This window comes from Saccostrea cucullata, unplaced genomic scaffold (assembly GCF_032062105.1).
Source record: "Saccostrea cucullata isolate Sc308-1 unplaced genomic scaffold, CSIRO_AGI_Scuc_v1 ctg5410, whole genome shotgun sequence".
Taxonomy (NCBI): domain Eukaryota; kingdom Metazoa; phylum Mollusca; class Bivalvia; order Ostreida; family Ostreidae; genus Saccostrea; species Saccostrea cuccullata.
The window spans coordinates 1-56,019 of record NW_026933456.1 but is presented as its reverse complement, the minus strand read 5'-3'; the positions used below and the strand labels follow the sequence as shown (position 1 = coordinate 56,019).

At 31.9% G+C, this 56,019-nt stretch overlaps 1 long non-coding RNA gene across 4 annotated transcripts; it reads left to right on the top strand.

Moving 5' to 3' along the window:
- The first annotated feature begins 23,294 nt into the window (after positions 1 to 23,294).
- On the top strand, positions 23,295 to 46,328 carry LOC134238392 (uncharacterized). 4 transcript variants are annotated; one of them, XR_009986003.1, is made up of 6 exons: positions 23,295 to 23,819; positions 29,455 to 29,515; positions 34,522 to 34,604; positions 37,795 to 37,866; positions 40,223 to 40,321; positions 46,153 to 46,327. It is a non-coding gene; the product is annotated as an uncharacterized LOC134238392 (long non-coding RNA). The 4 variants fall into 4 exon arrangements; XR_009986001.1 differs by lacking the exon at positions 23,295 to 23,819 and adding an exon at positions 26,377 to 26,816 and having other exon boundaries at positions 46,153 to 46,325; XR_009986002.1 differs by lacking the exon at positions 23,295 to 23,819 and adding an exon at positions 26,377 to 26,808 and having other exon boundaries at positions 46,153 to 46,324.
- Positions 46,329 to 56,019: the final 9,691 nt, after the last annotated feature.

Genomic DNA, 56,019 nt, shown 5'->3' with positions numbered 1-56,019 from the left:
ATTAGTGGACACGAGACATCAAAATTATCAATTAAAGGGCAATAACTCACAAAGTAAGGCATGTATCAAAAAATTGAAAGCAGATATAAATAGGTGTAAATACAAGGTATCTTTGAGAAATCGCCTGTCAAAAATCCGGCGGGAAAATAAAGCAAATAATAATAAGAAACAGTAGAATAACAGTAGGGTCTTCCGAAGGAAGCTCGGAAGACCCTAAAAAAAAAGGGGGAATAATCTTAACCATCAGAATCAGTAGAAGGTCTTCCGCCTGAGCGGAAGACCTTAATAAAATAAAGAAATCATGCACGTGTATATAGGTGCACGAAAGCAAGCGTAATTAACGTCTCTTAAAACGTCTTGATCTCTTTTTCTGCCTGTTAACATTAAATAATTTTTTTAAAGTGAAAGAATAATCGTGATTAAGTGATTTATTAATATTCACTATACTTTCCGGGCTTTTGTTGTTGTTTATTTGTTGTCTTTTTTATGTAAAGTCATTTTTTTACCTTTTTTCCGTTCTCTGATGTATACATAGGCAATTTAGCCACATATGATTCACATATGCATTACCTTTCATCTGAGGATCATATGTGGATCATATGAGAATCATATGTATATATAATCATATGAAAATCATATGTGGCAAATTATATGAGAATCATATGATTACACATATGTAAATCGTATGAAGAAATATACATAGGATTCTCAAAGAACCAGCAAAGGATAATAATGAGTATTCTGATTGTTGCCATATGAGAATTATATGAAACGGATCATATAATTCTCATATGATCCGTTTCAGTGTTCACTAATTTTTCCTTGTTTTACTCAGGTAAAAATGATATTTTGACAGTGATCATATGAGAATCATATGAAACAGTGTTCACTCATCTGTCCTTGTTCTACTCAAGTAAAATTTCAATTTCAATAATATATATCAAGATAAAGAACGAGTGCACTTATGGGCCCCGGTAAAATGTGAAAAAATAAACAATCAAATTAAGCAAAAATTTTCATCTTAAATTATTAATTGATATCTAAACCATATGATTCAACAAATTTTACCGCTGAAATCCACGAATATACAAAGAACAAAACTATACAATGTGGTAGGGGTCAGCCGACATTGGCGATTTTCTATAGTAAATCGAGAACGGTCATTCATTTCAAAGCCTTTGTTAACTATGAGCCTAACCTTGTGCAAACTCGTGCGAATGACAAAAGACGCATATTACATTTATAAAACTTGTGTGAAAGTATGAAATTTGCACACGATTAGGCTCGTACTTAAAATTTTAAAAATGTATAAAAAGTACAATGTTTTTCCTATAGCAAGTGAGTGCTATTTACCTGTCTGACCCATGTTGAACCCACGTGTGGAATAAATTATTTAAAAATACTGACAGTCACGTGAGTTCTACCCAGGTAAACATTCCTCAAAAGTGCTCACTGTAAAACATAGGCAGGCTTTGTTTCAGTAAGTCAAAGTCGTGCCGCTTAGAGATGTTAATATGTATTTGTTTTTAAGAACAGGGTAGGGTAAGGAGATCTAAGTGTCGTTCATAAAGTGTCAAACATTTTTAACCTTCATGCAAGACAATGAAACAGGTATTGAAAGCCACCTATAACACACCTTTTTAATTTCAAATTCAATGTAACTATTATTGTAATTTTTCAAATGCAAGAGTACCAATTTCTTGTTTAATCAATTTAGATACAGGCAACTACACAACTTCATTCCATATTTTTAAAAACAGGTTTGGTTCAAGAAATATCATTCTGCAAACGCGACCGACTATGATCCACCATCAGATTGTTCAAGTATCGATTTAAATATCTATTCCCTTGATTTACATAAACGAAACTAAAAGAAGGTTCGGTACGACTTTTCCGGATGTATAGGGTATCCATAGGCCTTTCAAAATATTCAATTGTTTCAAATCCATGCTGATTTAAGTGGCGCTTAACATGCTCTTTGATTAGAAATATCCTCTAGTATCTAAGTATTACCAATAGAGAACGATTTGGTAATATATTCTAAAGTAAAATGGCACATAAAAAGGGCCCATTAAGTATTGCTTAAGTGCACATGTCCTTTAAATGTTCATTAATTCAAAATAATTTGTTAGTAGTCATAGGGCCTGTGTAAAGTTGAACTCTGTTTTACTTCCCCCTTCCCTTCTACTATAAACCTTCCTCATTTTTTTCTGTAATAATGCATTTCCCGAACAAAATTGATAAAGAATAAATGAAATTCCTTTTCATTTCAAATTTTCTAGGTTTGGCTTACTTCTTGAGTAAAATTAAAATACGAGTGACGTTCAATAAATAATGTCATTGGAGCTCGGAAAGAAACAACAACAACAAAAAAAAAAAACGCTTTTCGATGAGTTAGTCTTAATGATTTAACTAACATATTCTCTTTCAATTAAAACGCTTATCCGTAACATTTTCATTCAATTTCTAATTGTTTTTTCGAACACATTTTTAAGTAAGACCCTTCATATACTGCTGGAATATGGCAGATCCTATGATTTGTTGTACTTGTTTTGTTCTTTCTGATAGATGTTTTTCTAAGTTTAGGAAATGAAACAAGTCAAAGGTTAAAAGATCTGACACATTTTGTTGGTGTGGCAAAACATTAACTTTCCGTTTATCCCTAAAACTCCTTTACCCTTCATGGCCTGTGGGTTTGGACGCCGTCATGAAGAATATGATGTAGTGAATTCCTCATTCTGTTTCCTTCCTTTCATAAAACTTTTATTTTTTGCCCCAAAAAATGTTTTCTAGATTCCTCCAAAAATTGAACTTCCTCCCCGAATATGAATTTGAACAACAAAACCACTAATATTTAAGAAAATAGGATATAAAACTGTCTTATGCTCTTGGAATTCTTTGCTCTTCTTAGGCCTTTGCAGTTTTGTCAAGTGCATCTTATTGTAAGTTTGTTTTGAGGGCTCAAAGCAAAATGGATTCAAGTTTCATTATATGTTAGAATTTAATACAATCGTGGATAAGTACAAATTTTGATTGTTTAAAATAATTGTTTGGATATTCCTACACGCTGTCGTTTTCACTCATTTTTCAAAATATAGGGTGAAACTTTTTTACTATAAAATGTTTCTTTAAAACGGTATGAACTATCCCCAAAATGATTTTTATCAATTTTGCTTTGTGTCTTAAAGTCAATAAAAAATAATTAGTGATTATTTGTTGAAATTTCGCAAATTTACATCGGTTGTTGTAAGTCATTGTTGTCAAACACGGTACACATTTTTGATGCCCATTATATAACTTTTGTTTATTGAAATCTACTTGTTCACTTGTTTATAAAACAGGCATTGGTTGCTGTAAATTTCACATATTTCAACTAATGTATTTCTTGGATATTAACAATTTTTACAACTGCTCTAATGAAGCATTTAATTTTACTCTAGTTTTCTGACTCTTGACCATACATTTTCAGTGCAGCGTCTCGAATAGCCCTTGTTTTCCACCTTCCCACGATGAAGTGATGCAATAAAAAGTGGTCACACAAACTGTTATCAATTCATTAAAGATTCAATAATGAGAGAAAGGCAAGCTTTTTGTCACATGACTACTATGTTTTATGTAATCGAGCTAATGACGTGATTTATTGAACGTCCCTCGTAATTCCGTTTTTTCTCCGAGCGGGTTTTGTCTTTTGCCAAATTTAGATTTCTAAAAGAGATGAAGAAGTATCCACGATTTTTGTTGTGATTTTATCATAGAAAATGCTCAGTGAAAGGCAAATGTGGTATACATGAAAAAATCCTGTTGTGTTTAGAAACAAAATTGACCGACACCCCTTAAAAATGATTAGAATAACCAGTTTGGGAAATTTATTTCTTTTTCTTTTTAACAACTCTGAATAATTTCTAGAGCAGCGCTTGTAAATTGTTACGTTACCAAAGATACCACATATCTGAAGTTAAATTGTGTTATTAGACCAATAAAAGTTTACAAAATGTTTTATCTGGCAATAATATTTTCATGATTCTCTTATTTAACCACGTCTTTCTTCGTGTCTAATTTAATGACCTTAATTGTATGCAAACATAGCCTATCACTATTTCTTATTTTTGCTTGCTTGTTTGATACTTGTAAATGACATTATTAGGGTACTTATTTACAGAGTTTAATAAGGAAATGTTCCGACTACCCGATCAATGGAGGATAAATGTGTGATCGGTAAGCAGGGAATGCATACTTCTCCTAGGCACCTGAACCAATGTCTTTCATTTCTATAGTTGTCGGTATCATTTGCCCTCTTCTATAAATTTGTATTTTGTGGATTTTTATGAATTCGATAACTGTTCGTATCTCCTCCCTTCTCATTGACATTAATACAGTGACTTAACTTTTTTTTAAAATCTAGATTTCATTCCACATCAATTCTCTCTTTAACAAGAGGCCCATGGGCCTTATAGGTCACCTGAGCATTATGCAACAACTTTCCAGTGATTGAATTTGATTCATGTTTTAAGCCAGATGCGATGGCATTCACAATTTTGAAAGAGGCACCATTGATCATCATAACAATACACTTAGCAGTTGCTTATTTTGTTTACTTAATACCCATACGCAGGGTAAGGGAACACAAAATGCATTTCAACTAATCAGTAATATTCAGCAATAATCAGTAGTGCCCCTACCATACATGAACCCCTGACCCTTAGGCCTTAATATTTGATTAATACCAAGGAGCAGATTTCAAACCATTTATTCATTTTCAGTATATAAGTACAACCCCCCCCCCTTTATGGTACCCCTGACCCTGGGGCCTTGAAATTCATAATTGTGGAAGATATGGGCTCTTGTCCATCATAAATATATTGGTAGTTCATCTGCTTTAATACCCTGGAGCAGAGAAGAAAATTTTCAAAGATTTAATGTATTTTCACTATATAATCAATAGAGCCCCGCCCTAACACCAGAACCCCTAACCCTGGGGCCATAAAATTTACAATTTTGGTAGAGGCACTCTTGCTCATCATAACTATGTACTTAGTTAGTTCATTTAATACCCGGGAGCAGAGAAGAAGATTTTCAAAGAATTCATGTATTTTCACTATATAATCAATAGAGCCCCGCCCTAACACCAGAACCCCTGACCCTGGGGCTATAAAATTCACAATTTTGGTAGAGGCACTCTTGCTCATCATAACTATATACTTAGTTAGTTTATTTAATATCCAGGAGCAGAGAAGAAGATTTTCAAAGAATTCATGTATTTTCACTATATAATCAATAGAGCCCCGCCCTAACACCAGAACACCTGACCCTGGGGCCATAAAATTCACAATTTTGGTAGAGGCACTCTTGCTCATCATAACTATGTACTTAGTTAGTTTATTTAATACCCGGGAGCAGAGAAGAAGATTTTCAAAGAATTCATGTATTTTCACTATATAATCAATAGAGCCCCGCCCTAACACCAGAGCCCCTAACCCTGGGGCCATAAAATTTACAATTTTGGTAGAGGCACTCTTGCTCATCATAACTATGTACTTAGTTAGTTCATTTAATACCCGGGAGCAGAGAAGAAGATTTTCAAAGAATTCATGTATTTTCACTATATAATCAATAGAGCCCCGCCCTAACACCAGAACCCCTGACCCTGGGGCTATAAAATTCACAATTTTGGTAAAGGCACTCTTGCTCATCATAACTATATACTTAGTTAGTTTATTTGATATCCAGGAGCAGAGAAGAAGATTTTCAAAGAATTCATGTATTTTCACTATATAATCAATAGAGCCCCGCCCTAACACCAGAACACCTGACCCTGGGGCCATAAAATTCACAATTTTGGTAGAGGCACTCTTGCTCATCTTAACTATGTACTTAGTTAGTTCATTTAATACCCAGGAGCAGAGAAGAAGATTTTCAAAGAATTCATATATTTTCACTATATAATCAATAGAGCCCCGCCCTTACACCAGAACCCCTGACCCTGGGGCCATAAAATTCACAATTTTGGTAGAGGCACTCTTGCTCATTTTAACTATGTACTTAGTTGGTTTATTTAACACCCAGGAGCAGAGAAGAAGATTTTCAAAGAAATAATGCATTTTCACTACCTACTTATTTAGCCCCGCCCTAGCACTAGAACCCCTGACCCCAGGGCCATGAATTTCACAATTTTGGTAGAAGACTTATTGCTGATTACAATCATGCAAACAGTTTGACTGCTTGATGTCCAGGAGTAAAGAAGAAGATTTTTAAAGATTGCACTAATTTTAGTGGTTTTGGCCCCACCCCACAGGCCCCAGGGGGGCAGGGATCATGAAATTCACAATTTTTGTTCCCCTTCACCCATAGATGCTTTATGCAAAATTTGGTTAAAATTGGTTCAGTGGTTGCAGAGAAGAAGCTGAAAATGTTCAAATGTTAACGCACAACGCACAACGCACGACGCACGACGCACGACGACGGACGAAAACAGATAGCAATAGGTCACCTGAGTTTACTCAGGTGACCTAAAAATATTATTTTGGAGAGGGTCTTATTTTTCATATATTCAAATGCGCCAAATTGCATTGACTATTTTTAAAAATAAATGTACTATTAGCAGTTGAAGGGGTATTTAATCATATATTTAATCATACATAGATATTAGAAAATAAGAATCTTTTCGAAGTCATAACTTTTTTTCGAGGTCTCAACAATTGATCCTTTATACCTCCATCAGTGTAGGGAGTGATCAGTAAGGAGAACATTGTACACAGAAGAGCTCAGATTTGTCGTATTATATATTGAAGAGGTTTTGAAGCTAAAATTGGAACTTGGCTGCATTAAATTGCATTGACTCCTTAAATTACGATTTTTTCTCTTTAAAAGAATCGAAGAGGACAGGAAAAAAGTACGGTCTTATTTCTTGCCGCTTTTCTTTAAATACAGCCCCAATACTAATGTCATTCAAAGTAAGCTATCACTAGGTTTGTTGTTGTTGTTTATTTACATGTATGTCTTCTAATGCTTATAGGCAAGATCATCGCAGCTTGTTTTTTGCTAATTTTGTAAAAGTCAAATAAAGCACTTTCATGTTGATGAATAATGTCATTTATTAAAATGACGGTATAAATGTGAACAATGTAACAATCAAGAAGGGGGTCAGATTCACAAGCTTTGCTCATCAATTACGTAAAATATGATAATATCTGATCCCCTAAAAATGACTAGAAAAAAGTATCTGTAAGACAAAACAATCAAATTATCATATTAAAAAGTAAGCAAATAGATGGCACATCAAAACAAAATAGGCAAACATCAAAAGAAAAAGTTGGCAAAAAGATGGTTCATCAAAAACGCAATCAAAACCTCATCAGAAAAGCTTGCAAATCGATAGTAATCAAAACAAAATACAAAGAAGCAGTAAAACAAATGATTAAAAACTATAATAAAATATGAAATTTACAAGACACGTTAATGATCATATAAAGGGATAGGAATAGTGAAGCTAAAAATGCAACTTCGCTGCATTAAATTGCATTGACTCCTTAAATTACGTTTTTTCTCCTTAAATGAAGAGGACAGGTACAAGTGACGGTCTTATTTCTTGCCGCTCTTCTAAAAATACAGCCCCAATGCTTAATGTCATTCTAAGTAGGCTATTATGTACGAAGTTGACTCGGGTTTTTTGTTGTTTATTTATTTCTTAAGTCATATGACTTATCAGATAACATAATTACAAAATACAGGATGTAAAGCACAGAATTAATATACATAAATGAAATATTCACATTTACTTCTTTTAAGTTAATACTTCTTGTTGTATTAAATATTTCCAACCAAACATAGAAAAAAATTCTCAGTTTACAGATGTAAATCTCTAATTGCCTCTGCTTTTTGGATGAGTTTCCCTATATTATAAAGTTCACTCACAATTTCAGTTGATAATAATTGTAATAGTTTATACATGCTAGGTCTACACCAATACTACTTTTAATATACAGTTTCCTGTACTCATGATAAAGTGGACATTTTAAAATAAAATGATACTCATCAACCTCCATCTGACAAACGAAGAAAAAAAGCATCACATTCTTGTTGAAAACAGTGAGTTAATCTTTGTTTAAAAATATATTTTTGTTTGTAATATTTTGACAATACCAAACGTCTCCAAATCCTACTGGTTCTCCATCATTTGAAATGTTACTGTGTTGCAGAGTTTACGCAAAACACTAAAATTTCGCGGTATTTTCGCGGTTAAATTCGCAACTGAATCACTATTCATTATAATTACAAAAGAATACATACACATGCTTTTTAAAAATCGATAATCCATTACACAAATGGAATGGCCGTGCATATTTATAAAAGTAAAAACACATGTTCTGAAAAGCAGAGGAAATTCTGGTCGATACTGTCGAACTACTTAACATTTTTGAAAGTAAATTTGTCGTGATTACCTGTCCGTTGTCTTGAACGAATTACCGAACTTCAGAATGGTAAAATACTTTTAAGAGCTCCTTGAACATGTTGAAAATTTTAAGCTATTTATTTACATTAATGAAATGACTTCGGTACGATGTTATGTTTGACTGTCAGAGCTACATGTAACATAATTCTAGAGCCGTGGCTCTATAGAAAAGACATATTTAAATATATTTTTCAAAAATAATACAATGTATTTTTAGCAACTACCAATTAACTGTTATGGAAGTGTGAAAACAAATTATTTGTCTGTGTTCCCTGATGCGTTAAGTCCGGCGAGGGTCTAGGAGATAATTAATCAGGAAGGTGAAGCCCTTGTAACTAAGTGTTCCACCGTTTAGAATTGAAAGACGGCCGAATTGTTTGATTAAAGATTTAGTTAGAGAGGCTTAACAAGTTTAAATTTTCTAATTATCACAGATTTAACTGTGTCAGCAAATTTTTTACTGTGTCGCACGCATAAAATTTGAATCGTTACTGTGTCGGAGAAAATTTTACTGTGTCGGAAGCAACACAGTAAAACAGCTCATGGAGAACCCTGTAATATAATTGTATGATACTTCAATTGTAGATTCCTTATTTTTCTCGAGAACTTATTCTCGCGAATGAGCTCATCAACGTCAAATCGCGAGAATAATTCGTGAAAAGACGGTTAATCAAGATATTTTACATAGATTTCAGCACCATAAAAATAAAGGCAAGCAATTTTATTTATATAACAGAGGTTTTATATAAGGAGAAATTCTACAATATTATTTTCGCAGGCAATACTACGACTCAGCGAGGGAAGCCTGGAACAAGACATAATGAACCTGAGGCACCAAGACTGAGACAGCGATGTCGCGTTTATAACAGATTTTTACTTCACCATCAAACGTTTAATTCCCACATTACTTTTTCTTCTGTATATTTTTTAATGAAGATCTTTGTGTTTTGTTTTCTGAACAAATTGCTAACTTTGACGTCAACAGATATAATATTGTATTAAACACATTTAAAGGAAGAGCATATTTGTCTCTCTGTGTATCTGTGTGTCTTTGATGGCATACATTGAAATCATTTAAATATAAATGTAAAAAATGTAAATACCCCAGGGCACCTGTTCCCACCCACCTCTGATGTTTCTACTTTTAAAAAAGTCACTAAAATTGTTTATTTGATGTTTGACAACTCCTGAATATTGTTATACAGAGGCCACATACTGTTAAACATTTATTTTATATTTTAGCGCTTTATTAAAAAAATTTATATTTATTCAAACAAACTACTTCACTACAAAAGTCAATTTATCAACAGTGACTCATTGTGCAAACATGCAGAGTGTATTTCAATTATAACTTTGCAAAGGTCTTTAAAAATTGATATGGAGACAGTTAAATGTTTCTCATATTTGTCATGATCTTTTTTTGTATTGATTGTATTTTGCCGATTACCCTTATTGTCAGGCTGAACTTGTGAAACTATGTGTTGTTTTGAATTTCCTAATGAGAATTTCAATTTTGACTACCACATTAACTCTAACAGAATGCAAGAAAATTTATATAATAAAAGGTTAACAGCTAACAAAACTTCTTTTGGATACAATAGCAACATTTTCTATTGCATCATAAAATTTTATTGGTAAATAAATTTATATGTTATGTCAGAGTAATAAAATTTATTGTTCGTCAGATATTATATATTTCTTGTCAATAATTTTTTTCTTGATTCCTTGACAATCAAAAATAAATACTTTAACAACTGGCACATGGTTAGTCTACCAGCTTGAGCAAAATTTCATAACTTTATTTTTAAAATCAGTTTATACAAAATTTTATTCACAATTGACAGTGAATGGGATTGAGCCTCTCGCGATTCCTGTTTTAGCTCTCCTTTACAGATATTACTTACCCTTATATATTAATCTGAAATCTGATTTTTTTTCCAATTCGTTTGAGGGCTTTTTGTTTCTAAAGATTGGGCTTATTCATATGAAAGGTAGGAGTGGTATTTTCTGGATTATTTTTTTTGCAAATTTGAAAAATAATTAATCGTATTATTTCACAACTTTTATCATGCATGTATAAATTGTAACATTCTTGATTGTTTTCCACATTTTATGCAATAGCAGGGTATTAAAGACATCCTTCAGGTATTTTTTTTATTTGTTGTTCATATGCTAAAAATTTCCCAGTAATTTAAAAGAAATTACTCTACATACTACAAATTAAGCAGATAATACAATTCTGCTAGAACATCTCAGCGGGGTAATAAGGAACCATGCAGAATATTCTACCTTGAATGAATCAGTGATACATTATGACGTCATGGTATACGTAGGTGAGACGACGTCAATTCTTAAACAATTTTCCATAATATTGGTATTTATAGACCATTTCACGGTCTGTACTGCTCTTTTGCAGGGCAAAATGATATAGTTTGGTGAAATATGACGTGAATGTAATTTTTTTAAAATACATCATGCAATTATCTATCAACAAAAACTCCGACAAACCTGCAAAGGTGAAGTACAGCAGTTATCGTGAAGTGGCTAATAAAGATATGTTATTGAACTCTAGAAAATGAATAAAAACGTGTGAATATAAGAATTAATTGTTTTCATTGTTATTCTTTATCTGTCATTCTGATTAAAATCTACCACCAATAACGTCATATGTGTACATCACGTAACTTTGGAATTGATCATGTCGTGTCAAGAGAAATAGGCTAGGACAACCTATACAAGGATATGTATAATGGAGTTTAAAAGTAAGAAGGATATGGAGATAACGAACATTATTCAATCTAAAAGTCCATAAAACAATATAAAATAGGAGCAGAGCAAACACGGACCTCGAAAACATCAGAGGTAGGATCAGGTGCTCTGGAGGAGTGAGCATCCCCTGCTGACCGGTCACACCCGCGTTGTAAAGCTTACATTAGTATGTATCATCATGTGAAGTTTCATTACACAACTTGAATGGTTTCATTAAAATAAAGCTAATCACTAATTTAAAGAAAAGTTAAGTGAAGGTAAAAAAATATTGCTACAGTTGGATAGTTTACATTAGTATGCATCAACACACGAACTTTGATAACGATATCTAGAAAGTTTCTTTGAGCCCAATGGAAAGACAGATGGAAGGGTGGAGAACGGAGATGAAAAAACTATACATTTATTCCTATAATCATGGCGTGGCATTAACAATTTGAATCTACATTATATGAGAATGTTTCCTTATCAAGATTATACAAGCAAATTCAAAGAATTATGGTCCTCTGCTTTCTGCGTTTCAGTGAATGGGATGCCATAATTTATGAAAGATTGTGTGTCAAATATGCACCCCTATCGTATGTCAATTTCTGAAAATTAGGTCAAAGGAGAAAAAATCATAGCATGCTCGGAAACATTTGTTGCAGGTGATGTACATGTCAAATATGAACGTCCTATCTCTTTTCAATCAAAAGTTATGTATAAAATATAAAATTTTTGAAAAGTAAGATAAACTTCTAGGTCAAAGCCACAGATTCAAAAGCCATGATATATTTAGAAAGGTCTTTTCACATGTAATATACATGAATAATTTGAATGCCTTATCTTTTTCTTTTCAAAATGATAAAATTAAAATGTTATTTTTTGGAAAGTAGGTAAAACTTTAAGGTCAAAGTCGCACCTGGGTTAAAAAAAATCATAGTATATTTAGAAAGTAATGTACATGTGAAATATGAAAGTCTTATCTCTTATTATTCAAAAGTTATGACAAAGGTTTAATTTATTGTGACAGATGCACATACTGTCAATGAAATGGACAGACTGACAGACAAATGAGATTTTATGTCCCCCCCCCCCTTTTCCAAAAACGGGGGACAATAATGTCCTTGCTGTTCTTGAGAAGATTTGTGATGAAAAAAAAATCCCTACATATTTCTTAATGCAAATCAATATATTGTGTTTTTATGTCATGTGTTTGTTTGTTGTTAAACATCCCTCTCAGGAATTTTTCACTCATATGGAGACACCACCACTTGAAAAATGATGAGAACAAGTCATAACAAGACTGAGGAAATTCAGGCTGTCGTAGAATGTTGTTGGAATGTACTATCTATGTGTAAAATGACAAGATGGTGTTGATTTGTTAGCCTTTTTTTATAACAGAAAATAAGTAATTTCTGATTATAATTTGTAATTTTTTTTAAATATTTTTTTTTACTGGTGGCGGGATTTTTTTTTCACAGATTTTACATTTTTAAACAAGGGCATATTCAGAGGTTGTTGCTATGGAAACTATCGCATCAACGAATATATTTTTTATGATCCTTAAACCACGAACTTGTCCTTTTATCCGAAGGTAACCATCTTTTAAAATTCCAATAACTTTCACGACAGGTTCGAATCACTTTAAGACATTTTATGTTTAGCATGCATTTAATTTGTTGAAAATTTATTATCTATCTCCAATTTATTTAGATTTAAGTTTCATGCAATTCTAAAGAAACTGTTCAAGAAATTTTCATCAAACTTTGTACACTAATACAAATTGTCATGTAGCATTAGTAATATACATCCAACGGGACATTCATGTTCTATAGACATATTTCGAGTTTTTCAAATCATGACCTTAAAGGCTAGGGTCAGGCCACAATAAGGGATCAAAGTTTTATTTAGGAATGAAAGGAAACACATGTTCAAAATTCTTCTTTTCAAAAACAACAAGAGCATGATTTATATTGAAACATTCGCAAGAAGTGTAGATTAAAATTTCTACAAATCATGACCCACTGGGTAAGAGAGGGGCCATTTTTTCCTACCCCTTTTTGTCATCCACAAGAATAGGCAAATTTTTAAACCATTTTACACATACACAAAACATACCAATCATTTTCCAAATGAATCATGGTTACTGCTTATGCATAAAATATTAGTTCTTGAAAGCAGGATGATTAAATATATCAAATATAAAAAAAAAACCCAAATGTCTACCCCATTTGACCTCCCCCCGGGCAAAATCAAAATTCCGAAACCTTACTGCACATCAACATGACACCACCAACCATCTCCAAAAGGATGATTGGACTATTTAGTAAAATGTAAGAGGAGTTTAGGGAAGACTGGACCTTTTGTTTAAAAAAAAAGTTTTTTCTTGAACCCCCCCCCCCCCCGGGCAAAATCAAAATCCTGAAACCTTACTGCACATATACATTACACCACCAACAATCTCCAAAAAGATGATTAGGCTACTGTGTAAAATCGTCGAAAGTAGTTTGGCCTGATGTTTCTGCAGATTTTATATCGTTGCTATGTAACTGCGGCGGTGATATGTCACTAATATCGGGAATATAAAAATCTTCTTCTAAATATAAATCAGTCTCCAAATCACGGAGATCCCGATATTCCCTTTTGAGCGCAGACCCGTCGGGATGTGTTTTAGATATCATTCCGGGGGAAATTACATTAGGATTATAAGTATCCGGATTAAACAGTATTTCACTGTCGTCTAAATCCAGCTGCATAAATTTCTTCCGGGGAAACAACGGCACTCGCAAAACTGCTCGCCTCAAACGCTGCAATGGTGTCTCAGTCTTTGGCGCTGGCAAATGTTCCATAAATTTGTAAAAAAAAAAATCGGATTCTCTACCACTTATTATAACCAGGTCAACCTCATCTTGGACTCCGGCCTATATGAAGCCTTTTTGCTAAACCTCACCAATCAAAGCAGAGTCCCAAATGACATTAGGCCGATTATAAGTTTGTTAATTTACACCCGGGATCTTGGCTATTTCAGTGAGAGGACACGCCAAGTGAAATAACTCAAATGATCCTTGAGCTGGGTCGGATCGACTCAATTCAGTTTTTTTCTTTATTTTATTTTATCTTCAATATTACGTTCCTTTTTACCAGAGGACCGTTTCTGACCAGAGAGGCTCACAGGCTCTTATTCCCTACCTGCATAAAATGAAACAGAGGCAGACACAATCCAGGTCTCGTCTTTTATTAAATAAAAAAAAATCGATTTTTTATGATCACATTAAATAATTTTACACACAATAGTAAACCTTATAATAAAGATCACTGTGTAACAATAAAAACTAACTAAGCCTCTAAATAAACTAAAGTAGATTAACTAAACAATCTGAAAATAATTTTACAAAAGACGCAAGTCTCCAAAATAATCTTACTTGTATAAAATTAAACAGACACAACCCAGCTCTCGTCTGGCGTATGTCCGTCATCCGCTCATTTTATACCCACATTAACCGTCCAGGTTCAAAGCTCAATTCCCAGTAGTCAGCGTCTTTAAATAATCCAGACAAAATCCATCTTTTCACAAATAAATAAATAACTAGCTTCCCAATGATTTATTCCTTGGAATTATCCTAGATAGAAGTTAACCTTATAGTGGTCAGCATTTTCAATTACTTTTAACCAAATACATCTCCATTAACAAGTAAGTAACAGTTGCATTCCCATGGTTTATTTCGTGGGACCGTCCGGGTTAAAAGTTTTAATTTTTATTGGTCTGCATCTTTAATTCCTTCTAACCCAATGCAAATACATCTTTACAAACCCAAGTAAATATAATTGATTCCGATGATTTAATTTTTTTTTTATCTTTAGAGTTTGCATCTGTTATGTCTCTGAGCCGAATAGTGCAAATCCATAAAATATATTACATTCTTATTTTTGTTATGATAATTCTATCGAATGAAATCGCTTTAATTTGCCAGGCTCGCGGCGCTCGCTATTAAATAAGTCCAAATTCACAGTGATCGTATAGTTTTGATCTGAATAACCCAATACACTGTTTATTTTAATGATAACAGGATCCGTCCAAAACAGAAAGAATTAAAGGCTGAACTCCTAAAAAAGTACTAAATAAAATTCCAAAGAAAAGATTAAGATGCAATGGAATAATGAGAGAGAGAGAGAGAGGGTTGATAATTTGAAAATAAGAACGGGAATAAGAACGGGAACGGCTTTGGAATAACATTGGAACATATTGGAACAACAACCTTAAATCCAATTTGTTTTAACAAGATAATAGTAGTTCACACAATTAAAGTCCTTTTTACAATTATAAAGTCACCGAATTTGAGACACTAACAATATATATTCTGATTCAACAAACCTTTATATCATTTCACTCTCACTAAGTACTAATAACTAAAAATGATAATGATCATATTAATATTGTCTAAGTTTAAAATGTTCAAAAATTATTCTGTGTAAACCTATAGACTAATATACTCTTTACTGTTCAGTTTATGAAGTCCTCAGTGATCGTATTGTGTCTTTACTACAGTTTCCAGGAATCTGATTATTCTCATCTGAGTACAATGTAAAAAAGTGTAAATAATTTAACACAATTATTAACACTATTCTAGAAACACTTAATTCACGCGTTAAAGCGTGAATACATTTACGGGTGTGTTAATCTATAAACATGTAGAAATGTTAAACAAAAGATTATTCTACCAAATAACAAGAGTCTAGAAACTGTCAAAGAATTTAAGTATTTTGGTCTTATTTTGGTATTATTTTTTTAAAATTTGGCTCTTTTTAAAAGCCCAGAAACATCTCTGTGACCAAGCCCAAAAAGCAATATATGATGTTATTAGAAAAATAAGACAATTTAACCTCCCTGTAAAATGTCAACTTGTTTTGTTCGATAAAATGGTTTTACAAGTGTTACTTGTAACACAATGAGCGTAAAAATTATAATTTTAATTGATATATTAATTTGAACAGTACATTTATCTATGTTTTGATATTGTGTTATGAATTATAATTGATACTATCAGTGTGTAGAGCGACGGACAATAATATATTAGTTGAGAACTTGTTTACAAACTCTGTGAGATAGAATACAATAACAGAACGTCTTCAATTTTTGACGGACAATTACTTTTTACGATGTGTTGTTCTCGAGCATTGACACTTCCAATCAGATTTTGTGCAGAGCTGCAGCCATCTATTTAACAAAAGAATGTGCAAGGTGCACAATGTTAAGGTAAACAGAGGACATTGCAGTATCCTATAAGGAGATGGGAGACAAAGCTTCAGTGAGGGGCGGACAATATTATATATTAATGAAGTGACACTCTAACTCACTAATTGCTATTACCAAATATGTGAACCCTATGATCAGCTTTTTTTTTAGCAAAAGGAGTGACGCACTGAGTATAATATACTTTTAATACATGTATATATTGAATAGACCATACAGCTTTTAACATCTTATTTCCGATAATCTATAAAATGATAGCTTCTACGAATTAATTGCTCTAACTCCTTTGTGACACAATGACTATGTGAAGCTTTTACTATCCTAGCTCCGAGATCTTTGTAAGACGAAACACTTCATGTACCATTGTTTGTTACCTTTGCTGTGACTTTATAATAAAACTATAAACTTACAAAAATCTTCTTCATCGAAACACATTGGCTAATTGTGTTATATACTTTATGGCTGTGAAATCTGGGGTTTCGAAAACATAGATATTATTGAACGTGTCCAGTTAAAATTTTTGAAACATATTTTTTACTTGAAAAGAAGTACCTCGAATTATATGGTTTAAGGTGAAACAGGACGTTTCCCACTATCTGTCCTTATTTACTCAAGAATAGTATAATACTGGTGTAAATTATTGAATAGCACAGATAAGAAAATTACAGATTAGGAATATTACTGTTTATTTCAGCTATTGTGCATGTCATGCATATAAATTGACATACACCAAAAATCATAATCATATATATATTAGTGAAAAAATGTTTTAAAACGTGTTCAGAAAATAAACAAGTTGGAAGGGGGGTTACGAAATTTTTATACATCAAAATGTTTTGCATTCTAGTATGAAAGGTAAAGAAAATAGTTATATTAATTGGAATAACTTGCAAGAAGACCAAAGCTCCGGAGGGGCTCAACACATAGTTAATTATTTGAATACATGGAATGTTTACATGTTCATGTGTTTAAGATTTTACACCTTTAATATATGACGTGCTAAAGATTTAACACTGCCGTAGATCAATTAACATATGAACATGTTAAAAATGAACACTACTTTTTACAGTGTAAACTACTGACCCCTGTACAAAATAAAACGAAATGCTCTTCAAGTAAACTTTTTCGGTCATGACCATTCCATGCGAGGCATATATATATAGATTTATGTCTCTAAACATACTCAAAGTACATTCACCAAAGATTTGTGATTTGCACCTAACTTTGTTAAGCATTTAAGTAGAGCTTTTCTGCAATGACCACAGGTACACATACTTATCTTTTCCTTATTATTGTAATTATCTCATACTTTATTGTACGAAAGCCCAGAAGGCTCATTCGAGATTCAATTTTCGAAATACGAGATTCAAAATTCGAGATTCAAAATTCGAGTTTCGAAATTCAAGATCCTAACTAACCAATCAAAAGCGGGTTCAACTTTTGATTACTTCCCTTTGTTATGTTTTTACTATCACGAAATCGTTGAATATATTTATAACAAATGGATCATTTGCTACAATGATAATGCAAGAAAAAATGTTTTATGTATCAAAATGAAATAAAAATAAAGTTTGGATTACATTTTGAAAATACATATATAATCTTATTTTGCTAATTTAACAAAATAGTAAATACGTATATATGGAATATTATATGGTATTATCGTTGACTTGCTGAATAAGTAGGTCAACTAATTTTATTTCATCAGATCATTGCTAATGGATTGATTGATTTATGTTGTTTAACGCCGAGTCGGCAATATTTCAGCCATATTTCGGCGGGCAATGCTGATGGAGAATGTTGCATTTAATTATAATTAGATATGAAATATTATGAATCGTATCTACACTGCACAATAATTTAAGGGTATATATTTCATTACATTTATAAAGGGTACATTTGTGCAGTGAGACTTGACTGCTGAATCGAACTGTAGCGTTATATAAGGTTTAATAAAAGTATCTTGTAGTCTTTGGCCATAAATCTATAGCCAGAGACTAAAATATAACAAAGCTATAGCCAGAGACTAAAATATAACACCATAACGCTATATAGTTCTGCATCTAATTTAGACTCATCTACTATTTGCTATAAGATAAAATAAATGCCGCATTTATTTGAATTCATATCACCAAGCTGTATTGTAGATATAATTTTTTAATTAATTCATACATCATTTTACAGTGCTTTAGAAAATTTTTAGTATTTCAGTAACTTTTTCCTCATAGAAAAAATATCCCTCATTTATAGGTAGGATTTTTCTTGTGGAAAATTGTAGATTTTAGGCTCTTTTGAAAAGCCAGGTATAATTTTTTTGCGGATAGTTTGGAAAAAATGAATACATTGGTTCGAAAGTCCACGTATAGTTCTAATATACACTACAAAGAACTACTTGGTTTTCATATTTAGTTTTCTTGTTACCATGGTTACAAACTTATGCTTTTTTTCAAAATCCTAGAAAAGTACAATACGTACATACAATCAGGATCCATAAAATTGCCTGAGTATATTGAAATGTATTAAATCAAATTTAGATATATGGTAAAAAAATAGCAAAAACAAAGCGAAAAAATCAATTTTCATGACTAAGGGTCAAAGGTCAAGGTCAAAATGGCCAATTTTGATAGATATTTAAGAAAACTAAACAACATTTTTTCTGTGTCATAACTAATATTTGTGTTTTAGATAACAAATGAAGAAACAAAGTTACAGTTCTGGTCAACAATAACTAGCATCATATGAATGTGTGCCCGTATGGACAGAAGGTCAAAGTTCAAGGTCACAGTGGTATATAAAGAACTATGCACGCTAACTCTCAATTCCCGCCTACATTTTGCTACCATTTTATTCAATATTAATGGCAATTTAGCAATAAAATCTTTATTAAATATATAAAAAACAGTTAAATGGTATTTGATTCATTATTTTAATACCTGTGCTAAATAGTACATTATCCCTTATTCCAACTCTTGAATTAACGGGGGGGGGGGGGGGGAGGAATCTATGATATTTTCCATTGAAATACTTTCAAGCATCACCATATTTTGAAAAAATCTTGGATGTAATTAAATGTTACACAGATTTTTTCTCATGTTTTACACAAATAAGTAAAACATACTTAATAAAATACACAGTTTAAGCTGTTAATCACTTTGAAATTGGGAGAGAAAATAGTCATTTATTTTCTTTTTTTTTGTCTATAAAAATACCCTCCCCCCTCTGTCTGTTTTAACATTTTATTTTCATGGGATATCTTAAGAAGCCTATGATTTTTTTCAATTTGAGTTTATACCAGAACTTGCTTTGGCTTAAAATGACCCCTATTTATTTCTAGGTCAAAAGGTAAAGGTAGAAAAAGACATTGTTTGTATGTAAACCTCTCATTTCCGAGTAATATCTCAAAAAGCGTTTAGGTTAGCTTATTTTTTGTTCATAACGCTCCATGGTCCCGCCCGCCCCACGTTAAGTGTCCCATCCCCTACCCAACCACCCTCCAACACCCCCCCCCCCTTAATCTACAGAAATTTTTATCTCCTTAAGCAGGGGAAAAATATTCTTTGAATTAGCTTGTTAATAATGCATTTATACTCGGTTATTCGGAATACTGGTATTGTAAATGTTGTATCCTGACCTCGATCCCGTATATTGAATGTATTTAATTGAAAACTGGTTTTACATTCTCCTTTTAGGTTGATGCATAATGTGAAAATGCTAATATAAGTACAGTTTTCAGGTTTTATTGATATAAAGGTAGGCATTTAAGAATATTGGACGACTATACACTTTCCATACTGTATACAGGGAACTTTTCGCCCCCATTTTATTTTCGCCCCTTTCGCCCTCTTCTTGACTGGGCGAATTTAAGACGGGGCGAATTCAAATTACACAGCATAATTTCCTAAACAGAATTATGAATGGGCGAATTTAAAACGGGGCAAAATTGTTTGCATGCGCAAAAGGGCGAAAATAACACGGGGCGAAAATAACCCTGTATACAGTATTGAGTGCAAGACTTCTTGTATGTAGAGAATTGCGCTACAAGAATGTAAAGACACTCTTCTGCTGTTTTAGTAAACTAATCCCTTGCTCCTAAATGTACATTTTTTAAACCATATTTAACAATCCGAACTTTTCAAGTAACAGTCAAAATGTGTTTTCCAGTGACTTTTTTTCAGAGAAATTGACGGGAAAATCTAATTTACTTTGAAATATCATTCTTTAAAAAATTAGATTTTAGCGATGTTGATGGTATAATATTTCAGCACAAATATGCCTGGATCTACGCAAAAGATCTGATATTCCCAAAGTTTAATCAATAATAATCTGTTGTAAACATCTGCTGGACCTGTTCGAATAATCTGCTATTGTGCTTTAATTAATTGTTTTTTTTTGGGGTGGGGGGTCAAAAATTATTTTCATTATTAATAAAATACTGCTAGACAGATTTAATATTGTACTGCTATAAGTTTAAATCATAATGTATCTTAGTCTAGAGAAATGATAAACCGTTAACTTTAAATTTGATTCACAGACAATTTGTATTTCTATGCAACTACCCCAATCATCAAAAGTATATTTTTGACTGGTTAACAAAACATTTTATACTTGTTTATCCTGTTTAAAAACTACATAATATGACTGCGTTTACTATGGGTTAGGGAACGACCTTTGATCCAGAAGGGGGGGGATTAAGTTAGGTTTATTTTCATGGCAGGACATATCATTTATTTCCAAGATGTTTTTAGGGAAAATTATTAATTTTCTTCTTCACAGAAAAAAGTCTTAAAAGCAAAGAAAAAAAACAATAACAATAATATATATATTAAATGCCCAAACTCTTTTTCATTAAGGAAGGGGGGGGGGGGGGGCTCATATAGGTAACAATTTTCTAACCCATATATAATATGTATTATACCATGGGTTTCAAAAAATATTGCTGAATTTCAAATAACGACCTGTGGATGGGAATTGTAGCTATTATTCAGTATATTTTTTTTTCCTTTCAGCCAAGGACATATTCAGTTTTTTAAAAATTATTAGTCTCTATAATAATATTCAGTTTAAAAATTCATTTGCTTTCTAACGCCGTATCCATTGCAGTCCTCCAGTATATCACACTGACTGATCGTAAGACACAGTAATTCTTAAAAAAAAAAAACAAATTCATAATACAAGTAATTCTGATATTTCAAATTTATCTTAAATCCCGTTTTGAAACTCCTTAGACCTTGAGACTAATGCTTATGTACAGAGCTGATTTCCTGTACTATGTAATCTAGCTTTTACATTTCACCATTTTTCATATATCAAAATTATTCTTTTGCATGTAGGATATAAACAGAGGCTAATATTTGTATGTAAATTAAATAAACAGGAAAAACAGTTGATTTTACTGGAATTCCTGGATAAACAGAGCTGTATGCTGACAATATGTAAACAACTTCCAGTCATTTTTATATAATAATTTTTTTTATCTTTCTTACTGAAGAGCTCACAATTATCAAAGGGAGATAATTCAATTTCAATGTTATTGTCTGCTATTTTAATCAAAGAATTCTCATATTTATAGAGAGAATACCAACAAGGTTTTAACATGCCTTTTAAAGTTAGATGTTATATTTCTTATTTCTGTGAGTAACATGAATTGAAGTAGCCGCATTTCTTTAAAAAACTTTCGCAAATATTGCATTTTTTCACAAAAAATCAACTTTAGACACCGTTTCCATGGTAACTACTCAACATTCATATGATCTAACTATATTTTTTGAAGTAGTTTATGAGGTGGTACTTTCCAGCCAAATTTGAAAAAAAAAATCTGTCACTATGCGTGCCACAAAAGTTTAAGTGGTTACAGAGAATGGATATTAAATACTTCATTTTTATGTATTTCCTCTATCGGGAAAACGAATGCGATATTTGTTTTTCAGTACTACGTCGCCTTTAAAGTTTTATAATGTAACATTTTCATTGTGTTTGGAAAAATAGGCAGGTTTGGTGGGTAGGGGTGGGGTAATTGTTAATCTTTAGACACTTGACACTAATTTATAACATTTTTATATGTCTTCAACCTCGGAAACAGAGTAGACAATACAAAAATTTATTACATTTTTACCCGTGAAATACTGTAATTTATACATTGAATAAAAATGATATCCTGTCACAGTGTGAAAGGATATCAAAATGATATCCTGTCACAGTTTGACGAATATCAGAAGTGCGGGAAAACTCTCGATTTCCCTTCCAATAACAAAGATTGCTGTAAAATGATCTTTTACCTAATATAAGATAGATGGAAATAAATAAACTATTCTGACAGCGAATAAAACTGTCAAAATTACCCAAAATATGTTGCTAAATCCATGTTTACAGTGTTCTTACCTCACTTAGCTATGACGTCTCCGCTCAACTATGACGTCACGAACTTATGACTGTATTACAAAAAGACAGAGGCAAAGGAAATATCAAAGAATTATTTTAAAAAATGTAATAAACAGAAAATTCAATGTTTTGTAGTTGAATATGGAATTTATTTCACTCGTGAGACATGATTTTTTTTATATTCTCACTCGTGCTTCGCACTCGTGAAAATATCAAGAAATCCTGTCCCACTCGTGAAATAAATTCCATATTCAACTACAAAACATTGAATATCCTCTATATATATACTCCTGATATATGTATTCTATTTAATATTTAAAAGACATAATATAAACTGAAGTATATCTTGCTGATCAAAAATCCAATGATTATTTTAATTTCATATATATATATATATATATATATATATATATATATATATATATATATATATATATATATATATATATGAAACGTTGCTTAGGGAGACCACGGAGGATATATTATCTGGCTTAGGGAGACCGCTGGATTAAGGCGACCTTTTCTGGTCTCCCTTATATTTTGACCTCATGAGTATTGCAAATGACGTGTTTTAGGTAAATAAACAGTCTTTCATTAAATAAAAGTTATCTTTGTGTCTGTGATTTAACATTTAAAAGTTGTCTAATTTCTATCATCTTACCTAAAAAAGAAAAGAATGTGTTACCTGTGTATAATTTCAAAGGATATTTTTTCAGCATTATGCAGACCACGGAAAACATGCAATAAAATGAAAAATCTTGCATATAATTTTTTTTCACCGTTTGATGTGTTCAAATGAGTGTTTTTTCAACTTATTTTTCCATTTTTTATGTTAAAAAACTTAAGAGGAAAAATAATGAAAATTTATGCACCAAGTTCTGAATTCTTAGCAAGTGCTTTCCGTCATTTGTTCCGAATACCATCGGAATGCCTCTTCAGTTTTCAGAGAATGACCTTTGAACACCGTGAATGTTGTGAAAGAGTTGTATTGCGGTAAGTAACTTAAATATTATAGTAATAAGTTGTATTTTAAAATACACAAGAAGAGCAATGCATTATATTGCTAGGGCGTGGGGTAATTAAACTTTGAAGAAAGAAAGTAAGATTTTAATTAAACTATGGTTCTGTATTTGAACCTGAAGGAAATTCGAAATAAAGTTAAATGATGTCATAGTATTTTATTCTTTTAAATTAAGCAAGTCCACAAACAAAATTTAAAAATAAAGCCGAATGTTCTGTAGAAAAAAGCAGTCACTCTCAGGCTGAAGCACCTATTCAAGCTTTATGTAATAACAGTTACCTCCTAGTCTTAAATGATCTATTTTTATTTTGCCTCGTGATCTTTTTTTTTTTATTTGCTTATCAACAATTTTTGTTGTTGGTAGCCTCGTTCAACCTGAAACTGATAATGTGGTGTTTGGTTGTACTAACCCCCCTACGTATTGGGTAGGCCTATACCATGTATACTCTCCACTCCTACACTGTACACGAAAAGTTTACATTTCAAGGTGTTAGAAATTCATTTTTTCATAGCATTATGATATTTCGAATATATAGTGATTTGTTAAGTATTTTTATCCAATCAACAAATCATTTTCTCAGCCTATAGTATCCTAGTGTACCCATAAATCGTCCCCTTACGACATTTGACGTCATAGTAACGACGAGCGCGTGCAAATTGATAAACAAACTTCAGTGCTAGTTATAGAATGGAATTGCTAATTAAATGTTAAAATTTATCTTTTCTTACCACTCTTCACAAGATTTTTAGAGCTCTTCTACATAATCAAACTTTTACACTTAAAAATATCACCCATACCCTATTTTCGTCCTTCAGATATAAAACGGCCGCATATGATTGGTCTATTTGTTCTCCCGTGATTTGTGATTTAAAAGGTTGGAAAATCATTAAAATAAAAATTGTAAATAAGTTCTTCTAGGCAAAGTTTAAAAAAAAAAATGTTTATCAATTTAAGAACATTAAAAATGCTTTCGCAATTACCGACTCCATTTTTTTAACGAAAAAAAAAAAAACATGAACGTGCTTTCGGATTAACATTGTCAACGATGTCATGTATGCTCATCAAATTACCTGATATGCGATTTAAACAATGTTTTATTTTTAGATTTTCCAAAATTCATTGACCTAACTGGCAAAAGCCGATAGAAAATCAAAATATTTGAACAGTGCAAGTCTGGCACAATCTGAAATGAAAAACGATAGGAAAACTATAATTTAATGTGTAGACTTGAATTGATCACCTAATTACATGTATTATAATAATATGTGAAATATTCACGTAACAGGGGAAAAAAATTCATCTACTAGCTCTGCAGTAGATGAGAAATTAAAGAATTCGCAGAAAAGATCTTGTTTACTTGATTATATCGTGAAGTTCGCCCCAGTAGACGCAGGATTAGTAATGCTTCAATGCACATTGCACCTGTCAAACTGGTAAAAATTGTGACAAAAATACACCTTCTTTGATCGGCTTAATAAATCGACAATTCAAAAAAATAAATTCTTGGTTTGTTGAAATAAAATATTTTCTTCTTGATTACTTGACTACTTACCGACTTTTTTTTTGCAGGCAATGGGGGAGGGGTGGGGTGGGGGGGGGGGGTGATGAGGACTTGCGACTGGACAAGGTCAAAAGTAGATCTTTTCAAACAATGTGATCATCAATGCTTGGTCATGTTGAAAGATTGATTTTTTTTGAACGGTGGTGGTATAATAAATTCTTATACACGTATGGTAAATATTTTTGATATAATATATTTGGTTTTATTTATTTGCCGTCTAAATAACATATTCCTGTATAGAAAAAATCTCAATTATCAGGATTATATAAAAACACACACAAGAGAAGGGAAAATCAGCAGCACAGTATAAATTGTTTTAATTTATAGTACCAACAGAATTTCTATTGTTGGAAGCATTCACAGCTGTTAGTTAAAGTGAGTGTTAAAATCTTCGATTTTTGGAGACTCTATCATTTGCAATGATGACTTAGATTTTTTTCCCTGAAATAATTAGGGATACTCGCATGGCCGCATAGTACGTCAACCAAACACGGGTAACGTCAATATCCTAGGTAAGAAGTGTATAGGATCCTTATGATTTTCGAGTGTTGATTTCTTTTTATTAAATTCTTAAATTAAAAGCCCATGCATGTAATTCAATACACTGACAGGTATAAAATAATAAAATGAAGGAATTTTTGATCTGGAAGTAATTTTGGGGAACGTAACTGCTGTGTGCACTTTCAATAAAAAATGGACATAAGGAAAAATTAGATATTTTAAGTATTTTTATTTTCATTAAGTTTAATACTAGTTTAAACTGCAAATTCAAAAAAATAATTGCTAAAACAGTTGTATCATTATGTTCACTAGTCATAACAATTAAAAATGACGTCATCGATACTAAGTTCGAAACGTGCTGGTCTCGAGAAGTTTGGGGACGAATTTAGGGTACGGACGAATTTAGGGTACACGACGATATGTAGTTCCCTGCATTATTTTCAGCAATTCAGTGACAGAAATAAAACAATCGTTTGAGGTTTAACCCTCCCCCCATTCCCCACGAAATGAAACTGAAAATGTTTGGGTTTGCCCCCCCCCCCCTCCTTTAACTAAAATTTATTCCTATATCAGTTTAGGCATATGCTTGCGGGGTGCCCCTTTATGAAGATGTGACAGGGAGTGAAACAATAAATATTGTTTGGACGTACATTTTTGTATTATATGCATACTTTAATGGATATAGAAATTAAATTACAACCATTTATGGTTATTTCAGAAACAATTCAAAATTATTAATTTCTTATTTTATTTTATTTTGTTGTGGTACAAGTACCCTTTTTCTATAAATATCATCGGGCTCGAAGTGCCAAGTTTTTATAACTACATCCACTAAACACGTGACATGTTGATGTTGTGCCAGACTCCTCTCCGGCCCTTCTTTGTTGTGTGTAACCAGGTTTGTGGGTAATAAATACTGTTACTTCTTGGAGATAGTATTGTTTTAATCGTCTCACGACATCTGGAATCGCCCGGACACGGATCTACCGTTTGTTTTTGTTTTTATGTCGGTTGATTTCCGCTGATACTAAAACAAGTCCCACGGAGAAAATAAGTCCCACATGAGTCCTACGTGAGTCCCACAGCAAAAGAGCCAATAAATACATATAATAAAGGGTTATTTTGAAAGAATATTATATTTATATGATCATATATCAAAAAAAGTTTTGATAAAATGTTTTAAGTGTGTTAAATAGACGATTGTAAATTTCAGACCACAGTCATGAACGATAACTCTGTTCAAATGTAAACAATGGCCAAGAACTATATTGACAATGTTTAATTACTGCTGATAGCTAACTTTTTTCTTAAAAAAAAAAAACAAAATAAAAATTTTTGTAAAAATATATTTTTAATAAGGAAGTTAATTTAATATGGTGTTATTTCTGAATTTAATATGTTCTTCTGTTTTACTTGAATTTTTAAGTTTCGTTTGAAAATATGCTTCCAATTATCATGATTATATTTTATACAACTCAAATTACGTTTTATTTTATTATCATAATTTTATATCATTACTTTGTTTCTTACAAACTAAAATAGTTTTACTGTGGTTTTATGTAATTTAACAACAACTTGGTAGGTTTTCCTGACACCCATGTTTATTGTGTATATACACATTTCACAGACACCTGTAGAGATACGTCCCTGGTATACCTGTATACAACACCTGAGGAATGTTATTCACACCTTTCAATCTCCCTGTTGTTTGTATACCTATTACAATAACTTTTGAACAAGGCTGGGGCTAGGTTACACCATTTGGAATTCAAATAAAATATTTAATTAAATGTAGAGTTATTGAAATTTCAGCTACTATTTATGTATGACAAATAAGGTTATTAATAAAAAATTTTCGTATTTGATTTCATAAATAAAAAAACTCCTTGAAAATTGAATTAATGAAGAATTATGATTTAGAATTAATAGACTAAGTCAGCATAAACTGTATTGTAAATTCTTGACGTGTATGAAAAGATTCCAAATAATAGTATTAAAGGCACAACCATGATGTTTTGTATTAATTTGTAGAACAAATACCATGCAGAGAATTAACTGTTTATATCTATCTATTTTCTTTATTAAAAAATGTGTTTATTAATCATCATGTAAATAAAGATAAAAATTTAGATTATTTAACAATTAATGTTAAAGCCAGTTATACTCCTGGATATGGAACTTGTCAAAAAATATTATTTTTTAAAATAAAACTGGAATTTTATAGTGATTTGATTTACACCATGAATTATATGTACCAAAAAAAAAAAGTCAACGAATTTAGATGTTCAAATTAATTTTGATCTGAAAGAATTTTTTTTTTTTTAATGAACGAATTTTATATACGGACTTCAGTAGCCAAACTTTAATAGTCCATAACTATTCCTCATTTCACTGAATTGTTATAAAATACAAAGTATTATAAAAGTATTATAAAAGTTTAATGTAATTTTTTTTTTAAAAATCAAGATATCATTAAAGATATCATTAAAATACTAGTTTACCACTGTTGTCAGATATAAATCACTTTCAATTTCATACCGTGTTATGAATGAGTAAACTAATTCACTTTCTATATCTTTAAAACAATACTTGTAGGTCTATTTAATTTCCTAGGACTGTATAGTCGTATTTTTCAAAAGAAAGTTTGCATATATTAACTAAAAATCTCTTTCTCATATGCTTGACTTTACACAAGACTAGCATTGAAAAAAATCATTGAATTTCCCAAGTTTTGATGTTGTAAAATTGTTAATTTATATAAAAAATTATTGAAAATGTCTATTTTTGGTAGTAGTTTTTTATTAGTCGTTAGAACTGCTACAGAAGGCATTTAAACCAAGGAACATTGTGAAAGTTTCATAAAATCTTTAAAATTAAAATTTGGATGGCTTGTTACTTCAATACTTGAGGCAGATGTAAGAGTTATTGCTCTTTGTTCATATTACATGATCATTAGAATACATCTTAGAACTTCTTGCATTTTTAAAATATAATTAATTTTATAATAAAATTATATTATCTTTTAATTTTTGCTTTCAAAAACTACTAAAATGTTATCATTTTTGTTGGGATTAGGAAACACTATAGAGTTATATGAGGATATAGGAGTTATCGTTCTTTGTTTTTGTAACTAATCATTGTAACCGGCTTCTAAAACCTTTTTTGCGACAAAATTTATTCAAAATATATCTAAAACAATGATTATCTATAAAGATATGTTGTTAAATATTAATAAAATATCATATTTACTGGTGGGACTCATTATTTTTCTGTGGGACTCATGTGGGACTTATTTTCCCCGTGGGACTTGTTTTAGTATGTCCCTTGATTTCACCCGACTTTTCCCACACGTGTTTTGTCAACATTGATTGATAAATTGTGATTCGTGTGCATTCATTTTATGTAGGTTATCGTGTTCTTCTTTAATATCTGAGCATAATTGCTTCTTTTTTATGTGTTTATAAGTTTATTTCGTATTTTTTAAATTAAGTCAACAAATATGTGCATGAGTGAATTAACCTAGCCTTGTTTCCTGCATTTTCAGTGACAGATAACCAGAATGTTGGATTGCAGGGAAGAACGAAGAGCCTCGAAACAACTTTGAGGTTTGTTTATTTTATATTGACACTTTTTAAATTATTATCTTTATGGAATACCCTGTGTGCAGATGAATATTTAGGAGACTACATTTTAAATTTCATAGGCCTAAGTTGGTTAGGCCTAATATCATGAATATGGCTCATGTATTTGCAGTGACTCTGCCACCAGCCAGCGTGTGTTTACATGTAATGTTACCTGTTTACATTACCTACAGACCTTGTAAACATAATTCTCGTAATCTTGTTTTATGTTAGTTTACCATATATATTTCCATTTCCAATTGTTTTCTCTGTGATAACACTACAAAAGTGAATCTTGTTAATTTCATGGAAATACCCTGTGGTATGTATATTTCTCTTTTACTGAAAGGTCAGGTGTCAACCTGCATGTATATCACTGGCGTATAAATATACTAAAGAAAAAATAGATGTTTTGTTTAATTGTTTAACTAAATAATTTGATATGATATTTCTTTTCAACAAACAAAATAAATAATGAATTGGCTTGAAAGCAAGTCACTAGCGCAACGCTGTCCACTATCACCAGTGATTGGGAAGGCCAAAATGGTCAATGGGACTATGGCGCAACTGTCAACATTTTTGATGGGCCATTTCTAAAATGAATGGGCCATCAATATAATTTGAAGGGCCATTTCAAGAAAAAACAAAGTGACTAACCAATAATACAAGAGAAAACACACTTTTAATTAACCGAATCCGATTTTTAACGCATGAAATGCAGCAAATTTAAAGGAACTTGCTTAGAATATAACTGACCCGTATTTTGTGTTAAAATTACGACAGTTTTGGAAAGGGAACAGCCCTACCATACAAATGAATGAAGTATTGCACCTCATGTAATAGCACTGGTTCTCTGCCCTTGATTCCAGTCGCTGCCGCTAGGAATTACAAGGACAGGTAACCTCCGCCGCCATGACAGTGGAAAAACTCACTGCTTGCTCCGCGCATAGTACTGCGCATTCCAAAAATAAATGGCATCAATGCTTGCAGAGAAGAATGTTAGGTGGATCCAACGATTTAAATAGCAGAGAAAACAAAACGTTGTAGCATATCTTTCTTGATGAATAGAGCAATTGAATACGATGAAATTGTTCAAACAACATAGTAAGGACTTTATTAACTGAGTATATCATTAACTTACAATATATTGTCACAAGGAACTTTCAAATGTTCCGTAGTGTTAAACATTGTAATCCTCCTATTCCTGGTGCATGTACCATAACACATGGAGTTAGAGAGACGAGTTAAAGCATTCCCCGTAAACTTTAGAACATAAATAATGATAAAGAACAAGTGTTATAACTAAATCGATGATTTATTTCTCATATCAGTGGCAAATATGTAGGAAAATTAATCATGCAATAGATCTTGATTTGAATTATTTTGGTAGTATATGCATATGGGACCTGTGATATCGCTTTACATTTAATGGTTTTTGAGGCAGCACTTCTTTATGGTTTTATAGATGCTTAAAATCCGTCTACTTTCTTTGTTAACAGCAGTGTAGAGTGCAGAGAGAAGAGTTTATTTACTTCAGCACTTGGATTTACGCTAGTCTAAATATAGATTTTTTCATCAGTGCTGTTTCCTGTGACGCGATAAAATGGCAGTGGTTACCTGTCGTTGGTTTTTAAGGCGCTTGCGCCCGTTAACCAATGTCAGGGTACCAGTCTACTCATGTAAGTGCTTCGTTTAACCGGAAGTACTTTTTGACAGGTTTCAACCAATGAGATTTGTTATTTCAAATTGACCGATTTAAAAACGAAAGTAAAACAAGAAAGAAAGTCGTACGCAAAATATTTCCAAATAACATCGCTAAAAATTGAATGCGCATCTTGGCGCCAGGATTGATTGATTTAATGCGCCATTTTTCATTTCAATGCGACTATGGCGCATGGCACAAGCCCTTCCCAATCACTGTATCACCGAGGCCTCGCGAGACCGAGAACACTTCCTGGTAAACAGCCACGTGGAGAAATTGACATTGCCACGTGGATCTGCACGTACTCCATCATCTGATACAGACATCGTCCCTCAGTCATTACCATCTGACTTCTTAAGCAACTCAATTTCTTCTGTTATTTTAACACCCATACAAATCGGTTTCCTGACCATGCTGACCAACTCCCTTTTCATCAACTGCAACATTCCATTCAATATGGCGGCGGAGAAGTGACATAGTGCCTATATATGCAGTCTTCACGAAAACTCACTGGTCCGAAGACCGAGGCCAGTGAATTTTGAGGTCGGGTCAGTGAAAATCAAAATTCAAGAAGTCCGATGGGCTCGTTGATCATAAAAATCATACAGTCAAAATTTATTTCAACTGACTTACTTGTGTAAATTTCATTAATATATAAAATAAAACGAAGAAGCTCGTGTTGTTGAATCCTATTACTATAACCCTATTATAACATGGATGTATTACGTAACAACCGGAAGTAGCTAGTAATTATTAACTAGTACGTAAAATGTGCAAAGTTCCAACGAACAACTTACCGAAACGCGACAAAGGGCGAAAAATGGCGGCATTTCAAAAGTTGAAGTACGTAAACATGTACAAGTTTATCTTTTAAAAAGATAGGTGAGCTAGCGCCGTAGCAATTTTTAAACACAGAAAGGAAGATCCGTGATCAAGTGATTTATTTTGCTGCATTCTTTAACTTTTATCGAGGCTGGAGAGAGATAAAGTTATTATTGTTTTGTGAAGCGTATTTTATAGAAACAAGGGGTGGGTGACCTTTACTGGAGAGGGGGGGGGGGGTTCTATATAATATGAAGAAGATGCCGATTGAGACATTGCATGTATGAGCTGATTTAAAGAAGAGAATTTCTTGGCAATTTAGAAAAAAAATGGGAGTTGAAAGGAATATAGAAAATAACTCAAAGTGTATGTTGTGTAAAGAGTCCAGAGAGTTTGGAAGGCATGTGAAGTAGCTTGGTCCTTTCGGTCATCTTTGTCAAGATATGTTAGGTTAAAAGCCATATACATCAGAATTTTTAAACACAAATAGTGGATTTATTCGTTATTTTTAATGTAAATTCTTGCTTCTGTTTCTGGAATTTGTAAGATTGGCTGAATTGACCAATCAGAAATTAGAATCTATTTTTGGTTGTGCTTAGATGTTAAAAAAAAATCCCTTGTCATTGTTTAGAACAATCAGATGATGACTCGATCGGGCTTTTCTGTCAGCAAAAAAATCCAGAATTTGAAATATTATAAATATGAAGTTATCTTTAAAGTGTAAGCTACACAATAAATAAACAGTTATTTCATGCTACAACATTATACAACGAAATTGTTATCGTACGGTCTATTGTAGTTTTCACAGTTTTCCCTAGTCTTCAACCAGACCCTCGGCTGTCTCCGTAAATCTCCGACCACCCAGAGGATGCTTGTCGGAGATTACGGAGACAGCCGAGCGTCTGGTTGAGCGAAAATTAGTTTTCCCAGAATGCATGGCCATGGCGGCCGAGCATGCGTATTCAAGGAATTTGGACTAACGTAGTTGCTAGCGCTCGAGAGCGCTAGCAATAAATTTACAGTTATGAAAATGTATTTATTTTCTTTTTTTATGAAAGGGACCAGTAAAAATTTTGGTGGGCTAGTATATTTTGAAAGTTCACTGGTCCGACTGGCCAGTTAGTTTGAAAAGTTTTCGTGAAGACTGTATATGTTCTTGCTTCCGACAACCTAAATCTAGGTCACATATATAATTAAAGTTAACAAGATTACTTTGATCGTAATTTAAAATTTTTTTGTTGTTTATTCTATAAATGTTGATATTTCACTACAGTATCTAAATTATCAATAAATTTGTTTCGTGTTTTTTTTTTGGGACTATTTTTTAATAGTAAAATTTGATGTCATGGGGCCTTGTGCATTTCAAATCTACTCAATTAGACGGTATTTCGATTTATTTTAAGATGGTTTTTTTTTCAAGTAAAAATGGAAATATAAGAATCACTGTCTAGTATATTGAGTATGCCAGGGACATCAACCATAGTGGGAAACATGGGATAATTTTAGCATAACAGGCTTCGCCTGTTATGCAAATTATCTCATGTTTCCCACTATTGTTGATGCCCTGGCATACCCTCAAAACTAGACAGTGATTCCTTAAGTAACTTTACTGTTATATAGATTTATAGCGATCTCTTTTTATTTAGAAATTTCGGACTATCAGTAGACAATACATGTATACTGGTGTCTCATTATATCGCGGTACTTAAAACTTAAACATAAAAAATGTAATTCCAATTTTTCACTTATACTTTCATCAAATGTCAAATGATATTCATATTTAATACTGTAAAATAGCATACACCTATTTACTGGCTATGAGGACAATAGCAAGTTTATCGTTCCCCAAGACTTGCGCCTCGGGAAATCATGGAAATAGTTTGCTGTCTAGGGGGACGATAAACTTGCTATTGTCCTCATAGCCAGTAGATAGGTGTTTTATTATACCGATGCTGACTTAACTTTTGTTAACTTTTGGGAGTCCTTAATTATGATATTCCATATTATACCAATGCTGACTTAACTTTTGTTACGTCATAATATGTACGCGTCACAATCCGTATAAAACCAGAAGTTTTCCGAGATGAAAAGCGAGGGAAACAGAATGCTGCCGGTGAATAGTTTGATGACTATTTCACCATGGGCAGATAGCACAAAAACTATTTCACAGTAGGGGCTGTTTGGAAAAGATAGCATGTTTATTCGTCATGTTTTTATACTGAACAAATTTACGGAGGTATAATAAACAAATTTATTGTTCTTGCAAATAGTTCTCAAACGTTGATTAAAGTTGGTCTCCTGAAGGATGTTATAATGCAATTGGTCTGCTTAAGTTATAATTAAAACATATATATTATTATTTTACTTTGAATTTGCATTATGTCAGTCATTAGACATGTTAGAAATATATGGATCTTAATTCCATTTTTTTTTTTATTTCCATTAAATACCTAATGTCTATTTGCAGGGTCTATGATAGAATTTTGTGGACCCAAGTGGAAAGAGAGGAAATCTTAGCTCCAGGGTCAACATGTCTTTATTCCAAGAAAGGTAAATTGATAATTACTTTTGCTAATATACTCTTTTATAAATTGTGTGAACAAGAATGAACAAACAATGTAGTCATACCAGTAACCTAACAACAGTTTGAAAATGAAAGTGCAATTTATGATCACAGGAGTTCGCGAACCTATCAATTTTGCCGAAATTTTCGGTAAATAAAAAAAATACGTAATACCTATAATAATAACACAAGGAGTGCAACGGTTGTCCGCGACGCCATGACGTGACATCATGGGTGGTCCACTTACCCAAAAAGAAAAAAAATAAACAATCATATTCGATTAACTAGAGATTAGGATATTATTTAGAAACGAGTACAAGTACTTGTACCTCCCCATTTTAAATTTTCTTGAATGTCTACTAACTTGTCTCTGGTTTCTTTTCGCATACAACCTCAATCATCTAGATTAGCATCTCAGGCAGTTTTGTTACTTTTTGGGTAAATGGATGCGCCCGTGACGTCACGTCATGGCGTCGCGGACAACGGATATTTGAGCGAAGTTGTGGAGAAATGTCACCGCTGCTGCTGTAAAACATGCATTTGAAATCATGCATTAAGAGCCATAAAGAATGGTCCCTACCAAAAAGATTGGTTTGTGTTTTATGATTTTCGATTGAAGATTAATTGTGCAACAGCCTTGATATTAAGCCAGGGGTTCCCAGGTGACCTAAAATGCGTTGCACTCCTTGTGTTATTATGATACGTATTACGAGGAGTTTCGTAGTAAACAAAATATGCATTGCATAAGCTGTGCTATTTATGAATGTGACATGCGGGATATCTTGTATAGTTTGTGCTTTTTCATTTGCATTATTCACTTAAGGATGCTAGACTGGTGAAATATACATTGAATTTATATTGAAATTACTTGAATTTAACGTAAGACAGTATCAATTATGATATATAGCTGTGGAACTTATTTTAGAATTGTTTACTGAAGCTTGAATCTGATTGGTCAAATTTTTTATGTGCATTCATAATCGAAAGGTCACTCTGACGTGACCCGAATGAGATATTGTTAGATGTTTGAGAAGCGGTAGCAGATTCGGAACATATAATTTTGATTAGATTGATTTACATGTAGACATTTCTTATCCATATTTAGAAAGCAAAAATATTTTGACTTATTTTTAAATTTTTTTAAACCCTTTAATTTAAACTTTCCGTATAAGTAGAATTTTTAGCGAGGATTTAATTTTGGCATTATTAGCGAGGGTGCTGATATCGCTAAAATTGAATTTCGCTAAAAATAAATTGTGTATTATTTGTAATACCTTGTTTAGTAAGCATTTCAAAATCGGTAAAATTACTTCTCGCTAAAAATGAAATACCAGATTTCAGGTAGAAATCGCTAAATTTGCGTCTTGCTAAAATTTCCACTTATACGGTATTTGAAATTATTAATTTTGAAACTACATGTTGTTACATTTAGGCATGTGGGTATACGTATGTAAATATCCTGTACTTTAGACAATTAGTACACCTATAGTTTTGAATACAATTCATACATTGATTTCATTTGCTGCAATGGTCTTTTGTAATATTGCAAAAATGCATTTGGTCCACCTAATGCATGTATAAAGCAGTTAATGTATATACTCGCTTATGATCATGCTCATAAGTATTTTGAAGGGATTTAAATTCTGGTCCAGAACTCTATATCAAACTTATAAGCAAAACATAAAAAGGTAAGTATGTCCAATCCAAGTTAAACATCAGAGCATTGATCTCAAATGGTTAATGTATTCTGTCAAAAAGTTGCACCAACTTATAACAGTCCAGTCCAATACGAAAAATCGTAATATTACTAAAATTCGTAATATAAGCAATTTCTAACCCTTCTAAGATTTACTTCCCTTTTTTCTGATACAATCTGCTTGTTATGTTTCATGAGAGATTATACGTCTCTGGTTTCATCAAATCATCGTGGATATGCATGCATTTTCTTTGTTTTGATGCATTTGATCCAAGAGCATGCAGAGTCAGAGCCTAGTGAAAGTTGTACAAGTTATATCCCGTAACATCTCGTTGTTGGAGATGAGGGTCTGATTTTTAGGGTAGACTTCGGGAAAAATATAGGGAATTCGGGGATTATAGAACACTATGACAAGTTTTAGGATACATTGAAGTTTTATGGAAAATTGTTCCCATCCCTGGGAAAATTCTTATATAAGAATAATAATACAAAACTTTCACTCACCCATTACTATTGTTACTTTCTTCTTGCGTTTTCATACTTTTCGATAGGCGTCACTGACCAAAATGACCACGTGATACTAGTACCATTTTGGCATAATGTATTTCTGACGTCATACTTTGCTTAACATCATTCAGTTTCTTTAAATGCTTAATTTTGTCTTACATTACGAAAACTCGTAACATAGTCTCTCACAACATGCTATATTACGAGTTTTCGTAATTTAACTATATTACGAAAAATAGTAATATAAGAATAATATTACGATATTCTGTAATATTACGATTTTTCGTATTGGACTGGACTGTATAAGCAGGTAAATACCAAATCCCTTCAAAACTTGAAATAACCTGAAAAAATACACCACATTAAAAGCCAGTATATACAGTATAGTTTTTTTTATTTTGATAATAGAATAACACTATAAACATGATAAATAATGAATTTTGAAAAAAAAATAAATTTAAAGTTAGGCCATAATAAATAAATTGCTAGATTCTCATCCGAAATTTTTTAAAAATCAAGGCGGGCGGGCGGCTTTTATTTTATATTTTTTCAATTTGCAGATTTTTTATTGACCTGGTCAATTGGTGTAATTTTATCTACAATACCCGAATAAAAGTCATAGTGAAGGTTCAATTATTTCTTACTTCACATCATCACCAATCTTTTTCAACTGATGACCCTTGTTTAAAATATATACACATGTATTACAGCAATTACCATCTTTTCAGGTGTCAAAATCATATCGACTTTCGCGGGACTTAAAACGAAAGTAGAATGGTAGATGAATACTTTATCCCGATCAGAATTAAGACGAAGAAAAACAGAAATTTAAAAAATCGAGGCAGGGGTATAGAATCAATTGGGGCCGGGATGAGAATCTAGGAATATTTTTATTATGGCCTTAAATGACGAATGTATATAGTATAGAAATATTGTTCATTCGCCTGTACACAGTACAAATATGCACTTTACAGAGTGGCCTGGTTGATTCAATTAGGAAAGAACAGGAAAAATCAGTGCTAATGCTCATTGGTCATTGGACAAAGGTAAGGCCATTATTAAAAATATTCTGTTTGATGTACACAAGTAGCCAAAATCTCTTTGAAAATGGCTACCGGAAGAGATATTTGAATACTAATCTACGAAAAGAATGAGGACAGTTTTTTTTTCTGGATTGGTCTCTGCAATACCAGCTTTTCATTTTATCAAAAATTCAATAAAATTAGCAATGTGGCTACCTCAAAACAGATGCATGCGGGCCCGAGAACCAGAATTTCAATTTTATGTAGCCTTATTTGTTTTACTTGGACAAAATGATAGCTGTCATAAAAATCACAGACCATATATGTACGAGGGTTGTTCGAAATGTTCGTGGAAGATATCCATCTTCGTTATATTACTCACCGGAAATTCAAAACAAGCACATTATAATATGTAAAAATATTTGTTTTGTTGATGTGTGAAGTTTCATTTTATTCGATCTAACAGAAATCAATTTACTTCATTTTAAAATCAACATGTTTAGTACCCGCGGAGCACACATAACGGCAATGTAACGTCAACACATAGCGTCGAGAATTTATAAAAGATACTATACCTATTCATTTCACACAGAATATTCTAATTCCCATTCATTAAATTATTTTTCTAATACTTGACATTTATTTTTTTAAGAATTAATCTCTCTGTATAATTTCCTTTGTAAATGTTTTAATTTCTTTTAGTACTTAACTCTGCTTTCTCAGGATAAGCAACTCTGAAGCGCATTTGTCTTTCATTTACGTTTCAATTTTTAAAGTTTTGTTCAGATGTTTACAGTAAAACCGTTTCTTCACAGGTCATCCTCATCCGATACAGAGTCCCTGTCACTCAAATATTGCCTGTAATATATGTACACACATGCACAACTTGCTTGTGACTTATTTTCTTGATTCCTTCAACATTTTTAGAGTTTATTCAGGATTTTTCTTGAGAAAAACACAAAATTGCTTCGGTACCTGCTGCCCCGTGACGTTCTAAAACGTCATCATTTTTGTCGTTTTTGATAAGGACAACTTGTCTTCTCAAGTTGATTTCCTTTTCAACAAAGCAAAATATAAAACCATAATTTGGTACACGTATCAATGAATCAATTCTTAATTTGAATTTCTAGGTAGTTTTTCGTTTTTCCTCCATTTGACAGAAAATATGACTATAGACATTATTTATGTATTATCTGTAACTGACTAAATTTTGACCTGCTCCACGATCCGATTTCTGCATTTTTAAAATCTGGATAAGTCTTTAATCAATCGTAATATTTTGTCAAAATTAATACATATCATTTGGATTTATTGTTAAAATATTTCTACCAAATTTGGATAACATATGACGTCAAATAAAAAAGATATGACAGTTGTCCACATTTCGAACAACCCTCGTAATTTTATATTTATTGCTAAAAAAATTTTTAATCAAAAATCACCCTAGAAAAATTATACTTTGTATACTGTGGAATAGAAGGAAAAGAAATTAAATATTTAAATTGCTGAAAAAAATGATTGGGAAGGGGTGATTTAATTTGACTGGTCAGTCGGAGTACATCCAACAAATCACATATTGCCTAAACACATGCTATTAAATAGATTCATTTCATGAAACTAAACATGTAAATTACTATGATACCATTTAAGTGGAAATTTTAGCGAGATGCAGCTCTCTTATATTTAGCGAGAAGTAATTTTAGCCATTTTAAAATGCTAACCAAAGAACCTATTACAAATAATACGCAATTAATTTTTAGCGATATTAAATTTTAGCGCTGTCAGATCCCTCGCCAATAATGCCAAAATTAAATCCTCGCTAAGAATTGTACTTATACGGTATTGCAATGTCACAGATGTATTGATTTATTTAAGGAATCACAGTCTAGTTAGTAGAGTATGCCAGGGCATCAATGAGAGTTGGGAACGTGGGATAATTTGCATGATAGGCAAACTATGATGCAGAATTTATCCCACATTTCCAACTATCCTTAATGCCCCTTGCATACTCTATTAACTAGTCAGTGATAACTTATATTTTCATTTCATTGTTAAATAAAATTAAAAGTTTAGATTTTTAAAATGTACACTAGTAGATTAAAATTAAACAAGGCCACTGACGTCAAACACAAAGATAGCAGGACAAGATTTACTGTACATGCATATTAGGTCTCCTTAGAATCAGATACAAAGACAGACGCACTAGATTTACTTGCATTTTAGGCCTCAGCTCTTGACCAATAGCTTGGCAAAGCTTACAATTGATTTCTTGATCATTTTACTGAAATGTAAATTACATTATATTAGAGTGGATCTTTTAAAAAAAAAATATGCAGTTGATTTAGAAGCTCTTTATTACATGCACTGTTTACTTTTACAGGGGTGTATGCCAGAATGTTTTGAAGAACAGTCTGAATCTAACATGGAAAAAATGAGGAAAAACAGCCTTCCTGCTTACAAATCTATATTCTGACAAAGGGTAATTTTGTTTAATTCAATTAGAAGTGCACATATGATTATGCTCCCCCACCCCTTCATAGAAAGGGAGGGCATATTGCTTTGCTGCTGTCTGTTGGTCGGTTTTATAGTCCACCACTAGTTCATTTCCTTCGCAGAGGTTGCACATATTGAATTGAAATTTGGTACTGGTGTACGAGGGGTGATCAAAAAGTTCGCGAACTATCTCTATATCTACAAAACCACAATTCAGATTAGAATGAAAATTCTTAAGCACATAGCCATACACAAGGTCTATAAATAGCATATGCTGAATAAAGTTTTTCTCCTTGTTTGTGATGTCACAATGTGCAAATAACGTCACGATATAGGTCACTTGTGACGATTAATGGTTGTCTCAGTCGAACTCGTTCAACAAACAACTGTACAATTTATCGTATATCTTAGAAATCCCTCTGCAGTATCATATAATAATTTGTACACAGCTTATTAAGATAAATTGGGTTCTATAAATTTGATTAATGCGCAGCACTGTTAAGGCTTACTACGAGAAATCAACGGAAAATAGAAGTGTAAAAACGGGAATTGTTTTTAGAACTGAATTTATTTTTATTCAGCTGCACTATTACCACAGAACTTAAATACTTATGGAAATAGCATAGTATAACCTACTCTGTACTGTATGGAGTTTGGTCCCATCGATGGACAGTCACGTGATGAATGCATAGTAGGTACAAGGAATGTAGGTCATGAACAAATTTCAATATCGCAAGGGAATACCCTAGTTGAAATTAAAAATTCAAACTATTAATTGTTTCTGCATAGCTTGTACTTTCTGGAAAGTGCTGCTGCTTTGAATAAAATTCGCGTTTTAATAGTTATAATTTCAAGTAAATAGGCTGATGTCGGAATATGTTTGACTTTTACCAAATATTTTGTGTACTTATAAAGTCATGCTCTCGATTTAAAGAAAGCAGCAGCACTTTTCAAGTTAAGGAACATATCCTTTATTTATATTCAAAAAATGGTCAAGATTTATTTAGTGTATGCCCTTGCGAAAAAGCGATTTTATGAGGCACCTCAATGTAAAATATACCTAACCTGAACATTAAAACACGACAGAATTATTTAAATACATTCTCTCGATAGTTGATGAATAATCGCACTTAACAAAGGATAAACATTGGTATTATTAGCCTATTAAAACCTGTAAATAATATTACGTTTTATAATAAAACGCATTTTTCATTGTTAAAAAATTCCCAAATCTGCCTTTCACAGTACATGAAATACGTCATTTTTACCAAAATGACGTCATGATTGACAAGTTTATCGAGATCAGTGATTTGTTTAAAACCAGCTGTATGGGATTTAACTAGCGACTTTTGTTAATGCATTGGTAAGTTTTATTGTTGTTTATTATGCTAATACAGTTTAAAGTTGCAAATTATTTCATTTTCGGTTAATATGATGAAATGCATAAAAGTCATATTTTTGTGTGACGTCACAGTAAACTTTTCCCGAATAAATTAGGCCCCGCCCCCTTTTTCTAGCCTTAACAGTGCTGCGTGATTGGATTGATCGTTTAAGTGAAGGAAGGCAGAAGGTTAAAAATGACACTTGTGATCTTGTCCAGTCAAAGCAAGTTTGAAAAGATATGTGATTTTAATTAAGCAATTTGCTATCAAAGACCTCCAATTTACACTTTGAAAAATAGTTGAATATTTGAAGAATAATATAATTATTAAATACCTAAGATATCGTTTACTTTGGATTTTAAACATATTAGATATGACAAAAAGGATGCACCCATTCTCTATTCACCTTGAATAAAGGTCTCTCCAGAGACAGAAGATTTGTGTTTTAATGGTTTATTTTTTGAAAGGATATTCTTATCCACCCATTCTGTTGCCGAGATTTGACCATTTCTAACAAATTAACTGTTATTGTTATAAAAATTTACTCACATGGAAAGAAATATAAAACTCGGAAAAATCTTTCAATTTTTGTGACAGAACGCTACGGAGGGGGTCACATGACCGCCAATATCACGTAATTCGTGCATGTGTAGAATGGTGGTTGATGTGCATTAAAATCGGAGAGGAATAATTTAAAATATAATCAACATTGAAACCAAATATTGTTTCTTTTATGGAAGTTATTCAATTAGTTCGCAAACTTTTTGATCACCCCTCGTATATTGTTTGATTATAAGCATGGGTTAATAAATGCATAGGAATCATCATGTCCATCTCTTTGTTTATGTGTTTGCCCACTTGGGTGATTAGCTTTTTTGTTCTAATTATGGCTGAGATAAATTGATTAAGGTCATCTGAATACAAACTATTTAAAGTAAATTACTATTGTATTAGGATGGACATTTTGGAAAAGATGTAGCTTTATTACTAGGGTATTATAAAATCTCAAGTTTTGAATGCTGATTTACATGTAGATAATAGTTGGTCTCCTTAATGCAGTTATAATACATTTGGTCTCCCTTATGCACACATTATATTATATAAATTTAAAGATCTACATGTATTTTTATTTGTTGTTTATTGATTGATTGTATACTGTTTAACGTCCCTCTCCAGAATATTTCACTGATATGGAGACGTCACCATTGCCGGTGAAGGGCTGCAAATTTGGGCTTATGCTTGGCACTCAGGGCCATTGAGCAGGGAGGGATCTTTATCGTGCCACACCTGCTGTAACATGGGGCCTCGGTTTATACGGTCTCATCCAAAGGACCGCCCCATTTAGTCACCTTTTACAACAAGCAAGGGGGTACTGAGGACCTATTCTAACCCGGATCCTCACGGGAAGTTTAATGTTCTTGTTAGATTTAGTTCATTTAACAAACATATAACTTACTAGGGTATTAAAATCTCAAGTTTTGAATACTGATAAAGTGATTTACATGTAGATAGTAGTTGGTCTCCTAAATGCAGTTATAATACAATTGGTCTCCCTTATGCATACAGTATATTATATAAATTTAAAGATCAACATGTATTTTTGTTAGTTGTTTAACAGGTCGAGGAAACTATTTTCTGTGAAGTCGGAATAAATTTACATGTTTAGTGAGGAACCAACGTGACTGACAAATCGACCAATCAGCTCAATGAGTTGCATTATGGTTTACTACAAAAATATTACAAGTGTGTTTCTAAAAGGCCAGTTTTTTAAATTGCTCTTGGAAAAACGTGATGCATTTTCCCAAGCATTTTACACACTTAATACAATATGAATATCATTATCTACTAATTACATGCTCACATTTATATACAAATGATTTACAATGGTAAAAATTAGGGTTTTCTCCACTCCATTGTAAAAGTCCGTTTGTTGACAGCTTTCCCTGTGTTATGCTGTCAGTGAAAAGTCATTTTACGTGACTATTCCTTGGTCCAAAAACAATCAACTCTGAGGTGTGCTTACGTATTGTCAATGTTTCCAACGTATACAACTTCAAATTATATGCTACTCACGTTCTGTGATCAATGTGCATGAGGGTTTATATAACTTACAGGTAAATAATAAAAAAATGCAACTTAAGAATTCTTTTTTGTTTATAAAATGCAACTTTTAATTTCTAGTTACAAATAACTGAGCAACAACTGAATAAATTTAACCAGTAACATAGCAAATTAATGATTATCAAGTTAAAAAACTTATCAATGTGAAGACTGTGAGCAGTAGAGGGGTATTTCAAAGTACTATTTAACAAGGAAAACTTACTTTATTTGTTAATGTCACCATGGGGAATCTTAATTAGTACCCAATCTACGTATTTTTCATAACACATTTCAAAAAAATTGTTTGCTGACTCTCCTGTAGTCGTTTGAAATCGCATCCTAAATTTCCCTGACCCATGTGTTTGTTAGTAAAAATAAACATGTAGCAGACTATCATGCTTTTCGGCTCATTCACTGGATTGGACTATTGTTTGCTGTGAGAACCTCTGTGCGCAATCGCGACAATATCCATATAAGGTAGTTTCCTCGACCTGTTTAATGTCCCTCTAATATTTAGTTTATTTAACAAAGCATACAGTGTAAAACTTACTAGAGTAATAAAATAAGGATATGGAGATAACGAACAGTATTCAATATTGAAGTCCGTAAGCAATATTAAATAGGAGCAGAGCAAACACGGACCGACGAAACATCAGAGGTGAGATCAGGTGCCATGGAGGAATGAGCATCCCCTGCTGACTAGTCACACCCGCCGTGTACTCCTTGTCATAATCGGGAAATAATGGAAAATTTGTCATCAATTCAATGTATAAAAAATGGACTAACAATTGGTATGAAAAGCGTCAGTCAGCATTTGACTCAATGTTAAATTGTATTTGCTGACAAGGTCCATTGTATCGACCATAGAACTTACAAAATGATGACTTTAAACAAGACTGCTGATATTCTTGTTTCATCAACTTGAACTTGCTTGTCAATAATTTACTTCTTTTTAGAAATTGTTTGTATGTAGAGCATGCTCTTGCATATCAAATCAACTGAGATACAGAGAAACCTGTCTAATCTGACATGCACGGGGAGAGCAATATTGTGTCGGAATAGACAGAGTGTCAGATTGCACAGTGTTAAAAACAAGGAAATTACTCAAATGGAAAAGAATTTAACATCGGAATTCACAGTGTATCGGATTATTCAGGTGTCGGATTAGACAGTTTTCACTGTACATACACTCCGTATGCAGGTGATGAAGATATATTGCTTCATAATTAAGGGAAGTTGACGATACAAAAGTCGTCACGTTTATCATATAACTAGGTTGTTAGGTTACCATTAACAGTGATTTACATCTTTTTCAAGTAAAATATCCAAGTAAGAAACAGATGTGCCAGAGTCTGTGGTATCTTTTATCTCAAGCTCTCCTGAATATATCGTATTGAAGTAGGAATGGAAACTACCAATGTTAATTGTCAACATGTTGTCGATATATCTGAGGGTCGAGTTGAAGGCCACAGCAAGTGTTTTTTTCTTTTCACGCATAAGATTTGGCATATATTCTACTTCATGCGAATACAAAAATCTCAAGTTTTGAATACTGATTTACGTGTAGATTGAAGTTGGTCTCTTAAATTCAGTAAAATTACATTTGGTCTCCCTTATGTATACAATATAAATTTAAAAACTGGCGTGTATTTTTGTTTGTTTCTTTGTTATTTAATTCCTTCTTAGATTTAGTTCATGTAATAAAGCATGTAATTAACTAGGGTATTGAAATATATCTCCACTTTAGGTTTACCATTTAGCATATTAAAATTAATATCGAAATTTCAATTTCAAAAAAAGTTTTATGTGCTAAAGGATAATTTTTGTTAAATGCATATTATATTATAATACTAAAGGTATATTTAATTCATATATTATCAATATAAAATTTTCATAGTAATAATACAGTTTCTGTATACCATGTTCAGTAAAAATCAAAGGATCAAAAGTTAATTAGAGGGTCACCACGAGTCCCAAACAAGGTGTACAGGGTATACACAGAGACCAGTAAGTAAATAACAATCAAGTTCCAGCATCCAATGATGGACTTTCACGCGCTTGATTGACAGGGCTACCCAGACCAGGTATTTTTGAAGGCGGTGCTTAAAATCTCTGCCTTTAAGCATTAAATTGTTGATTTTGGACGATTAGTATGTTAAGCATCTCATATCAGAGTAGGAAATTACTGACTGCCCATGGCAGTCTGTTTTTGAGGTAGGGATTAATCTCTGTGTATGTAGTCCTGGTCATTTAAACAACTTATCTCTGTTCTCTTTTAAGAAAATGTGCAGTTGATTTAGGAGCTCTTTATTATCTTCCTTGTTTACTTTTGCAGGGGTGTATGCCAGATTCTTTCGAAGAACAGTCTGAATTTAACATGGAAAAAATGAGGAAAAACAGCCTTCCTGCTAATCTATATTCTGACAAAGGGTAATTTTGTTTTTAATTCAATTAAAAGTACACTTATAATTATGCTTGCATCCCTTTCAAAAAAGGGAAGACATATTGCTTTGCTGCTATGCTGTTGGTAGGTTTGGTAGTCCACAGGCCTCTCACACCACTTTTTGGGACTGGGGCCGGGGCCGTTCAAATTGGGAAAATTATCGTCATTTTGGGAAAAGTTGGATAACACAAATTCATTTTTATAAAAAAATCCTCAAATTTTGCATTTCTAGCATTTTATCATCAATGCTAACTCAGGTTTGAATAAACAGTTAAACAGAACAAAATGGGTACGTAATTTATGAAAGTTTTGTCATTACTATCTTTGAGTGTTGATATTGCGGTTATATGTCTTACTGCGTGACAGTCGCTAGTCACATAGTCCCGAATTTCCTTGATCACATGGGCAACTTTGCTTACCAATACAGCACGAGACTGAACATGCTGAAGCGCGGGTTTGTTTCTAGGTGCAGCTTACTAATGTTTAAATGAAATGTCTATTTTTGAAACCCAATTAAATGCTGGTTTTTGTCGAAACTACATAACAAGATACTCTGCACTCATAGTTGTATACATTTTTGTAAAAACCATAACCTGGTTCCCCGAACCAGTTTACGAATGCATTTTGCGCAAACTAATAAAATAGTAGTACAGTTTCACTTTCATTTGCAAATGTGTTTTGTTTGTTTGTTTGTTTTTTTTTTTTTGCGATTAGGTTTGATGGACTTTTATTTTTTAATTAATATTTTACTCTGGATGGAAATTGGGAAATTTACACCTTTCTTTTGGGAAAAAGGTACCTTTTTTGCATTGGGAACGAGGTTCGTTGAACGGCCCCAATTTTAGAGAATCGAGAGCCCTGGTCCGTCACTAGTTTTGCTAAATTTTCTTCACAGAGGTTGCATATATTGAATTGAAATTTGATACCAGTGTGTATTGTTTGATTATAAGCATGCGTGTATACATGTACATAGGAATCATCATATCCATCTTTCTGTTCATGTGTTTGCCCACTTGTGTGATTAGCTTTTTTTTGTTTTAATTCTGGCTGAGATAAATTGATTAAGGTCATCTAAATACAAACAATTTAAAGTAAATTACTGCACTATCGCATTGAGATAAACATTTTGGAAAAAATGAAAATTAATTGCTAGGTTATTATAAAATCTCAAGTTTTGAATACTGATTTACATGTAGAAAGTAGTTGGTCTCCTTAATGCAGTTATAATACATTTGGTCTCCCTTATGCATAGTTACATATATTATACAAATTTAAAGATCAACATGTATTTTTGTTTGTTGTTTAATGTACCTCTTATATTTAGTTTATTTAACAAAACATATAATTACTAGAGTATTAAAATCTCAAGTTTTGAATACTGACTTACATTTGGATTGGTCTCTTACATTTAAATAATAGAGTAGCATTATGCATGTACTATGCCTAAATAGTAGACATGGTGCATGAGCCAGAGGTGAGTGCACTATGTGTCAAACCTTGCCTACTATTTAGGCATAGTACATGCATAATGCAACACTATTGTTATTAATATGCTGACTGTTATAATTATTTATGTGGCAATTTGACTTTTTCCTGAAAATATCGGTGCTAACACGATGCTCTATTGCAAGAACTCATTCAAAATCTTCATGCTAAAATTGGTTACATGCTTAGGGGTTTTTTTTAGGACATAAGGTTATTTTCTCTAAATAAGTCAGGATTTTCTGTCCCAAAGCGACTCATCTTTATTTTCTGTTTTGTTATTACGACTGATTTGTTTGCATACGTCAATTCTCATTGAAATTTTTCTTTCACACCCTTAAATTAAGAGTTAAATAAAAAAGCTTTTAATGACTTCATGACATCAGGTCATCTAACAGTCTGTATGTAATTAGTTCGAAACTATTCAAATAATATTTGTCTATTTCTCCTTATTGTGTCAATTGTATAAATTAAGTTTAAATATTTAATTAAATGCCACCAATCAGTGATCGTGTCTGTGGCGTAATCGATAAGGCATCAGACGGTTAAACTTACGGTCGTGAGTTCGTTTCCCGGCGTGAGCTTTGAAGAATTTTATTCAGTAAGTAAGTCCGTGCACTATTTTGGCATAGTATGCTTACATTATTTAAATCCTAAGACCACTATGCCAGAATAGTAGGATATGGGTTATATAGAGACAAACTGACAGGAAGCATAATAATAGGTAATAATACATTTGGTCTCCCTTATGCATAAAATATACATGTACAGGGTGTCCGAAAATAATTAAAGGTAACACTTTCAAACTTTTAGAATGCAGTTTTAATATAGAAGAATTTATATCAAAATATGTACACATATAAAGCAAGCAAGTAAGTTTAATCCGATAGCTTAATTTAATTAATATGTCAAAGAATATTATTTTTGCAGCATTTTAAGTACATAGTACTAATCGTCATTTCAATAATTAATGACATTCTCTAAGTGACGTCCTTTCACCAGCTTCCCTTCCCTAACTCGCACTTTGAAATTATCAATCACATTTTGACACATTTCTTTGCTGATCTTAAATTCTCGTTTAATATTTGACAAAAGCATATTTGTGTCCACTGGTTTTTAGTTTGTAAACGCAAGACGAGGTATCCTGAGAGAAAGCAATCGCACGGGTACAAATAGGGACTGTGCGCAGGCCAATATTGTCCACACTTCTGCACTTTTGGGTATCGCTGGGAAATTACCTTGTCACTAAAGATTTCATTGAGATAATCTAATTCAATATTACATGATGTTTGTGCTGTAGCACCATCTTGCATGAACCATACATTTTGCATATTTGCTGTTCGTTTTCGAAGCGCAGGAACAAAATTTGTTTTTCAAAATTGACAGGTATCATTGTGAATTAATAGTGTCTGTAAACACGTAAGGGCCAATCACTCCATGTGATGATATGGCACACCAAACAGTTAATTTTTCACTTTGCAATGGTCTCTCTGTGTAACAATGAGGCTGTTCATTTCCCCAGAATCTCATGTTTTGTTTACATATATGTCCAGAGAGGAGGAAATGTGATTTGTCTGAAAACCAAACATTTTGAAATGCATCTGTGTAATTGTCAGCAATGTCAGCTGCCCAACGACAAAAATCAAGTCTTTGAACCTGATCTGAAATTCTCAAACTCTGCATTATCTGAATTTTGTATGGAAAAAGTCTGAGATCCTTCCTAAATATGTCATGAACACAAGTTTTAGGGATTCCAGTCTCTGAGGAGGAATGTCTAATTGATTTCTCTGGACTGTTAGAAAGCATTTCTCAAGCGTACTAACATTTTTGTAGAGTTCTCCCACTTGACCTGGGTCGACCTGCTTTTGGCGCATCTGCTACTGATCCATGTCACTCGAATTTAGATATAATTTTGTAGACATGTTTCCTGCTCATTACAATTCTTAAAATGGGATCCAAACTTTCGCTTAAAGTCCGTTACACATTTTGTTTCAAAAAATTGTTTAACGATTAAAATACACTTTTCTGACGTAAGTCACGCCATATTGAAATAACATTTAATTGAAATGACGTAATAGTGTTGGAACGTCATTAGTTTTAGCACATTATTTTTTCTCATGGTAAAAACTTTCATTTGAGCCCTTTCTAATGATATCCGATTCACTGTGAGAAATAGCTCGAGATTTAGCGAAGTTATCAAAATGGTAAAATGTTACCTTTCTTTTCAGACACCCTGTATTATATAAATCTAAAGACTGACATGCATTTTTTTTTTTGTTTCTTTGTTGTTTAATGTCCCTCATAAATTTGGTTCATGTAATAATTAAAGCATGTAATTAACTAGGGTATTGAAATATATCTGAAGTTGTGAATGCTGATTTGCATGTGGATAGTAGTTGGTCTCCTTAATGCAGTAATAATATATCTGGTCTCCCTTATGCATACTGTACATTATGCAGGAATGGGGTAATTGAATAAAGTAATTGTAATTGAGTGTAATTAATTACATTTTTCAAAGTATTTGGAAGTAATTTGTATTTGAGCAAGCTTTCAATTACAAGTAATTGAATGTATTTAAATACATTTCAAAAAAGGTCAAGTATTTTCAATTACTTTTCAATTACATTTCAATTACTCTTTGGAAAATAAAAGTATATAAAAAAGATACACAGTTTTTATTCTGATGTGTTTATGCTACCTATTCCCACATTTTAAAAATCTCACTTCCACCTATTCCCACTTGCAAATAACAATAGATTGTTTGGATAGTTAATTTGTTTTACAGTAATTAGACTAACTATACATACCTCTTTAGATTTACCTGTACTCTATTCATTTTAAGATAGAAAATAATGAATGGATTTGTAATAAATATTTTTATCCTTCAAAAATATGGATTTGAGAAACTAACCAAAAAGATCTTGAATACACCATACTGGTGTAGCATGGGGTTGTGTTTGTACAATAATTCAATGTCTTATGATGTGTAATTTGTTTATACAGTGTGTCACACTGCCCAGTGCATTAATTAGGTAAAGGTCTATTTTTGTCCAGGTTTGAAGCCCTCATACCCAAGGACAAAAACACTGAATAAAAGTTCACTGTAGAAAAAATCTTCAATAAAAAAATCTGCATTTTTTTTTTTTTTGATAAAAATAAAACCCGAGTATTTGAAATGTATTTAATTACATTTGTCAAAGTAATTGAAAGTAATTAATTACATTTGAAAAAATCAATGTAATTGTAATTGCAAGCAATTGACAAAATTATCAATGTATTTGAAAGTAATTAATTACATCTCAAAGTAATTGACCCCAAGCCTGATATTATGTAAATTTAAGTATCTATAATATGTGAAAATCAAAATATACTCTGAATGATAGTGGTCGTTGACTTGTTCTTTCAATTCAAGCACACAAGTCAACAGCCAAATTATCATGAAATATAGAATTAGAAATGATTTTATCATCTGTCCCAATCTACAAGTACGAATCATGAATTTAAGCATGTTAATATATTTTAAATGCATTGAATTAAATTGTTAATTTTGGACAATTAGTATGTTTAGCATCTCATATCAGAGTTGGAAGTTTATATTTAGTCAATGGCATTTGTTTTTGTCTTGGTGCACGAGCAAAATCCTTTGGTGCACGGGGTGTGAGTCCTGGTCATTTAAACAAAATAACTTAAATAAGTTATTTATTTTTCAGGGTATAATAAGTTGTAGAAAATAAGTAAAGTATAATATATCAAGGGAGCACTTTTAGTTTAATGTACTAACTTCGTAACCATTTCCATATTTTTTTTTTGCATATTTTCCATATTTGCATATATGGAATAAAGACAAGTACATGTGTATGCATGTAAATCTGCATATCTGACACGCTTTGATTGGCTAATGCACTGATGTGTGAATTAGTAAAATGAGCATGAACGAGGAAGAAGGCTTTTCATTGTGACTGCATTGCCTGATATAAATAACTGTTCTCTTATTCTTAGTATACATACTATTTTTCGTATGAGGAGAAACTCTCATTGAATCTCAAGACATTTAAAATTACTTCTTTATTAAAATCTAGTTTGTAATGTCACTTATGTACTCTTCTTCCCCGTCTTTGGTGTATATAAACCATATCCAAAACAATTAATATACATCTCTGTGCGCCGGTTACACATTTGACGTCATTTTAATCAAACCCAATTCCAATGATACTTTGAAAATCATTAAACGAATTGTCTATTTCTTAAATGCTATTCGAACGATTTCTAAATGGAGGTAAATTATTGACAAACAAGTTAATGAAACAAGAATATCAGCATTCTTGTTTCAGGTCATCATTTTGTAAGTTCTATGGTCGATACAATGGCTTGTCAGCAAATACAATTTATCATCGAGTCAAATGCTGACTGACGTTTTCCATACCAATTGTTAGTCCATTATATTATTTATACACTGAATTGACGATGGATGTTTCCGTTATTTCATGATCGTGACGTTAAGCACACGGCCGGTGTGACTGGTCAAGCAGGGGATGCTCACTCCTCCATGGCACATGATCCCACCTCTGATGTTTCAGAAGTCTGTTTTCTCTGCTCCTATTTTGTATTGTTTTATGGACTTTGATATTGAATACTGTTTGTTATCTCCATATCCTTCTTATATGAAATTTTGATATATATAAGATTTTTATTTGGTTTCACTGATTAAAATTTGAGTTCAATGTTTTACAGTAGAATTGCTATTTCTTTTGTTTGTTTGCTTATATTAAGCATGGTTTTACATATTTTCAAATAATAGGATAAACTTACCACTCAAAGTGTACCTTTTTGTCACTGAAGTATATAATGGTTTAAAAATTGACTAACTTTCATTTTTGTGTCACTTTCAGAGCAAACAAACACTTAGAGATGCTTTACTGGGCCCTGCTTGTCCGTCTGTCACACTTTACATCTCCAGAACTGTAAGATATGGTTTTGATATTTTGCAAATATATTTCTTGCACAAAGGCTTTTGTAAATTACCATGGTTACTACCCCATACCTTTGACCTACTTTGCAAAAATATTGCCATAAATTTGGTCATTTAATTAAGAGGAAAGCGTTAATATGGCATTTTTATTTAGCACTGCACTGATTGTCACTCAACATGATTTTGTGATATTACAATTTATTTACTTGCCTTTCTTTACAAAACATATTCGTAATTTGTTTTAACTTATGGCTTTGAAATTTTGAGAGAATTTAATTAGCATTTATACATGTTTATAAGCTCACAATACTATATTTTAAACCTTTCTTTCTAGGATTTGGAAACTACATGTGTATTTTATAAAATGATAAATAGTTATTCCTCATAATTTAAATTTTAAAATTATTCATTTGATTGCCAATTCTATCCATCTTTTCCATTTGACCCTTTTTTTTTCCTTGCAAGACAAATGCTTTAACCCTTCCAAAGCTCAATGCTAATTTTAATTTAAAAAAGTGGCCACTTTTAGATTTATTTATCTCTTTAATGAAGCTACATAGCAGGCTACATATAAAATTCCTCAAAATACAGGTGACTCTATAATACTTCAATCTTTAATTTTCTTAAAATTAGGTACATGAGTTGCTTCCAAACATCTGAAAGTTCTATTACAATTATCATTTTTTATTAGTTTTCTTCATGTAAGTTTAATGTATTTTGAAATTTAAAACTTTTATTTGTGCCAGGTAAGAGAGAAATTCAGTTCTAAAATTGCCCTTGGAGTTCTTGGATTGCATCATACTGCTTACATGCCTTGACAAAAAACAGTGTCTTGAAAAAAAAACTGAAGATATTCAGTGAAAAAATTGATGAGAGAAAGATCCACTAGAAATTTTGAACCCTTTGAGCTGAAATCTGGACTTAACTGTATGTCTTACAAGTCATCAGTTTGTATAATAAATACAATAAACACTTTAGTACAATCTTTAATATAATTTTAGTGCATATTTCAATTATTTCATGAAATTTAAGTAAGAATAAAATTTCTGTGCCCCTAGCTAGATTAAAAACTGTTATAGTCCAAATTTGATATTGTGAAATAATTCATTTAAAAATTCGATATGCATACATGTGTGTATACTTGCATGTAAATTAATTGTTAAAGAAAGTTCAATTTATCATTAAGTTGAAATTGACTAATTTTAGTGATCTTTTATGTAAAAGTATGGATGAAAACCATTTGATTTTTTTACCTTTGAATGTATTAATCAATTTTAAAAGCTCTTTTATACACTGTTTGATATTTTATAAAATTTTTAGCACATTCCCGTAAATGTGTCACAATTTTATTTGATTACTATTCTGTTTTTAAGAAGTAAAAAAGTGTAAAGTTCCATGTAGCTTTTTAAATTTAGTGGCACATGGTACTGGTATATCGTTATATTGAACTGTCAAGAAAAAAAATTAAATAGTCAAAACACAGGATTAGGTAAAGGGAAAGCCATCTTGTATGGTAATAAATGTTAAACTACTATTTTTTTTTTTTAAAAAAAAGGGTATGCTTGAGTGACTGTATTTTAATAAGCAGTGAAAAAAAATAATTTTTAAGCATTTAAATTTTGATTTTTTTTTTTTCTTGTTTTATATAATGAATGCAAAATCATATTGAACATGGCATCCAAATTGCTATACTTCATGATATGGGGCATACTTAGTTTTACCTGAAATTTAATATAACCTTGAAATTTTATATACATTTGTACATGTAAAATGTGGTCATGGTTTCAACTGGTCATTATTTTAAGGATCATGTCTAGTCAGTAGAAACCCTGGATAATAAGTCTACAACTACTAGCTAACAGTATTCCTTTTATTTCCATTTAATTGTGAAAAATTATTTATTTACATTTTAGAAATACATACTGAAAGATTTTATATTTAGAGCCATTTCCATGTCAATGTGAAATTTTGCCGTCTGACATCAAACACAAAGTTCAGGCACGAGATTTCAATGCAAGAAGATTTACAAAAATTTTGCTTTCCTAGCGTAAACTGAATAAACAGACGGTTTACAAGATTTGCATGCATATTAGGCCTCCTAGCTTCTGGCCTATATTGCTTTGCCTAATTTACATTTGGTAGAATTATCAAAAATAACTCCACTAACTTTCAAAGAGTTAACACAGAGACTGAAAACAAATAGAAATTTCTTCAGTCACAAAGTATTTAAACAAATATAGATATTTGTTCCCACAGTGGAATTCAAAAAACATGACATAAGGATCAACTTCTTCTTAAACTCTTGACATAGGCCCTTTAAAATTACTACGTATACTGGGTACAGCATTAGAGTTAATGAAAATTAAACAAGCTACTTGGGCTTATAATGACTTTTGATAAAACTTAAATCAAGGACTATAGTTTTATATACAAGAATACCCAACCCAACTGATCATGTTGAGTCACATAACAAAATATCTTTCAGCTAACTTGGACATCATCAGCAACTATTTTAGATGGATACAAATGTTAATTAATGTATAAACACAAAATTACTGTGAAAGAAAAATTGTTCTTAGCAAAGTTATATTTATGAAAATATACACTGTCTCCATAAGCCATATGAGAGAAACATAAAATATTAGGGAGACCACTTTTTCATATATTTTTAGTAGGCAGGTTTAATGAAAAAATGAAGCAAGAGTCGGCTAAATGGTTTTATAATTATAATCTGATTTTCTTTAGAAAATTAATTAAAAAATGTATATTGTCTCTTAAGCCATATATAAAGGTTGGTCTCCCTAGTTATAAATCAGAGTTATATATATATATATATATATATATATATATATATATTTATAATATATACAATAAATTTTATAAATTTTATATATATTATTATTGTATTATTTAAAATAATTTATTTAATATAATATAATGAATTTTATATCCAATTTCTCATTTCACGATTCAAACTTATTTAAATTATTCAATAGAAAAAATGTATTTTTATCAAACAAATAGAATCTGATAATTTATTTATTAAAATTAAATTCTTAACAAGGTATCAAATTTAAAGGAATTGGGTTTCTATTACCCATCATAAATAATTTGGATCTTTGAAAATTAGATATTTCAAATTTTTAAAATTCAACACAGAAAGTATTTATCTTTCAAAATGTAATTTAGTCTACCAAATATTTTGTTTTTTATAAATCTCATTTACATAGTTTTGCCATTCTTAATAATAATAGATAATCAGCCATCCTCTTTAAAAATTGTTTTAAACTGGGGCTTCATTTAAGTGT